Source organism: Lolium perenne, chromosome 1, assembly GCF_019359855.2.
Source record: "Lolium perenne isolate Kyuss_39 chromosome 1, Kyuss_2.0, whole genome shotgun sequence".
NCBI classification, from domain to species: domain Eukaryota; kingdom Viridiplantae; phylum Streptophyta; class Magnoliopsida; order Poales; family Poaceae; genus Lolium; species Lolium perenne.
Genome location: NC_067244.2, coordinates 54898711 through 54969316, shown reverse-complemented (window position 1 = coordinate 54969316; position 70606 = coordinate 54898711). Strand labels below are relative to the sequence as shown.

Genomic DNA, 70606 nt, shown 5'->3' with positions numbered 1-70606 from the left:
GTATTTATTTCTAGGATTTCAAAAGTTACGGTTCCGCTTGAACTGAACCATCTGGCCATGAAAAACAGTGTTTAAACTTGTATTTTGGAGTCTGTTCAAGTATCCAAAACAAAATAGCTTCCAGCTTTGCTAATGATGTTCCTGCGTTGCATCATGGCCTCACAGATATTATTTTATATGCTTCCGTAGTGTTTTCATAAAACGTAGTAATAATCAACTCGGTTGTACGGAGTACGTGCATACTGTTTGTTTTTTAGTGCTACCACTACAGTGGTCATATCCTCTGCCTCTGTCCGACTGGTTATATTGCTGTAAATGATTTTTTTGAGAGAGCTGTAAATAATTTAAGTACATTACTAACGAAATCATGTACAGATCACTAGATAATGTAAAATAGGGCACAAAAAAAGGTGCCTTGTAATTTTTACATCACCAAAAGTGTGTTTCACATTACTTCTGTTTTTCTTCTTTTATACTACCTCTGTCCATTTATAGATGTCAAAAATTTGTCTAAATTCGAATGTATCTAGACATTTTTTAGGCATAGATAAATCCAAATTTAGACGAACCACTAGACATCTATTAACGGACGGAGTACTTTTTTACATAACCAAAATCGTGCGTTAATTAGAAAGAGAGGTTGGATCGCAACGCCCGCTCGCGGACAGAGCACAACGAGCCGCCGCGTCTGGCTGATGGAGAGAGAGAGCAGCGGCATTGCGGCAAGGCAGCGGAAGGGGACGCGCGGGAAAGCAGGAATTGGTGGCCGTGGCCACCGTGCGAGCCAGGGACAGCCCCTAGCACCTCCAGCCGCGCGCGAGCTCCATCCAAGACCGCCTGTTGTGGGTATAGTTGTACCCGGCGAGCCAGGTTGGTCCAATGCCGGTGGTGAGATGTACATCTTATAAAGAAGGAATCGAATCTAGCTCGACTTGCGTTAGGAGTCGGATCCAGCAAGGTCCATAAAGAAAGCCGGATCCAGTATGACAAGTTAGGTATATACGGATCTTTAACGTGCACAATAAAGTATTCCGTAAATAGATAACTTGTATTCCGGGTAGAACTCTCTGTAGAAACTCTATATTCGTACGCCTATATAAGCGGTATTCTGGGAACCCTAGAGGCACAACCACAACTCATTGTAACAATGCGAAAGCGTTCATATAATTCTAGACAAGCAGCAGTAGGCCTGCCTCCGTGCAGCGTGTTCCGAAGCTGAGTAAATCGCGTACTCCCGTCCCGATGGCTCTCCGCTCTTTGGCCTCATCTTCTTCCCCCTTTCGTGAGGATACTTCCTCCAGGGTATTGTCGAGTAGGCAACGACAGTTGGCGCCCACCGTGGGGCCAGTGGCGTTTGGAGGCCAGAATCGGGCGGGTTCCACCTTTGAAGGCGTCAGCGACACAACCGTTGTGAGGCTCATCTTGTACGTCGGCAACTTTTCGATCGTCCCTCCGGACGAGTGTTGGATTCCAGCTAGGACAGATCCCGTCAAATTCTCGATCATCCCGTTCAGCGGGATACACATCTTCATCGGTGAAACCGTCGATTCCGGCGGAAACACACTGGTAAGTAATGCAGTTACGACAACCGCCGAGCTGGACGCAGCTGCAAAGATCCGATCTGAGCCGCTGGAGTTTCCCAAGGAAAATTCCGCCTTAGATCTGGAAATTTCAAGGCCCATCCTATCCGCCCTTAGCAGGAAACAACAGTGGAAGACCAACACATATCCACTTGGGTTTTTTAAGTGTTAGAGAAGCAGAGGTGCCACTTCGTGCACTTCCTCGCACATACGCCATGATCCGCCTCTCCCTTGGAGGGTGCCGGAGCCATGCATCTAGAGGATGTCGGAGATAACAATGGATCCGAGCAGCCAGAGGACGCCGGAGACAATGATGACTCCTTACTCGACGACCTCAACCCACTTGCAGATGATGTCTCACCTATGCCGTCGGAAGAATACGATGCATGGTGCAAACAGTTGGATGCTGAGGAAGCTGATGGTGAATCGTCTCTGCCAAAGTAGGTCTTCGCGACCTTAGTTGGCCTAGATGATGAAGACGAGGAGGAAAATTCCGACAAGACTCCGCCACAAGCAGGAATCCTGGAGCTAGAGCTTCTGGATGCTCCACCATGGGTCCGTACCCGTCGGACGGATCAGCCTCCTGGCCGGAGCCTGAACTTTCAGGAGGAAACAACAGCTGAGGCGATCATGCGGCTAGCAGGCAAAAACGGAGAAAAAGTCGTTCAAGGAGTGTACGGATCTCCAGATCCCGCTGATGATTATTGATCGGAGAGGTGTGTCGACCATGTCCACATTATTCACGAATCGTAGGGTGACACACTTAAGACTTGTCAACGTTTTAGAGTGGATACGGGATACCGAAGAAAAGTTTAGACATCATAGGGACTGTTTCGAGAATCGCCGGAATTGTTTCGGGATATCATTATAGGTAAAGGGGCTGAATTTTAATGTTTGTTAATTAAAAAATTAAAAAAATATCAAGTAAAAGAATTAAAAATGTTTTATTCATTTATGGGAGAAAACCCCTTCATTTTTTTAGTGGAGTTTTGTATCAGTTATGGGACTTTCGAATTTGTGAGTGGAGTGTCCACCCACATAATGAGGGAAGAGGTGGGGCACCCACTAGAGGCAACGCCCCCTTTCGGCACATGCCGCCCTCCTCCTTTATAAACGTGGGGGGAGCACTTCTTCTTTGCTTAGTAGCTCATTCCTTGACCCATTGGCTGGTCACTCCCCCCTCTTCCCGCTAATCCACCATGCAAGCAATGGCTTAGGCGAAGCCTTGCTGAAACTGTTTCTCCACCAACACCACCACGTCATAGTGTTGTTGAAGTGTCCTGGTGGATCCCGTTCTTCTGCCTCCCCGCTAGAACGAAGGAATGGAGGTCATCGTCAAGCCATACGTGTGACCAAGTACGGAAGCGTTGCCCCTTGTAGCGCTTGTCTTCCTCACGATCTTGAGATCGGCAAGTAGTTGACTACATGTCTACATCAATTATGAGAATCGTTCTCGTTAACTGTTTATGTCTTCAAGGGTGAGTTTATCTCAACTACGGTTTTATCCGTTACTAGCATCTCCTATATTTAATCTTGGTGTTTTTGTTGTTGCAACTATAGGATTTTTTTTTGTTATCGATGCAACAAACCCATCAGTGATATTAGAGCTTTGTCTACAGTAATACTTTGTATGACATTTTGAGTTTTGGCAGAGAGTTCACCCAGAATCGTTTAAAAGCAAATACTCCCTTCACACCGGTATCGGAGCCGCGTCTATGGTAGATGATGCTTTGTATGAAATTTTGAGTTTTGGCAGAGAGTTCAGCCAGAATCGTTTAAAAGCAAATAGCATGGTCCGGCCAAGTGTACATGAGGGCATCTCCAGCGGCGTGACGTATTTTATTGTCCGCGCGCGTCCGTTTGCGTCGCGCCACGGACGGTAAATGTCTGTTTTTGTCCGCGCGTCCGTTTGCGTCTGGGGGTGGCTCCAGCGGGGCGACACATTTTTCTTCTTCTTGTTTTTTCCCTCTTCTCCATTTAAACATTGTTCCAAATAATACATATTGAAACAAGATTTTACACAAACTAACACATAGTTTGGAACATGGTTTACACAAACTAACACATAGTTTGAACTATGGTTGACACAAATATAACATTTAAAAAAAACCAGTTGTGTTGATTTTCGTATGTTCGCTGCCAAGAAAGAACATTCAAGGGCACACCCAATCACCCAAACTGGAAAATCCAGCGGGAGGAGACGGTGCCCTTGTTGGTTCTACCGAGGAAGAACAGACAGAGACCTCCACACTGGCTTCGTCTGGCCCATAGCCAGATTCGCTGCAAAGAAAGAACACTCGAAGTTCTAACTATCGGTGTCCGAGCCGGATTCGCCGGTGTGGTAGTGCCTGCGGCATGCTGTGTTGTCGAACACTTTGACGATCATCTCGCTGTCCCCCTCGTAGAGGAAGGTGAGCTGGCAGCCGGGCTCGAGCACGAGGTCACGGGCGAACTTGTCCCACCCCGTGTGTAGGTACATCTTGCCCTGCCCGTCGAACAAGATCTCCACGGTCCAGCGGCAGAAATTGCAGCTGGCCTCCCGTAGGTGCAAATGCGCCGGCTCGACGCCATCGACGAACTCGGCGAACTTGTCCGGGAGCCGCTTGATGCCGAGTGGGTCGTCGTCGATGCGGACGAGGAGGGCGCAGGCGACGGCGAGCGTGGGGGCCGTAGCTGTCTACCACGGCGGCCCCTGCCCCGGCCACGGGGGCGCCCAGGGACGCGGCCTCGACCGCCTCGCCGGCCACCAGGACCGGCCATGGACTTCCTCGCGGGTCTGGCTGCGTCGCTGGAACACCTAGGCGGCGCCACGGTCGAGCTTTGTGGCGGCTAGGGTTTCTTTGGAGGAGTGGATGAGGAAGAAGAACGCACGCCCCCTTTATATAGGCCGGAGGCATGCGGTGGTCGCGGGATGCGTGTCGTCACCATTAACTGGTTGGCGGAGGTGGGCGGCCGCTCGGCAGCCGAGGCATCGCCAATAACGTGGCGCAGACTGTCGAAGCGACGCAGCGGCGCCAGTCGCTGGCGCGTTTGAGAAGACGCATCGACGCAGTGTCGCTGCCAGGCGGGCCTGACGAAACGTCCACCAAACGCGAGCGGACACTTTCCGCGTCCGCCGAGCGTCCGCAGAGACGCGTCCAAGGCGCATATTGAACCAGATTTGCGTCTCCGCGGATGGTTCGGTCACTTTGCGTCGCCCCGCTGGAGGTGGTGCTAGACGCATTTTGGCGGATGAAAACCCAGCTGGAGATGCCCTGAGACCATTGACTGTGCCAACAACACTACTCGACAACCACAATGGTGAAGAATGCACGTCGTACACCCTATGGCTACGAGCCCTGGCACTCCGTGACGGCACGGATGCTTTTGGGTTTTGGCCGCCCATCGCCTGAGCTCGATGGGACTACTCCATGCGCCAGTATCAGCGCTCGTGTCCTCTTCTCTCCGTCCTGCATGCAGCTATAGCTCCACCATTAATGAAGCAACTCCTACTCGCAGCTTTAGAGCATCCCCACTTGTTCGCGCTCTCCACGCCCAAATCCGACGAAATTTTTGTCCGGATTGGAGGAAGATTTGGCGTGGGGGGCAGTATATTTCCAGTCGTGTGCTCCCCAAGCGGCGTTTCTCGGGGAAAAAGAGGACGGCTCGGGGAATCCGGACGAAAGAGGAGACACGTGGGCGTGGGCGGTTGGTTTAGCTTCATCCGGAGTCCCCGAGCGCTCCCGGGGGGCCGGGGATGGCATGGGGAGTCCGGACGAAAATAGGCTCAAATCCGGATCAAAACGAGGAACCGGGGACCTGACTGGACCGTTTTTCGCCGTCCGGATGAAAAAAGTGGCCGTGGGGGCTCTGTGGGGAGACGAGGGGAGATGCTCTTAAAAGAGCACCCCTCCTCCCCATCAGACTCCCACCAACACACACACGCAACCACTGCCTCTCCGCTCGCCACTCCATTGTCCACTGCCGCCGGTGCGAAGAAGACAACTGCAAGAAGATGATGTCCAACAACGGCCACCTCCCCGCCGCCTCCTCCCAGGCCACCGCTGGCCGCCCGGGCTTGACCGACCGGTACATGCGCATGGGGTGCCCTGTCCCTGCGTCCGCGTTCCGCGGGTTCATTCCTGACCCGGAGCCTCAGGTCCGCAGCGCCACGGGCCGCCCGGACGAGGACGACTGCGACAGCGTCTTCCTGCAGCTGACCCCTGCGCAGCACCTCTACGGGAGGCGCTTCGGGTACGCCAACATCAAACCGGGTGCTGCTGCGGCCGGCATCGCGGACCAGAAGGCCTTCATCCGCTCCGCCATCCTCGCCGCGGCCCCGGAGCTGCAGTTCGAGGTCCTCGAATGCTCCCCGATGACGGCCCACGTCTGCCTGCGCTTCGGCTCGCCCGAGGAGCGGGAGGCGGCCGTCGCCAGGCAGCCCTACCCGCACGACGGCTTCTCCGTGGAGGTCGTGCGCGAGGGGGAGCAGGGGGGCGTCGTCCGGGTCAAGCTGCAGCAGCAGAAGCTCGCCCACGTCGTCTTCCTCGACTACCCGATCGAAGAGCGCACGGAGGAAGGCATCCGCGCCAACTGCAGCCGCGTCGGGCACGTGGTCGAGATCGACCCCGGCTGCTTCGCGGCGCCGGACCTGGCCCCGGTCCACCTCGTCGTTCAGCGCGAGGACCCTGAGAGCATTCCTGCTGGGCTACGCCTCAGATACTTCGATCGGTCTCGCACCGTCTATCCCGTCCAGGTCGCTCAGTGCATCATACGCATCCAGATCGTCAGGGTCTGGCAGGCCAAGGGAAGCTACACCTCTCTCTTCCAGCCCGCAGCGGCGTGAATCTTGCTGGCGAATCAATATTCTTGGTCTGGGTCGAGCGAGGTTATGCTTATGCATGGATCACTGTCCAGCTTAACTATGTTATGGCTTGTAGGCCGTAGTACTAGCCAGCTTAATTAATTAGTACTGTACTTCTTAGTAGCGCTGCTAGGTATGTTTAGTGCCAGTGTTCGTTGTGACTGATGGTGGTTACTGTATTACTTGCTGCTTAGTGTGCCTTGTTTCTGGCTTGATTTACCTTTGTAATCTTCCCTTGTGGTATGAAATGTAATATGTTATATTGGAGGTGTTGTAGAATCTCTCTGCCTGTGTATGCATCACCTGAATACGCCTGCCCGTCACAATTTTGACACAAAATACAATTTTCAGAGAAGAATGTCTGCCAACGAGACGAATGCACCACGTGATCTGATTCTTGTAGACATCCCAGACCTGCTTAAATCGTTGCAGTTCTTTCTTTTCACTGGGTTTTGCTTTGCTAGATCAATTCATTTCATAAGTTCTTCCACCTCTGCCATCCTAAGTTTGATTCAGAACTAGTCTTGTAGATTTTATAACCAGGAGAAAATCTTACACAAACGCCATCTGTCTCAACTCCACTTGGTGAGGGCCAGTTTGATTCACGGTATTCCAAAAACCCAGGAATGCAATGTCATGTCCATTCAAATCTTACATGATTTTATATGCAACAAAGTTTGTTTTATTCACAGAGAAAAAAACAAAGGATTCTTAAAATGAGGTGTACTGGATGTTAGAGAGATGCTGGGTTCTTCTCACAACTCTGACGAGGACGTGCGAGATGGATTTTTATTTTATTTTCGAAATGGTGTATATCCCCAGCCTCTGCATCAATCGATGCACACAGCTTTGTGCGAGACGGATAGATGTCTGATTCTTCGGAGAGGCACGTTCAAAGATCGTCCAAGACCGTCCTTGGTGCAATCTGGGTCGATGGTTTGGCGCAAATTGCTGAAGAATTATGTGCTGCTCGTGTAGAGGGAGGCATTCGATGTTGATGTGCAAAGATTGCGATCTACAGCAAGTGAACTCTGAACTACTACTCACTTAGTAGCTGCTGTGCGCAAAGATTGCCTAAGACCGGTCTAGTGATAAAGATGGCGCAACTGCATTTCTCGACAAAGTGGGATATACTAGTCTAAATTACGTAGTTGGCATGTTTTATTGTTGAGCAAATTAAACACAATATGAATGCCATGCTCACATACACATTGCACTCACCCATGAACGTGCCTACCCACATTCTATCACATGAGCACCCTTGAGAACAAAACTTAATTAAGTGTCGACTAGGTCGCACAGAAGCCTCGTAGTGGATGGACAAGTTTGTCTCCTTAATAAATTAGAAAATTGGAAGCACTTGTGCAAAGCCTAAGACTTAAACCTGAATGAGCAAGTTATATAAAAAAGAAAAACTCATGTTCAGTTCACCAAGCAAGGCTACATACACAACCCTGGCAGCAGTGGACCAAGCATCCCTCCTCCAGCCAGGGCGGCCTCCTATGACTGTAGCACAATGACATGCACTTCGAGCAACTCTAGCAGATCTCGAAAAACCCGTGAAAATGTAAAAATGACCGCCAATTTACGGATTTGGACCGATAATTTGCACCGGATAAAAACCGTAAAAAGGCATAACCCGGGTTTTTTTTTTGCGGGAAACCTCAAAACGGCCTCCCAACCTGCATATGCACGGTACAGGGGCTAGATTACATGTTTCCCACAAACACCCATAGCACTTGGCCAGAGGGACACTTCTGCCCCTGTCGATCTCCTCACCTACATGTCAGCCTTCCTCCCTGTGCTTCCCTTTCGCCACCATGGACTTCTCTATCCCACCCCGGACATTACCGGGATCCCGCAGCCCCAATCGGCGCCTCCCTTCGCGCTCGCATTTCCAACCGCAAGGATGGAAGTGGCGCCAGCCGCGTACACCGCCGCTGCGTAAAAACACAAGCAAAGAGGCAAGCACGTTGTCATGGGAGGAGCCTCTCCCGCAGTTGCATCATCTATGATCACTTCTGCACTAGGGTTTGGCTTTCCACCTCCGGTCTCGGCTCCCCAATGGCCAAACCCGACCCGTAAGATGCCACAGAAGACGAAGATGTCGGCGTATGTACTGTCAATTTTCCTGGGTTCAACGACAGGTTCGTCTCCTGTGCGTTTACGTGTTAATATAAGCCAAACAAACAGGCCGGGTATAATACAATGTACCTCTCCAATACACAAACGTATCGGAGACAAAGACAGAGGAAAAAAGGCATGCGGCCCTAGCCTATTACATAATCTAACACCCTCCCTTAATCTGAACCTTTCGAAAGGTTTAGATTACGTTTAAATTCATCAAGCTTCTTGACTGAAGGGCTTTTGTAAAGCCATCTGCGATCTGATCTTTACTTGAAATAAACCGAATTGCCAACTTCTGATTTGCAACTCGTTCTCTGACAAAGTGAAAATCAATCTAAATGTGCTTGGTACGAGCATGAAAAACTGGATTTGCAGATAGGCAGGTTGCACCTAGGTTGTCACACCAAATACTTGGTTTTTCCTTTAATTTAACTCCAAGTTCAGTAAGTAGAGCTTCTACCCAAATTAACTCAGCTGTAGCATTTGCTGAGGCTTTATATTCTGCCTCAGTGCTAGACCTTGAGAGTGTGGCTTGCTTCCTAGCACTCCAAGAAACCAAATTTGGTCCAACAAATATAACAAAACCACCTCTGTCATCCAGACAACCTGTCCAATCTGCATCTGTAAAAGCACTCAGAAAAGTTGATGATGACCTTTTAAAAGTAATACCAAGTTGTAAAGTATCTTGCACATATTTGAGAATACATTTTGCAGCTGTCCAGTGTTCTGTAGTTGGAGCATGTAAGAACTGACAAATTTTGTTTACTGAGAAGGCTAAATCAGGACGTGTCAATGTTAAATACTGCAGAGCTCCAACAATACTTCTGTACTGTGAACTATCTTCAGAGCCAAGAGTTGTACCATCTGTCAAAGACAACTGTTCAGATGAAGACAGAGGAGTAGGTGCAGGCTTGCAACCATGCATTCCTACTCTATCAAGCAGATTTGTAGCATACTTCTCCTGAGTGAGAAGCAAACCATTGTGTATCTTCTTTACTTCAATACCAAAAAAGTAATGTAAGTCACCCAGATCTTTTATAGCAAAGTTTGCTTTCAAGTCTTGAAGAAGAGCAGTGATGGCATTATCAGAAGAACCAGTAACTATGATATCATCAACATAAATCAGAATAAACATAGTGATACCCGACTTGTTGAGAAGAAATAATGAAGTATCAGCCTTTGATGGTTTGAATCCAAACTCACATAACTTGGAGCTAAGCCTAGATTACCAGGCTCGAGGGGCCTGTTTCAGTCCATATAGAGCTTTATCAAGCTTGCAAACATAATGTGGAGTGTGAGAGTTTTCAAAGCCAGGGGGTTGTTTCATGTAAACCTCCTCTTCCAGAACACCATGTAAAAACGCGTTCTTGACATCTAGATGCCGTAAATTCAGCCACGGGAAACAGAAAGAGACAAATCAATTCTGAGAGTAGCAATTTTAACCACAGGACTGAAGGTATCCTCATAATCAATATCATACCTTTGCTTAAAACCCTTTGCAACTAGTCGAGCCTTATATCTGTCAATAGAGCCATCTGCCTTCTTTATACGATAAACCCATTTGCAGTCAATTAAATTCTTATTTTTGCTTGAAGGAACAAGATGCCAAGTCTTGTTCTCAATGAGAGCATTGTATTCTTCCTCCATAGCTTGACGCCACTTTGAATCACTCAAGGCTTCTGTAAGATTAAGTGGTTCACCTGTAGAGGAAAGCATGCCATATCTAATTGTATCGTCAGTATATTGCTTCGGATGACGTATACCTTTCTGTAGCCGAGTGCGAACTCCAGGTGGTGATGGTGGTGGCGGAGCAATTTCAACATCAGAACTTGACGAGCCATCAGAACTTGAGGATCCACTAGCATTTACATTTTCAGATTTTTCAGAATCTGAGGTTGCAGCATTTTCGCCCTCACCAGTATTAGCCACAATGGATCCGCCACAAAGGATCCGCCAGGGTACAAGGAGCTGCTGCTCCCGCGCTGGTAGCTGTGTTCAGACGCGGCACGTGGCGGCGTGGACGTGGGCGCGGGCTCCCGACGCTGTCTGCTTTGGCCAGAGGTGGCACGTGGCGGCGTGGCATTTGGTGAAGCTAGTTGGTCCCCGCCGGGCGCGTGGTCACCACGCGTGTCTGCAGCGGGAGACGCGCTCGCGCTGCGCGTGCTCAGCGACGGGGCAGGCGATCTGGCAGGGGAATCTACCTCCGATTGCCGCGTCTCGGATCAGCATTGCCAGGGGAATGTTCTGCAGGATCCTCCTCCCGTTCAGCATTTATTTCGTCCGTTTCTGACAGAATTTCAACTTCATTTTCTGCAGCTATTTCTTCTCTGCTTTCAGTGCAGTTTTTTTCTGTAGTTTCATCTACCTGTTCCACATTAGTAGCAGAGACAATATGGTCATTGAAATTATGCACACTCTCATGAAGATTAGAGGAAGATGGTAGAAGTAGAATTTCTTTCTTAAGAAGTGCACCGACATTAGGATGAAGGGAGGCAAACGGAAAAACGTTTTCGTCGAAAACAACATCACGAGAGATGTATATCCGACCAGTAGATATGTCTAGACACTTCACACCTTTATGTAGAAGGCTGTACCCAAGAAACACACACCGTTTGGACCAAAAAGCAAGTTCTCTTTTATTGTATGGGCGGAGGTTAGGCCAACAAGCACAACCAAAAGTTTGAAGGTATCATAATTTGGTGTTACATGAAGTAAGCGTTCGGTGGGTGTTTAAAAATCAAGAACCTTGCTAGGAAGAAGGTTTATAAGAAAGGTGGCAGTGATAAAAGCTTCATCCTAGAATTTGAGAGGCATGGAGGCATTAGCAAGGAAGGCAAGACCAACTTCAACTATGTGGCGGTGTTTTCTTTCAGCTGAACCATTTTGTTGATGATCATGAGGACATGATACATGATGTGTGATGCCAACTTTTTGGTAGAAGCCATTCAACTTTTCATACTCGCCTCCCCAATCAGTTTGCATAGTAACAATTTTCCTATCAAACTTGCGTTCAACATATTTTTGTTAATTGAGAAAAGCTTGATAAACATCAGAACACTTTTTGAGCAAATATATCCAGGTGAATTTACTAAAATCATCGATAAAGCTTACATAGTATGCATGTTTTCCCACAGAGAGAGGGGCAGGACCCCACACATCAGAGAACACTTGCTTCAATGGAGCAGTAGAGACACTAGAAGATATGGGGTATGTCAACTGATGGCTCTTGGCCAACTGACAAGAGTCACAGACATATGGAGTACTCTATGGGGTGTAAGCTATTTTATTTCTTCTAAGAACTTGTTGAACCACAAACGAAGATGGATGTCCTAAACGGCGATGCCACGTGGATGATGATGGCTTTATTGAGATAAAAGCATGCTTGGCGGTCTCATGGAACATGGGCACCAAGGGATAGAGACCACCCCAGCAGGGGCCTCTAAACAGAACTCTTCGTGTTGCTTGGTCCTTAATTAAGAAGAAGAAAGGATGAAACTCAATAAAGACATGATTATCAAGTGTAAAGCGATGAACTGACAATAGACTTTTGGAAGCACTAGGTACATGGAGAATATTTTTAAGATCAAATGAACCATGAGGAGTGCGTAAAATTGAATTACCAATGTGACTAATGTTCATACCTGTTCCTTCAGCAGTGCGAACATTGTCTTGTCCATGGTACTTATTTGCTATGAGGAGTTTGTTTAGCTCGCTAGTGATGTGATCAGTTGCCCCTGTGTCAGTGTACCAGTTTGTGTCAACACCGTATGAGGCAAGATGAGCACCCTTCTCACGATCATCTTTGTTCTTCTTGTCATCTGAATAGCGCCACCAACACTTGCTAGCAGGATGGCCATGCTTGGTGCATATCTGACAGTTGGTGTCTACATAGGGAGTGGGGGTGCGGTCAAACCGGCGACCACCACCATCAAAGCCCGACGGTCACCTCCACCATCATCAGAATGACGACGATCTCCTCCACCATCATCTCGGCGCCTGTCACGATGATCATCACGGAGATCAACCTGGCGCTCATCACGTCTCCAATAGCCACAATCATCATCTCTATCACGATAGCCACCACCTCCACCACCACGGTAAGGAGCAGGATTAGGGGTGCGGCCTCGGGGAGGCGGGGTGCGACCTCGTGGGCGCTGCTGTGCTCACGGCCACGTCGAGCAAGATTTGCGGAAGAGACAAACTCTCCGTTTTCTTCAACTCCATTGCGCATGTCATAGGAACTAAGCTGCTCATAAAAATCATCAAGTGTAGTGCCAGGATTTACATTAACAGAAGTAATCAGGGCATTATATTCACTCTTATCAAGACCATGCAGCAAATAACCAAGCATCTCATCATCTTCAATTGGCTTACCAAGCGCTGACAATTCTGAGGCGAACCCTTTCATCTTGGTGTAGTATGTATCTGCTGTCATGGAGAGTTTCTTCGTGTCATTCAGTTTTTCACGGAGATGCTGAGCTTTGGTACGGGACGCTGTCTTGAACATTGCGTTGATGGCAGACCAGGCCTCAGCGGTAGAGCTCACATCAAGAAGGTGCGACAGAATATCCGGTGACAACATGTTCAGAAGAAACCGGAGCACCTGCTGATCACGAGCAAGCCACCCGACATAAGCCGGATTTTCAATCACAACTTTCTTCTTCTTAGCATCTACAACTTCAATTGTTTTGGCTGGGGATGCATCGGTACCATCAAGAAGTGCCATCACGTTTGCACCACGGAAAGCTGGGAAGACCAGAGCCTTCCATAGGAGGAAATTGCCTCGCGTGAGCTGCTGCGCAGGAGGTGCACCGAGAGCAGCTGCAAGGCTAGCGCCGGAGTTGGAGCTGGATGACGAGTTCATGACGAACTGATCTAGGGTTTGATCTGATCGGTGAAAGATTGGATGTGTGTTGGTTTGGGTTTGATCTGTGTGTTGGCTGGAGAGTTGTGGATGTTTAGGAGGTGTATCTGTGTGTTGGTTTTGGTTTGATCACGGCGCCAAAGAAGATTGGTGACGGAGTATGGGACGGCGGCGATGGCTGAGAGGTCAGCGGAGACAAAGACAGAGGAAAAAGGCATGCGGCCCTAGCCTATTACATAATCTAACATGTACCACGGCCTCATCCTCCTCCACCAACATATTTCACCCCTCTGGTGTACAAGACCCCCTCCTTGACCGGCAAGGACGTCAACGCGACGCATTTGTTTGGCGAAGTGATGAATAGTTATGAATTACCCTAACTATCTGCATGTTTCTATCAAATTAGGTGTGAATGCTTTGTTTGTTTTGTTTCCATTGTCTAGTATGAATTTTCATTCGGTTTCTACTTCGTATGTGAATATGTTGGAGGAAAAGGGGATAGACACACCTAGTGCGCCATTAGGCGCATTTGATCAAGTATATGACGCTGAAGAGGTTGAATATGTGGACGAGGCCATGCTTGATGCTTCTCAAACAAATGGAAGATAAAAAATGATCCACTAATTACATGAAAGCTGAAGACATTGCGTTCGTGAAGGCATATCACTAGATGCGGTGATCGGAAATTATCAATCTGGAAAGAAGTATTAGCATAGAACAGAGGACAAATTTCATCCACCTTGACGCCGATGTCGAAACCATGAATCCACACAATGATATCCCTTCACGGCCGGTATGATGTGATTAAACAATGTTATATCCATTAGACTGGGTGTTTGGAGCGAGTGATTGGGAATGCACTTCCTAGTATATGCACTATTATTGGTGACTTTGTGAGTTTGTTTGGTCATTTACCGTCAAGCTTTTGTGCTATTGTTCACTACAAATATGTTCACTTTTGTCTTACAATTTTGTGAATGCAAGATCTCATAGCACAAGAAATGTACAATCAAATAGGTGCATCTAAAGGTGAAAAAATGGTGCTCCAATATCGTTGGAAGTTTCTTGAACATAGTGAGAAGTGGATGCTGAGGAATGAAGAGGCTCCTCTATCAAGGAAAGGGGCAACAATTACTTTGTATGGTGAGGAGGAGGAGGAGGGGGAGGATGACGATGAACCGGCACTGCAAGGAGTAATAAAGAAGGTTAGAACTGACGGAAGCAGTAGTTGCGGAAGAAGGCCGAGCATGAAAAGTTGAGGGAGAATGCTAATGAGATGATGAACTCCAAACAAGCAATGGCGGCTCAACAGTTGCATTCCAAAAACGAGTTACCCGAAGATAAACAATGAGATACCAAGGTGGCTTCAAATTAGAGAAGAAAAGAGACGGAGATCGAGGAACTAAGAATCCTTCTTGAGGAGACCAAGATGAGGGAAGTCATCATTTGACGACGAGAACCCCGTGATGACGATGGATCCAAATGAAATGGTTGCTCTAAAGAGAGATTGGTGGGTGATTAGAAGGGAAGATGTCGTGTAAGAAAGAAATGCAGCGGCTTCCGCAAGCATTGGTGGCATCAATATTGACGGTGCTTCGGCTAGTGGTAGCGGGGTGGTGGCGACTCCTCCTATTTCACTTTATTTGAGGCATTTAATTCATACTTTTGTGCAAGTTGGATTGTAACTTCGTCTACGCCGTGCTTTTGAGCCAAATAATATTATTAATTTGAATCATTAATGTTTAGAAATTGAAAATTGCCTGATGCACTCGCCTGTTAAAGTATTGAAAATATGTTTTGCGATGTGTCATGCCTTGGATCGAGACGTACCCCCACATATACTTTGTACCTAAAACTACGTACCCAATTTGCGGTACCAAGTTTATTTTTATATCTGCTAGAATGGCTCTATGTGGATTTTCGCTTGGTCCGACCAAAATGAAAAACTCCCTCCCTACCATAAAACTTTAGATTTCCTTTAAGTTTGGATTTACCTATCTATATACTGATAGTATTAGATAGTGTCTGGATACATCAAAACTTAAACAATTTTATGGAATGTCATTAGTAGTACGGAAAGTTTGTTGAACCGCGAGGACGGTAGATGTACTCATGTACACAATTCAGAACGAGCAGCTAGAGAGGCAAGTGCCAGCGGAAAGAAAAGAACTAGGGGTACAAGTTTGACTCTATTTGTCCCGGATCTTAAATTCTAAGGAAAACTTTAAATTTTGATCTCACTTGACGTCCTACGAGCAACGACATAGTGTGAGTTATCAGAGCATCTTCAACAGCCGCGTTAAATTTTGGCGCTGTAAAAACACTTTATGGTGCGGTCTATCCATGTTTCACGTGTGAGGCAATATTCTCCTCCGACAGAAGCTCTAAATTTTAAAGTTGTAAAACTGAGTAATTGTTTCTGCGAATCGCACACCTTTTCCGGCGCTGTATATATAGTGTATCAGATAGTGCTTTTGCAGCGCGCTCTATTTTACAGCACTGGTTACAATATATTTTGATACATCTAATTGCACCTCTCACGCGCTAAATTAGTCGATTTTTTTTTTGGATACAGCGCTGGATACAGCGTTTATTGGAGATGCTATCAGATCCACTGGACTTTTCAGCGTCTAGTAAACCATTCCTCTCTTTTCTCATAAATTTCCCCAAAACCCACGGTCTCCGCGGGCCCACCCCGCATTGAAACCTCGCCCGTTTTAACCCACTCATCAATCCCAAATGGAAGTCCTCGCTCCCGTCTCCTATCGCTCGCCGTCGCCGTCGCCGTCGCCGTCTACTGGCGCGCGCGTAATTTCGCCGAACACCTCGCGCGCGCGCCGCCATGCCCGGCGCGGGGTGCCTCCCGGCGGCCGAGCTCGCCGCGCTGTCCAGGGTCTGCCGCGACGGGGCCGCGGCGGCGCGGCTCAAGACGGGGTCGCTGCTCGCCATCCTCATCGCCAGCGCCGTCGGCGTCTGCCTCCCGGTCGCGCTCACCAGGGCCTTCAAGGGCCGCGACGGCTACGCGCGGGGGCTGCTCCTCGTCAAGTGCTACGCGGCGGGGGTCATCCTCTCCACCTCCCTCGTCCACGTCCTCCCCGACGCCTACGCCGCGCTCGCCGACTGCGCCGTCGCGTCGCGCAGGCCCTGGCGGGACTTCCCCTTCGCGGGGCTCCTCTGCCTCGTCGGCGCGCTGCTCGCCCTCCTCGTCGACCTCTCCGCCTCGTCCCACCTCGAAGCCCACGGCCACGTCCCGCCGCAGGAGGAGGACCAGGACACCCCCTACGCCCCAATCCCCACCACCAAGAAGGCCCCCGTCTTCGAGCTCGCCGGCGAAATGAGCCCCAGGAAACGCGCCTTCCTCGACGACGACCACGACCACGACCCTGCACCGCGCGCCGACGGTCATACGGAAGACCGGGACGACGTGGCGCTCTTCGGGGCCAAGAAGGGCGCCCGGCTGGTCCGCAGCGATGAGCCCGCGGTGGTGGTCCCTAGTGTCGGGTGCCATGGGGGCGGGCATGAGGTGGTGGAGGTGGGGGAAGGGGAGGAGGAGGAGGCCAGGAAGAAGCAGAAGATGGTCTCCAAGGTGCTGGAGATTGGGATAGTCTTCCACTCCGTCATCATCGGGGTCACCTTGGGGATGTCGCAGGACGTCTGCGCCATCCGCCCGCTCGTCGTCGCGCTCTCCTTCCACCAGGTCTTCGAGGGGATGGGCCTCGGCGGATGCATCGCGCAGGTGAGATTCAGACAGTATTTAGTATCTCAATTTCTCTGTGCAATTGGTTGAATTGTTATTACTAGAAGAATTTTGCTCGCAATGCTAGTTTGTGGTGGTTAAATATACTCCAGTAAAACTGTGATGTACAGGGGTCAATGGAACGACATTTAGTTCCCTAATTTAGCATGAATCAGGAAGCTGGCAGCTCATGAGAATGTTTGATGTCAGTTTTGTGTTTCATATTGATTTGTTTTCTTAAAAAAATACAGTCTGATGGACCTCGCATCATACTTTATGAATAGATAAGTGACTACGTACCTTAATATCTTTTATTAAAGCAATGCTTTCCACCTAGAAAAGACAAATGATTTCTCCCCCGTATGTTGATTCAGATGTTTGATTTCTGTGTCTCCGACTCTCAGCGTAAGCATGTCATGCCATTGTTTTAGTTCAATTGAAAGTCTGGCATATACCACTTTGTCATGCGGGAAATATGTTACTAGATCACTATGGTTTGCAGTTGAATATGATTCCTCAATTTTTCATATTTTGACTTGTAGTGTGAGTTTAGTGTTGCATATTTGTAGTGGTATGAATCAGGAGATTGGCTACTTATTTGAATGTTTCATGTCAGTGTATCATTGACCTGTGGTCATACTTTATTGATTGATTATAATATGTGATACCTATGTTGCTATCTGTTACTAAACTAATGCTTTGCACTTAGAGAAGACAAGGGATTGTTCCCTCCTATCTTGATTTAGATATTTGATTTCTGTCTCACATAGTAAGCATGCCATGCCATTGTTTTAATCAGAGTTGATGACATTCACCCCCACTTGCGCAGGAATTAGTTTTCGTTGAATATGATTTGATAAACTCCTTCTATAGCACTCAATCCCCTGTGTAACTTCAGAATGGCTCTTGGTGGAAGGATCCCTGTTGTACACCAGTGCCCCTTTACATAATTACATTTGCTTTAGCAGTAAAAGCTTCGAGGCCTCAGTTTTCTGTGTCACGTAAAACAATGCGGGCTATTGTCTTTGTAGACAATCTTTTTCCATATAATTCTGTTTGTCCGCGTCCACATCCACTTTGGCACTAAATTGAGTTTGATGTGTCACACAGGAGAAGGGAAAGAAGAGTAGCACTAGCTAGGTCTTTTAAAGTTCTTTTTGGCTTGGTGGTACCTTGCTGGAGAGCAATTCCACAATGCAGTCTGACATACTAACGAAAAAGTAAAGGGGAGAGGTTTCAAATGTGCACAGATGGTAGAACAGCCAATCGATTCATAACTGAAATCGCATACTTGTCACTTTCCGGAGTAGACAAAGCAAGGGCATTATGTATCAAACATGGCCACCGCCTGCAACATCCATTTTGTACATATGTGCCAAATAGACAGAACTTTATAATGGCACTACTGAGCAGTTTCCAGTCGTATATTGTATCACTTTTTGTATATAATCATCCATACTTTACATATCAAGGCCTCCTTTAGAAGTTTTTCTCTGGAATCGTAATAGCACATAAACATCAGCTTGGGATTTTTGTGATTTTCATTGATGACTGAACATATTCTTGTCCATTTCTCACAGGCTGGTTTTGGGGTGGCAACAGTGGGTTACATGTGCTTAATGTTCTCAGTGACAACACCACTGGGAATACTTCTTGGAATGGCAGTCTTCCATATGACTGGCTATGATGATAGCAGTCCAAACGCCCTGATAATTGAAGGCCTTCTTGGTTCACTTTCTGCTGGAATCCTTGTTTACATGGCACTGGTTGATCTCATTTCTCTCGATTTCTTCCATAACAAGATGATGACATCATCTCTAAAACTGAAGAAGGCCTCTTACATTGCATTGGTGCTCGGATCTGCTTCTATGTCTATATTAGCTCTCTGGGCATAGGTCATAGTGAAATGTGTAGAGGAACCATTCTCAGATTCCAATATGGTGTATTGCAGTTCCGATGAATGCATATCTGTGGACTACTCCCTTCATGTAAATTTGAAATGACACATTATGGGGAACTTGAAATCCACAGCGTTCTGTTACTTTGCAGCCTATTTATCATACCTCTTGTGCACTATTGTGGATAACCAACACCTAAACTGATGTACCTTTCAGTCGCTGATACCAGATGCTACAACACTGAACTTTTCTTAGAGACGAAACCAGCTATGCTGCTTATATTGCCGTCAAATTTGGAGTTCATGTTCGGAAGGAATGCTCATCCTTGTACATTGAGTTAGTAAGTTCCTTGTAAAGTTACAGCTTGCAAATTGTGCTACACTTAATTAGGAATGTTCATTATCTAGTCTCTGCTCAAGAATTGCTCCATTTTCTACAGGTTGGCATTTGCCACCAGTAAGTATACCACTCATGATTGTCTATTTTTTTCTGCATTTATCTTTAAGAAAAGAATGCTTACAGTTCTCCTAGTACTACATTCTCATGATGTCATCTGCAGCCAAGGTGATACTGACCATTAATTGTGGCAGAGGTTCTGGACAAGGTGGTGGATGCTTGCTTTAGCTTGGCCGGTATGCTGCGCTTTATACTTTATCATTACAACATCCAGATTATTTCTCTGTAACTTTGTTTCATGTACGACACCCTTTGGTCTTGCAGATACTGATTTTATTCTCCCAAACCAGTCTGAATTCAGATTACCTGATAAATTATTCAAAATAGGTAAACTGTTTACAAACCTGAAATGTCATCTCCATTTGTGCTGCCTTGGAGATCCATTACCGACCCATGTTATTGGTTAAAACGTAATACAAGAACTACCAGCCCGCGATGAGAAATGGCTATTTAGGTGATTGGTGATGCGAACATGTTCGAGATTTCTTTTCATATATATCCTTATTTGATGTCCAAACTGAGTTCAGATAGATAAGAGAGAGATGATTTTCGAGGTGCACAATGCGAGTGTGCAACTGGTCGATGAAGTTAGCATTAGAGAGGTTGAGATGGGTGAGGTTGGGGGCGGGAGACATGGGACAGCGGAACTGAAGCTTAGGTCATGATCAATATTGGCAAATGGTAGCCATTTAGCCATACTAGTCGCTAGTAGCAGTTGTAGAACTGAACATAACCAATCCATGTTTAAGTTAACGCATGGATTTTCAGATATGTTTAAGTTGCATTCATATATAGAACATGTTTGCGTAGGAGCTCCTCTGGTAAGTAAGTGCAACCTCTTTATTCCACTGCTTTGTGACCTCCTGTGAGGAAAGGCAGTTTGTGTCATGATCGATAAAGCTCCATACAGATACAGGGCATGTAGGGAAATGCTAACATCAAGAGAAAAGGGACGGCACGTCCCGCAAACAGCCGGTCAGTTTAGAAAGTAGAAACTGCTCAGAAATAATATCCTAGACCCTTTGGTTGTACAGTACTTATTTTTTCAGGTAAAAAGTGGCAAATGCTAGATTTGTTGGGACTGAAGAATTGAAGAGATGTCAACGAATAATAAGATTAAAAAGGAAAAAAGAGATATTTCCAGAGGAAAAAGGGGTCTAATTATAGTCCTGGGAGCACAAGGAAACTTGCTTAATATGAACTGGTCATGTTCTACCTGATTAGGTAAATTTGCAGGATTATGAAGCACTGAAATTGAGGAAATCCTCTATAATTATTTGTCTTGGTGCTGCGCTGGTCATATCCAGCCCAACGAATTCAATTGCTCTTAACTCATTTAACATACTCCCTCCGTTCCAAAGGAAGTTGCTTAACTTTTTCTATAAATGGATGTATCTATAAGTAAAACATGTCTTTATATATCTCCGTATATAGATAAAGTTGGGCAGCTTTTTTGAGGAACGGAGGGGGTAAAAGAAATGGAAAAAATGATGGTGGCATTCTTTTTATGGTAACTTGTATTCATGACTTAGAGCACCTCTAGTCGCGTCGCCAAATGCAGTGGCTCGGCTGAATGGAGGGTGCCACACATGTTGCCGTGTTTGGGAGGACACCTCTGTGTAGCCCCCCAATCTCCTATTGAGATCAAGTAATAGCAGGGTACGTAACTATTGAGATTGTAGCACACCAAATGCCCACTCGATGTTCTTCCTGCAACTTCTTCCGACCTAAAGGCTCAGTGATTGTCTTCACAAATATTGACCATCTTGGATAGATGCTATCGACTAGGTAGTACCCTTTGGTATATTGGTGGTCAGACCTTCAACAAGTCTACCAAATATCGAAGAGCGTTATAGCATTGTTGATGTTATTGTGAGAATTCGTCATACAAAATAATTGTGCCAAATCCAGAAGTGGGAACGGTCTCAAGCAAGAGGAGAGGCGATGTGGCGGGGGAAATGGGTTGGATCTGTTAGGAATAAATTAGCGTTGTAATTAGGCTAATAAGGCAGTTAGGATTTCTATTAGGAAAACTACCTAGCAGTTAGAAATATCGCGTTGTCCAAACGCTGTCTACACCGAACAGTCGCTACACCTTTTGGAAGCGACCCAAACATTGTAACCGGCATTGTAAGCACCTGTTGGGGACCTATAAATACCCCACAGTCACAATCAATAGAATCAATCATTTGCCTTCATTCTCTGTAGTTTTCTTTACGTTATCAGCACGATTACAACGCTAATTTATCATCCGAATTTATCTATATACGGAGATATATAAACGCAGGATTAAAACAATAAGAATGGATAATGCAGCTGAATTCAGTTCACGCGCATTCAATGATTATTGTATGGCCTTAGGCATTCATTTAGAATATTCTGTACCTTATGTTCATACTCAAAATGGATTGGCTGAATCTTTAATCAAAAGAGTAAAATTAATTGCTAGACCATTGTTGCAGAATTGCAATTTACCAACCTCTTGTTGGGGACATGCGGTTTTACACGCCGCAGATCTGATACAAGTCAGACCAACTGCATATCATGAAACTTCCCCATTTCAAATAGTACGAGGCAATCAGCCAAGTATTTCCCACCTACGAAAATTCGGTTGCGCTGTATACGTACGGATATCACCACCGCAGCGTACCTCCATGGGCCCCCATAGAAAAATTGGAATCTATGTGGGATATAAATCTCCGTCAATTATAAAATATTTAGAACCCCTAACAGGGGACCTGTTTACAGCCCGGTACGCTGATTCAATTTTTGATGAGGATCATTTCCCGGCATTAGGGGGAGAAACAAACCACAAAGAATGCCAGGAAATAGATTGGAATGTAACAGGCATCCAATCCCTAGATCCACGTACTAAAGAATCTGAATCTGAAGTTCAGAGAATAATAGATTTGCAACACTTTGCAAATAACTTGCCAGACGCATTTACTGATCACAAAGGTGTCACTAAATCATATATCCCTGCAGTCAATGCACCAGAACGAGTAGAGGTACCAAATAAAACTACTCAACTCCCAATTGCAAATAAAAGGGGGAGAAATCTGGTCTCAAGGGAAAAGGCTTCTCCAAAGCCACCGCGGAAACAAAGAAAATCTATGACGGTAAATGCAAATCAACCTGAAGTTGATAGACACCAAGATGATGTTCAACATCAAGAACCTAGCATAAATGTGCACACAAATTCTATTGCTGGGACATCGAAACAACCAGACTCCGTTGTTATGGGAAATCACACGGTGCCTGAAGAAACTAATGAAATTTCCATAAACTATATCGATTCGGGAGAATCATATAATAGAAAGACTACAATTGTCGACACATATTTCTCCTCTAAAATTGCTAAAACCCTTCAACTGGATCCAGAGCCAAAATCTATGAAAGAGTGCCTGAAGCGCTCGGATTGGCCTAAATGGAAGGAGGCAATTGAGGCATAATTGCGCTCGCTTAATGAAAGAGAGGTATTCTCTAAAGTAATACCTACTCCTCAAAAGTCTTCCCTGTGGGAGCTAAATGGGTTTTCGTTCGAAAAATGAACGAAAATAATGAGGTGGTGAGATATAAAGCGAGACTAGTAGCACAAGGGTTTACGCAGAGACCCGGTATCGACTACGACGATACATATTCTCCTGTAATGAGTGGAATTACGTTTCGATACTTAATATCATTGGCAGTACAAATGAATTTATCAATGCAGTTAATGGATGTAGTGACCGCATATCTATATGGGTCACTCGATGCGGATATTTATATGAAAGTCCCTGATGGACTTAAAATCCCTAATCCAAATATAAATCGCAACATGTATTGTGTAAAATTACAAAAGTCACTCCATGGCTTAAAGCAGTCGGGTAAAATGTGGTATAACCGGCTTAGTGAGTTCCTTCTTCAGAAAGGATACTCAAATAATGATGATTGCCCATACGTTTTCATTAAGAAATCCTCAAAAGGATTTTGCATCATCTCAGTTTATGTTGATGACCTCAACATCATTGGTAACGCGGCAGATATATCTGTAGCACGCAATCATTTAATGACGGAGTTTGAGATGAAGGATTTGGGAAAAACCAAATTCTGCTTAGGTTTACAACTTGAGCATCTTCCCTCAGGAATACTCGTTTATCAGCCCGCATATATTCAGAAAGTTTTGGAAAAATTCAATATGGATAAATCATATCCATCCAAAACACCCATGGTCGTTAGATCCCTTGATATAGAAAAGGATCCTTTTAGACCTAGGGATGATAACTAAGATTATTGGGACCTGAGTTTCCATACCTTAGTGCGATTGGAGCACTAATGTACCTTGCTAATTGTACTAGGCCAGATATTGCCTTCGCAGTAAATTTATTGGCTAGACATAGTGCAGCTCCAATAAAATGCCATTGGGCTGGAGTGAAGAATATCTTCAGATATTTACAAGGTACCAAAGATCTTGGTTTATTCTATAAGAAGAATCAAGATATGACTTTGACTGGCTATACTGATGCCGGCTATCTTTCTGATCCCCATAATGCTAGATCACAAACTGGATTTGTATTTTTATACGGTGGAACTGCTATATCATGGAAGTCAACTAAACAGACTCTAGTAGCAACTTCCACTAACCACTCTGAAATAATTGCATTATATGAAGCTTCACGTGAGTGTGTATGGCTTCGCAGAGTGATTAACCATATCCAGACCTCATGCGGCATAGGTTCATTAGAATCACCAACTATTATCTATGAAGATAATGCTGCATGTATTGCTCAAATGCATATGGGATATATTAAAAGTAATATCACAAAACATATTGCTCCAAAACTGTTCTTTCCTCATGAATTACAGAAAAATGGAGAAATTAATATTTTGCAAACAAAATCTTGTGACAATCTTGCAGATTTGTTCACTAAGTCTTTACCAGCAGCTGCATTTCAAAAATGCATTCATGGCATTGGTATGGAACGACTTAGAAATTTGCAAAGTTCAGGGGGAGAAATCTCCCAGGACTAAACTTAGTATTTATCATCCGATAATAATATATTGTACTCTTTCCTTATGAGTTCTCCAACGGATTTCTCATATAGGTTTTAATGATACAATTATTATACCAACGGTATATCGGATTCCTATATTCTCCTTCTATTTTTCCACAGGATTTTTCGAGGATAAATTTGGACAAGATTGGAGATTCTCAAACTTTCAAGATTATGGACTATCAAGGTTTTCAAGCACTCAAGACGCTATGAAGAATTTCGGACATAGAAGATTTTGAAGACATCGTTTGTCCAAGGGGGAGTGTTAGGAATAAATTAGCGTTGTAATTAGGCTAATAAGGCAGTTAGGATTTCTATTAGGAAAACTACCTAGCAGTTAGAAATATCGCGTTGTCCAAACGCTGTCTACACCGAACAGTCGCTACACCTTTTGGAAGCGACCCAAACATTGTAACCGGCATTGTAAGCACCTGTTGGGGACCTATAAATACCCCACAGTCACAATCAATAGAATCAATCATTTGCCTTCATTCTCTGTAGTTTTCTTTAGGATCGCTGGCATGTGGTACCCGGATGTTGGTATCCTACGTGGCTTCGGCATTGGCTCATGTTTGGCATGCCACAGTGCGCCCTATGGGTTGATGGCAGTCTGAGGACGCTGGACACGCTATTGAGCAGTTTATGGATGTTTGGATCTTAACATTTCATCATGCATTTTGTCATAAATGCAACTCAGAATAATATGTGATTTGTTCAGGAATGATCCAGGAACACTGCATTTCTCTTTAACACGTGTTTTTCAACTTTTCATGGTAGATTGGAATGATCCAGGGACAGAAAGCCTGTTTAGGATGTGCGGCTGGACGATCTTTAGTCTAGGGATGTTTGGATCTTAACATTTCATCCGGAATTTTCTCATAAATTTTATGCAGCTGAAATAATATGTGATTTGTTCAAGAATAAACCAGGAACACTGCATTTTCTGTAACACATGTTTTTAACTTTTCATGGTAGTTTTTTTTTTACTTAAACTTATTCCTGTATGTATATCTAGTCTGGAAATTTCGGAGCCTGGATGGAATTAAGTAACCTAAACTAGAACCAAAATCATAGGAACTACACATACTTTCTTTTTACCTAAGCGAGAGAGGGTCCAGTCCAAAGTCCAAACATATATATTTACCGGCCCTGATATACATACATTGGCATTCCGGCACTGGGCAGCTCAACAGTAGCTCAATGGCTCCACGGCGGCCGCCGGAGCCGCCGCACCCAGCTCCGTCCTCACCGCCGACCTGCAGACCGGGCACGTGGAGCTGAGGCGGAGCCAGGCGTCGATGCAGCCGACGTGGAAGACGTGGCGGCACGCCGGGAGCAGCCTCCCCAGCTCGCCGTCCTCCATCTCGCCGAGGCACACCGCGCAATGCTCGTCGAAGGTGGCCTCCTTCTCCTTGGCGGACGACGACTCCCACACGAGCACCTGAAGAGCGCCCAGCTCCTTGGCGCCCAGCCCCGCCGCCTCGTCCGGAGCGCACACCGCGGCGTCGACGACGACGCTGATCGCGTGGAGCTCGTAGCCGTAGCCGTCCGGCGGCCGCTGCAGCGCCAGCGCGTGTGGGTTGGTCGTGGAGGTGGCGGCGGCACGTTGCTGGAGGAAGCAGCGGGCGTAGAGGTGGAGCGCGGCGACGAAGGCGATCGCCGCCGAGAGCGCGGTGACCGCGGCCAGGAGGACGTTGGTGTTGTAAGGAGGAGCAAACGGTGTCATGGCTGCTGCTGAATGCTGCCTGGCGCACGCTACGCAATGCGCGATAATGCCTACGTACGTACACAGTGGTGGCAGTCTAGTGTGACTGGACTATATATCCGAAGGTAGTCACAAGTTGCAAATTCGATTCTCTTCAGTATATCGATCTTTAAAGAACTCGTTGCCGCCCTTCGTTTTCGACATACCCCACATGTCACTGACGCATCAACTTGGTCGAAGCTCACCAACTTCGTCAAACGTCGCCTTTTGGTAACAAAAACTATTGGCAACTTGTGGCGACCAGCCAGGCAGGCATACGTACATCTTTCCCCTACAAGGTTCGCAGATGCCGCACGAAATCAGGGGAGATTTTGGCACACTGTGGAGCACCGCGCCATGGCGAACCGAGTTTCTGGAGCAAGAAACTGAAACTTCTCTGTGTCCTCACATGGGATATGGGAACAGCACAGCAGGACAAGACGGTTCGAGGCTTGGCTTGGTAGGTCTCGTGGCTCCAGAGTCCAACTTATGAGCAGTGAGGTGGTGATGGTACATTTCTTCAATGACATCAGCCACAGGGAAATAAAGGAGGACAAGGAATAAATACTTGGACTTGTTACTTCCAGCTGCAGGATGAACCTGCATTCCTTACTTATTAACAACAGTATATTTAAAATGTGCCTCGATTCATTGAACCTGTGACAAATATTTAGGGCCGGCGGGAGTGGTATATATATATATTCTTTTTTACAGTATACTCATACTACTAGCAGTATATGTTTTTTTACAATGACCAGTAGGTATTTTTGGTCGAATATTTTACACCGGAGGGGTTAGTTTTACACCATCCGGAGAAGGATGAGAAGTTGGTAACTATACTGAGTTAACCGTATCATATATGTACTGTTGTATCTTCAACAGAGAATATGAAACTTGTTGTTCTGCCGAGACAAGCTGCATCTCAATTTCTCAATCCATGAGCTTGTACCTCTTCTCCTCGACGCCGGTGACGCCCATTTGTATCTCGATTATGGTATGGAGTGGCATCTAGATTACATTACAAAGGGATTGATTTGGTTCAGCAATGTTTCTGCGAGTTTTCAATACAGCACTGAGCAACGACAAAAGATAAAAATGTCCCATGTTACCTCCATGTCTGGAACTTCCCTCAATGGCCTGTCGGCAAAATACGAGTACAGCGCTCGCAGGACGGCCTATAAATAGGGTAAGCAATTCAAGATCAGTGTTTCTACGCAAGACTTGTTTCATCAACTATAGCAATTTACCTGGTGGGATATAACAACCACTGGTGCTCGCTGGCGCTCAAGCTCGATGATGACAGGTTCCAACCTGAGGATAGTTTAATAGCTCGGCACATGAGTTATGGTGGAGCCGTGAAGATAATAGCAGAATATGTTTTTTTTTTCATAGTTTTCTGTTTTCATATTCTAGTAATAGTAAAACAGCATTTCTGAACAATGCAGTGAGATTTTTTAACCTCTGAATCACATCAAGGTAAGATTCCCCACGGGGGTAGCGATATCTCAGCTTGTCCTTCTTGCGTGACCTGGTTGCAAGTTGCACAGTACATGACAAAACACCACAACGGTGTGTTCAGATGTAAATATATAATAATTATGAAAAGGTTAATCTAATGCTTTGTTGAAGAAATTATGCAATGTGCAGCTATATATTGTCAGCTCAGTTTTGCAACTCACACATGTCAAAATGTCTGACGAAACTTCTAGTTTTTAGCATGCTATGATTAATATGAAAATTAAGATAGCTTTGCAGCATGATACTTAACAAAATAGCACGGCATTGTATATAAATCCAATAAGATATTACGGAACAATTGTTGTGAAAATAAGAGAGGACTACATACTCATATTCCTCAGGCATAATTTTCTTTATCTCTTCATATGTCATCCCATCACACACACCAGAATTGATCTCATCAAGAGCACGCCATTGTATCTGCCAACAAGGGCCAACGTTCATCAGGATACATACTTGTAGATAGCAAGACGTTTGTAAAACAAATCATAAACATTCAAGGAAGTACCTTTGGAAATCCAACAATTGGAGTTGCTGTCAAAATTGTTCTCTGTAGAGTGCTGGTCCAAATCTAAACAGCATAAAACACAAACACAAATGAAAGCAAGAGGCTCTGTTAGCTCACTTCATAGGATCGAAAACATTGTCTCTTTTAAGTAAATACTGACAACAATGTTGCTCCTGTAAGTGTAACTCAATTTAATGGAATTACTTACAGTTGCAGTTTTCTCAGACTTTAGGCGCTTCTCAATAAAGTTGGCTAGTTTCTTAGCATAAAGCTCTCCGTCTTCACTGCAAAATTATTAGCCACATTGAAGTGGAGTTTGGTAAGTGAATACGTAGGCTAATTCCCAGAAGATAAATGATTCTGAGTGATACTTTCTTGACAAGTAAAATAATTAAAATTTCCATATATATTACTCGCTCCCTTACTTGATATAAGCCATATAGTTTTTGCACGGAAATTAATGCATGGTCTAGGACTGTTAACTTTTGTTGGTTTTGGACGTAGTAGCCCCAGGAGAACGATGTGAAACTAGTGGAAAAATAGGAAAGTCAGGATTCTCTCTCCCTCCCAATCAGATATCTTCCTCTAGTATGGCAACAAATTCCACAAATATCTCTCTCATTGAATCTATGTGAGAGAAAGAAAAAGGACTCCCAAACTAGAGGAAAAATAGGAAAGTCAGGCTGCACGTTAAAATGATGCCTAATCGTGAGCGCTACCGCTACATGAGAGAGAAAGAAAAAGGATTCCCAATTGAATGGTACATACAGCCTACATGGGGCAAAACAATCGCCTAATTTCCAGGGGTTGCATGCAGGTCATTTAAATAGAAAGAAGGATTGCATGCGGGGAGTTGCTACTCCTCAATTTTATGAATTGCATGCGTGACTCGGAGAGGGCTTAATTTGCCTACAGTCCTAATATGCTCTATATTTTGGAAATTTTCTCAAGAAATTATATGGCTTATATAAAGGAACAGAGGGAGTACCGTTTGCCTGTTACTTACATAACTCAACATGGTAACTTAAGTATATAAAAGTATCATCTGAAAGTATCATATTGAAGTTCATAGAAGCAAACCTCAGGACCGTGTCACCACCAACTCTTCCTCTAACATTATGCAAACTCTCACCATGCCTGGTAAGCAAAATAGGCCGAGGCGCAAGATGAGAGTTCACCTGTAGTCGCATTGAGAAAAGACATGTCACCAATTAAAATTCACAAATAATAATGCTCTGGTGTGAACCCAATTTATTGTGAAACACTCCAAATAAATTTGTGGCAACGGCATAGTATGCGCATTCCAATATTAGGCTGATATTATGATTTCTCCGGAAACTGCAACCATATACTGTATCAAATTTATAGTGTAAGCAACTAAGCATTGAAGTACATACCAAGAAAAAGACAATACGACCAGGGAGATAGCCACTGATATTGTTCACCTGGAACAAGGTGACAAAAAGTTAAGAAATTCAAAGAAGTACTAAACAAATCTGGCATGATGAGTTTCAAACGCTAGAAGCCCACAAGAACATAATTCAACGAAAATTCTCGGTTTGGTGTAATGAATGAACCCTAGTACAGTTTGAGATATAACAGGTCAGAACCTATCTTGTGTGCCTTGTAAATATAAGACTTAGTAACCGAATACCCCTTTTACAAGGAAGTTTGGCGAACGAGGGTGCCGCCCAAGATCCGAGTTTTCCTGTGGCAAGTTCATGTGGGCAGGGGTGCAGGAACTTCTCCCATGTAACTGGAATCCAACAGGGGTCGGTGAGTTCATTGCGATAGTCCAAGGTCTCTCCGGACCTTTACGTAGGCTAGCTTGGTTCGCCTTCGCAGCTCTAGGCTGGACGCTTTGGAACACACGCAACAAGCTAGCTATCGAAGGGAAGGTGATCGGACATCCAGCTGACGTTCTCTTCACCATGTCTACTCACATGCAGAGCTGGAGGGTTCTGGTAAGACATCGGGACAGGGACCTCTTGGACGAGGCGCTGGGCGAGCTTAGGCGGCTCTACGCGAGGATGAGTACGGAGGGCTCTTGACTACTGCTATCATGTCGTCTTTATTTTCTTGTTGTGGGCTGCCTATGAGGCACTTGTATGAGACCTTAATCTAGAGTGTGGGTGTGTTGGTGATCTCGAACTGTCATTGTATCGCTACTATGTTGCCGCTATGGCTTTATCTATAAAGCCGGGCCAATGGCCTTATGTTTAAAAACAGGACAGCAGGATAACCAGGAAAATAATGTTTGTTACCTGTAACTGACCACCCTCCCCTTTTACCATATCAATCATTTTGATATAAGAACCTTCCTCCACTGGCTCGTAGACCTGCAATATGAATCCTACTTGATTCAACATTATATAGTTTACAGAGCTCAAAATTTTCATTTCGCATGAAACACTACACCAGAATATAACTTGTTTAGCATTGAGAGTTTGAGACCTTCTCATAGTTTGTCAGGCGCTCAAGGAAATCCTGCAATCCAGCTTCATAGTCTGGCCTACAAAATTGCATGGGAATAAGTTCACGGATATTATCTTTCTAGCGAGGGAAAATTGAGGGGTTGTCGGTTCCTAACTGATCAGCATAGTCAGGACTTTGCTGAATTTTCAGGCGAACGTTCCTTTCGATTATGTTCCTGTCGTTACATATTGTCTCCAGAAATATTATCTGTAGAGAATGAATTCAGTTAGCAAGCAGTACGTAATACAAATGTATCAAACGCACAAAAGGACAATTAAACTAACCCACAAACTGTCAATAGTATGACAGTATTTTTGTGGAAGTGTGACTTACCTTACAGTTCCCTTCAGCCATCTTCATTAGCATATACCTCCTTTTGCTTGTGCTGTTCGTTGCATCAAATATACCAACCTAAAAAAAAATGGAACTGGTCAGAAGGAATATTACATTGTTAGCAGGCTATGTAACATAACATCAGCTTACCTGACCACCTCCATGCATCCAGTCTATCATGTCTTCCATTGCTAAAGCAGCCACCTGGAAACATGTTGGACAGAATAAAAAAATGGATAAATTTGTTTGAATCACAGCTATCACTTTAATGTTAATATTCGTCTCATGGGGCTGGTTGTGAGGCAATCATCTTAAAAACGTTGAACGACATATATTGTGAACATGAAGAATCTATACAATTTAGAGTGTACTTAGCAACAAACTGTAGAACAAAGCATGCTAACCTCATTACGTGCCTCAATCCCTTCTTGGTTATCAGGACGGAAAAAGTCTGCAGACTGAACCAATGAAACTACAGAATTGTTAGGTGAAGGAATATGGTTTTGCTGACATTTGCTAAAGAAACTACATTGCAAAAATCCAGATATACAAGATATCATGTGAATAAGCAGTATTATGATAAGAATCAGGGCCAACCATGTCATGGGTACAGTAACAGTGCAGATAGAAGTATGGAGAAAAAAAAGAGTCTATGAATTGACTTGCTCAACCAATGAGCATACATATTCAGTAAGCAGCTAGTTGGTGAGATTCAACGTTTACTGCGAAAATTGGTGGATGACCTCTACCCCTACATATACAGAACTGTTTGGAATGGTGCATATAGTGAATGGTTCAAGTCATTTCCTATAAAGAATTGGTGGATGCCCTCTACCCCTACAGATAAAGCACCTCAAGTCATTTCCTTTATATGGCTTGCCTAGCATGTAGTGAATGGTGCATATATTAACATTCTTCTTTGGAAATATATAAAAGAAATTACACACCGTAGGGGCTTCCCCTACGATCATGAGCTTTAAAAAAAGGTAAAAAATGAGTAAGAGTAACCCAAGCATAAGATGGCAGTGATAACTATTACTGATATTAAAAGTCATTTCCTTTATATGGCTCGCCAAGCATGTCGTGAATGATGAATAACCCAAGCATAAGATAGCCGTGATAACGATTACTGATATTAATACAATAGTGATGCATAAAAGCAAATATAGATATAGAGTAACTTGAAAATAAAATATCGTGCAATGTTAAAAAAAAGGCTTATACTTCAACAAAAACATGTGAAGCGAATTGTAGCAAATGACAGTTCTTAGTACCTGATTTGCTCCATGCTTCAGACGGCGGTACTACACATCAAGTTTCAACCAACAGAGTTCAGTTCATTTTCCAGTAATCCAAGAATATGTACTGTTTGTGCAAGATAATACCCTCTCACCTTTCCAACGTTGAAGTGTTTTGTTTCATGACCTAGCCAACGAAGGTACCTAGTAAGCTTAACTGCAGTGAAGGTTTTACCACGAGCTGGTAGGCCAACCTAATTATGAGTAGACATTTTCAGATGGATAATTGACCTTTCAGAAGAAGCAATGACCAACAATATATGAATATGCTCAAGCACAAACAGTAATGAATCTTAATAAAAGATATCCTAATGGCTGGTTATTCCTCTCCCTGCTTACACTATGAACATTAAAGTGCATATGCATTGTGCTACTAGGTACTATACTACTATGTAACAACAATGAAAATAAAATATTTTTTCATGGTATACGGTGATCATAAACTCATACTATCACATTAGCTTTCAATATTCATATAAGAGATGAAAAACAATTAACAGCTGTAACAGAAGTATATTATTTTACCAAAACAATAGCCAGTTTCCTGTCCTCCTTTGATCCATGCAACCTATCAGCTACAGCTGCAGCTGCAACAGCTCCGGCTGCTTCTGGCATGGCCTTCAAATAAGTCAACAATAAGAAAGAATCAGGTAATCTGTTGGAATATTTATTTAACAACATCAAAGAATAATGAATAAATGGGTTATTCTAGTTTATACTAGCTTACAGACACCTGTTCCACAATTTCAACCAAGTCTCTAGAAGTTTATAATTGTTCATTCAGGCACTTAATACACCATGTAGTCAGTGTATAGGATCAACCCGTACACAACTTATTCCTAATTATTTCAGTTTTCTTTTGTTACCTCCTACTCTAGTTGAGGATACGGACAATACTGACCTTTGTTGATCCAAAATTAAGGCCAGATGCCAGGGAACATGCACTAAACGATTTGCCAAGCTTAGGAGAGACAACACCCCTGTCAACATAAAGTCCCTTTTGCCTGTCCTGATTTTGCAATGGTATTAAGGTACCAACTGATTTTGACTCTACCATTCCAGAAACTTGTAACTTCTTAGAAGAATCTGCTACTGGGGCCTCAGTATCCTACAAAAGGACCAAAATAATGTGGCATGGCTCTTTTAGAACACTAACTTTGGTTTGCAGAAATACATGAATCATATACTTGATTGTGTATAACTCTGCAATACGATATTATGAAACAAAAACACTTGCACTTCAAAAGAAAGTAATGGATATCAAGTAGATGTAACTTAACAAAAATCATGATTCATTATATAAAATGATAAAAAAAAACTAAACCATACTAGTTCATTATTGGTTGGAGGATCAATTCAGGGAACATTAAGTTCATTATAGAAGTGAGAAAAATGGATATGGAGCAGTTATATATCAACCAGAAACTGATGCATCAGACCCTGGTCAGACCCTTTTCTTTAAGTACAACACAATTAAATAATTATACGGAATAGTACAACCAACATTTTAGCATACCAATTTTTCTAGATTACATCTTACTTTATTGTGGTCACTATGATCTTGAAAATCTGCAGAAGCACTTGGACTCTGAATACCATCGCTAAGAGGTATATCATTTGTCCATATGCTGGGTTGAGTTAAGGATGCTGGGGTTGCAGCAAGGTTTGCTGCATATTCAGTTGGTGGCGCAGTTGGTGTTGGAACAACATAATGTTCTAAGTCAAGCTCCAGACTAGAACCAGATCCATCCTGCAGGCACGACAGAAAAAAAGGTGACCACAAGACCAACTAGCTGCTATTAGCATTGAAAATCATGCAAGTATTAAATTAACTGGTAAAATAAGAGGAAATGTTAATAACATATTATTTTTTTAGTGTGCAGATTATCTTAAGCAAATGGCAATTACAATTATAAGATAGCACAAAGAAGGCTATCAAAAGGCAAGAAAATGCGAAAAAACAGCTCTCATGTGATCGTTTGGACTGTTAATATGTTATGGACATATCACATTCCGGATTTCAGAAAATTGCATGGCTAAGATTGAACTTTCAATGAAGGAAGTCAAAACCATTCATGTCATCATCATTTTTTGTGTACTTGTTGACTTCATATAAACTTTGGATACCAAATGAACCAGTGATTCGAGCAGAAGGGTTAATGAAATGCAAGCATAACACAGAAGCATAAGAGCATGGCAAAACTCAAAGCCAGGTACTCATTTTCACTACACTTCTCACCTCGGTCGCATGAGCGGGTGCTTCATTTATACTGACGTCAGGGATTCCCCGGACCATGGAAGGCTGGAAGTTCTCCTTGTACACCCTCCAGCTCGCGGCGAGATCAAGCGGAGACACGATGTCGGCCTTGTTGAACACCCTGAACTCATGCGGCTCGTCGTCTCCATTAATCCTGAAGTTTGCAAGCCTCACGTCACCCTCGAGCATGCCACCCGTGAGAAGCCGTGTGGGCCCTTCCTCGATGATGCACGGGGTCGCCGCATCCTTGGGCTTGAGCAGGAATTTGAAGTCGAGTGTTTCTGCAGCAAATTGCACGGGTCGTGATCATCAGGAACAATCAGGTTCAGCAATTTGCACCAGAGTTCGCAGAAGTTGAACTGAACACTTGCTTTTAACTGGGGCAATTGACTATTCTACCAAACAAACTCCTGAAGGTTTTTGGTTAAATTGCTGCAGCTGGGAGGTCAGTACAGCTTCCCCAAGTTTTAATCCATCAGACGAGATCACCAAACCCATTCCGTTACTAAATAAACAGTACTGAAAAGTATAGAAAGGGCAGGCAGGTAGGTAGCGTGCATACCATGGTCTGGCGGCACGACGAAGCTGAGCTCCCACATGGACGCCAGCTCCCTCTCCATCGGGAGCTGCAAAAACCGAAACCAAATCCTCGATCACAATGTAAACCAAATTAAACCGGCAAGCGTGGGAGCAGGAGCAGCAGCCAGTGGCGGGTCCGTACGGCGTGTGCGGGGTCCCATGAGCCGATGATGGGCTCGGAGCCGTAGACGTGCGGCACGAGGTCGCCGATGATCCGCGCCTTCTCCATCTTGAGCGAGACGTAGAGCTGCGCGCCGCCGTGCCACGACCCCGTGACCGCGCCGCCGGCGCTGCCCTCGTCCCCGTCCACTCCGCCGTCGCCGGGGAGCGCGGCCCCGCCGGCGCCCCCGACGCCGTCCATGCCCTTGGACCCCGACGTGCCCATGGCTGCGGAGTGTGAGGTGAGAGTGGAGCGTGTGACGGTGGTGTGGTGGTTTATCTCTCAATTAGGGATTCGGGAGGGAGAGCGATTGGAGTGGTGGTGGTGGCGCGGGCGCGGACTCCGAGGCCTCGGACGGAGCTCGCAGGATAGAATGTGGGGCCCACCTGGCAGCGGCGGCCGCCCCTTTCCTGTGGACGTGGCGGCGCGGCGGCGGCGCGGCCGCTCGCCGTCGAGTCGACGGAAGGAACACGGAGAGGAAATTATAATCACGAAAACATAAATCTAAATTCGACCAGGATATCGCGACTCCAATTCTCCTTTTTCCTGAATTATTAAGAACTTTGTAACATGCCAAACGCAGCTTGCTTCAATGAGCAACTTTGAGTGTCTACTGAATAATATACTCTCCCTCATGTCTAAACTACCAAATATGTTTGATCAATGAAGTAAAAATTCAAATATCAATATTAGTTAGTAGTCAAAGATAGAGGGGAAAAAAGAGGAAGTCGTGTTTTGGCTCATAGGAGCATATACTCCCTTTATTTTGAAACACAACTTGAACACATTTAAAATGTTAAAAAAACTGAAAAAAAATTAGATGTACATCTTCATGTGCTATGAGCCAAAAAAAAAAGTCGTTTCATGTGTCGTGTGTCGTGTGTAAAAAGACAAAATCGATGCTAAAAATAAGGCTTTTCACAAAATAAATTTTCTTTTTTCTACATAGACCACAAAAATATCGGTTTCTCGCGAAACTTGACGATCACACATATATTATGGAAATGTACATGTAGAATTTTGTAACCAAATTTTTCGGCACTTCGAAATATTTTTTCTTGGTAGAGGGAGCATATGCACCTAGGAACTGAATTGCATTAACCATTTGATCTCTATAAGTTTACCTTATCTAAGGAGTTTACTTTTAGCAAACAAGAATGCTTAGTTTCATTTCATTTCATTTGGCCATTACAACTTTTGAGGACAATTGTGAGTACCGGCGTGGTTTGATATTCTCTATTGCCTATCAACATCATAGAAATCTAGAATCCATAGTATAAGTGGCACAAAGATTGTGACCCTTCTCGTAGTACCCCAATTCATTTTGCCTTTTCCTATTACAATTTGAGCTGTGTTACGGTGATTGGGCGGTACTACGGAGTACTACCCAGTACTACCGCCAGAATTTATTCTAGCCGTCCGGTCTAATCATTTAATTTTGTATTTTAATTTAACATTCTAAGGGTATTGTGGTAACTTCGCATGGCAACCGCCCCACATCGCACGACCACACAACTCCATCTGCAATTCCCCCGATCCTCTCTGCTCCTCTGCCTCCTGGGCGAATCCCTGCCGCCGCCAATCACTGCGGCCGCGGAGCCCGTGTAGCCGAACCCCTGCCGCGGAGCACCTGCAGCCGAACACCTTCCGCTGCCGCAACCGTTCCGCGGAGCCGCTGCCGCAACCGTTCTGCGGAGCCCCTGTAGCGACGGCGCCCACGGCCGGACCAGTTTCCCTGCCGTCGCCGAACACCTTCCGCTGCGGCACTCCTGCAGCGCCGGCGCCCATCACCGGATATCTCTGTCGCGCGGGTGGACTGGCCTGCGACGGAGGCGGATTCGTAGGCCTCGTGGACGCACACTTCGGCTGGTGAAACCCCGCGCCGGCGTCGCCCCTGCACCCACCGCCACCTCCCCGCCGGTGTTCTCCACCTGACAGTGAAGAGCACCTCAATCACATCTAAGGTACACAATCCACCCATATCTGCTCGGTTCTTGAGTAACAGTAAGCCCAATTGTTTTACAGTTGAAAAGTGTTTGGTATGTACTGTACTGAGTGCCTCCTTTCTCCTCTGCGTGGAATAGCCTAGTTTCGAAAATGATTATATCCCTGCAAGTTTCGAAAATGATTATTGCCTCTTGCTAAGCAATGACAAACAGGCAATATCATAATACAAACAACACCGAGAACCAAATAATAGGTTGAGAAAAGGCTACTTTCAGAGATATGAACCTCTTGGTAAGCAACGAAAAATGCAGCAGAGCTCTTATATATTATATTGTGAGAGAATGAATAATTCATAGAGGGCATCAGAGTCTTTCTGCATATCTGAATCTAGTTCAGTTTTGTGGTTGATAATAAATTTCCAAAAGATCCTTTATCCAATTAGACATAACAGGAATTAAATAGACCACCAGAAACTCATCAAACAATCACTGAACAAATGGCCCTTTCATCCATCCAAGTTGCATTTTCTAAGATTCAGTTCTTCTAATCATGGAAGCAACCGATATGGAACATATATTTTTCAAGACAACTTGGGTCATCTACAGATGTTACATTAAAAACAATACAGACTCCCTTGTCACTTGCATGAACCACCAAGGAACTATGGAAACTCATTGTGGAAAGCCCAACTATCATGATTTTTTTGTTGAATGTAGAGAGCACACAGGAATATGATCTGAACAAATGAGATGGGCAGATCAAAATTTGTCCATCGGCTTGAGTTTTACACCAACCTTCCATCCGTTACTTCAAGAACTATACTGGTTAGTCCGACACAACTGTCTTTTCAATTCAGCAAAATCTTCCATGTTTGCACAATACAACTAACATACCGGTTTCTGCTCTACAGAAGAAGGCCTACAAAGCTAGAATGGCAAAGCTTGACAAAGACAATGCTGCAGATGATGACATCCAGGTAATCAGCAATCCAAATGATGCCAGCAAAAAGGAAGAAAGCCCTCCAAATGATGCCAGCATAAAGGAAATCAGCCCTCCAAGACCAATTGGCAGTCAAAAGCGGAAACGCGGGCGTCCAAGGAAGATTGAAACTCTTAAACCTACTAATCCTGTAAAGGATCAATATAAATTAACCACAGATGCTGTCACTGGGCTTGTGGAGGGAAGAGCACGCAGGAAATCAAATCCTGGGCCCCAACAGGTGAGCCCATACAAGGAACTATGAAACTCACAGGGAGTGGCTGTCAAGGGTAGTTTCAGATGAGCTGCTCTTATAGCATGTGACAATTTAGACACAGTCATGTTCTTCAATCTATGCCTATACTTAAGTTCTGCCATTTTGTCATATTGCAGGTAAACTTTGTAATTTTAAGTTCGAACCGATCTGGAGAGTTGTTACATTTTAATGTAAGCCATTTGTTTGGCTTGACTATTCTACATGACTACTCAATGCTGCAGTGTTGTTGGTGTGTTATTCAAAATTATCCTCGAATCTCGAGTTAAGCGGAACTTGCCTTAGTCTCCTTCTGTTCTCCCTTGTCATCAACCATTACGAGCTTTGGTGAAGACCCATAAGCATATCGCAATGAGCAATATACAAGTACAGTGCTATATTGTATGTTTACTGCTCAACTGCTCATTATCAGCCTTAAAACCATCGTTTAACATCCTAAAGAACAAGTTCTATAATCTTGTGGAATGTCAAAAATTAAAGATAAACATATGCCATGCATGTCCAATAAATCAATAGATACCATGATACACTTAGCCTAATTATTTACTGCTAAAACTTATTCTTAAAGTAGTCGATGGCAATCAGGTAGTAGGATCAATTCGTGCTTAACCAACACTTCACAGTGGTTCTATTCTTAAAGCAAATGGCATTCACAGTAGTAGTGAATGTCAGCAAATGAGTTTGAAACTATAGGCTCTATAATTCTAGATACAGGAGGATAAATCAACGAACACTAGCTTCATCCAGGACGTTGATCCATTAGCCAAGCAACCATTCTTACTGCACATGGCCATCGGTACATTTGCAAGAGACGGAACCCAAAAAAAAGTGCTGCACTGGACCGGACGCACCTGATTATCATGTTCAACGCCTCCAGTACCTCCGACGCATCAAGCCGGCATCACGCGGCATCCCGGCCACCTGCAGCTTCGACACCGCCGGGTCCACCTCCTCGGCCCCCGGCGCCGCACCGGGACGCCGTCAGAGAGGCGCTCTGCCTCCGACATGTAGTGCCGACGTCTAGTCGTCCGGCGGCCGGAATGTGGCATTTCGTCATGTTCAACACCACCAATGCCCCATGTGGCATTTCGTCAAACAGCTTCCACGCAACGTTGGAGAGGTCCACCGTCGTGTAAATGCCCATCAGCAAGCTCGCGGTCTACTCGTCCCACCACCCCTGGGCAGCCGTGCCGGGGACGCCGTCTCGGAGGCGGTCTAGTCGTGCGGCGGGACTGCCCACCCGCAGCTCATACGCCGCGCTCGGCAGCTACAGCCAGCACCACCTCCTCTGCCTCATCCCAGTGGTCCAACGGGGGTGAACTGGAGGTTGTTGGAGAGCTCCTGTCTCGCGGACGGTGAGGTGTGAGTGGTGTACGTCGTCCTGGGCGACGAATCCCGTACGGCGGCGCGGCCACCGGCCAGGGTGATGCTGCAGGAGATAGGGGATGGAGGTGGTGAGCGAGCGTGGATGGGTGAGCCGGCGGGGACGGGGTGGCGGTGGGAATGGAGAACAGGGGCGGCGGCCGCCTCTGTGGCTGAGAACAGGGCGGCGACGGGGGATGGGACAGGGGTGGCCTCCGTGGCCCAGAGAGATGAGGGATGCCATCTAAACGCGAAATGACATAACTACCCTTCTGTTAAATTAAAATAAATGAATAATTCCAGTACTTTTCAGTACTTTCCAGTACTTATTTTCCAGTGCTTCCCTGTGCTACTATTTTATCCACCGTCAAATTAAACAGATTGAAGGGCTCCTAAATTCCCCAACCATAGTAAAAGTTGTATTACAATTTTCTACGACGGGTTTGGGTTTTGGGCTACGGATTGGTATTCTCCATTGCCCGTCGATGTCATTGAAAAACTTGAATCCAAAATACAAGAGGATCGAGAAGAAATACATGCCGATCGATTTTAACATGCCAACTATAAAAATAAATCATATAGGGATGCACACGACCCACTAACTTTGTATAATCTCCTTGTTCACTCGGGTTCATCTTTAGGATAGAAATGTTGCACGTGGGCAACATCGCCAATAATGGATTTTTTAGGCACGATCTAGGAGTTGATGGATGCACATGGAGGTGGAGCAGGGGACCTACACGTGGGAGTAAAGCAGGAGGAGGGAGTTGCGTAGAGTTGGCGGAGCAGTAGTGGTGGAATGCGAGGGAGGGAGAAGGTGGCGGAACGAGTGTGGTAAGATAGAGAACGTGAAGTTTGGATAAACATGGAGGACCTTTTCGCAAAAGAACCTTCACGTCGGTTAAGTGGAGCCAGTCGGTTAAGTGGAGCCAGAGGGAGTATATGAAAGTATGGTGTGTAGCTAGAAAACGACACCTTCTCGGCCGTACGGCGAGCTATTTTCTGGACAACGTTTGTATAAACACCGACGGAGAAGGATGAACTAGAAAGTGGATATTGCGTGGCAAGTTGAAATCTTAAGATAAATTTATAGCATGTGACACATAGTAAATGGATCTATAGGACCATATTATAGTTTTTTGTGTGAATGCAAAATATTATCATCAATATGAAATAGTAATACAAATTAATAAGAGGGAGTATAATACACTCATATTTGGAGCCACCAATCACAACTGAATTTCATGTGTAAATTGAAGCGTTGAAGCAAATCGTAATTTTATTGTCGGCGTGGGCTGACTTGTTTACGGCTGGTTGGGTTGGGCCGTCCGGGAATTCCCAACCGATTTTTCGCAGCTCAGGCGACCCCCACGCCGCCGTTTTTCCCGTCGGCAGCCGCTACACGGCGGCGACTCCAACCCGTTCCCCGCCGCCGGCCGCCACCCTTCCTAGCTCCATCTGACGCGCTATCCCCAAATCCAAATCCCTCCTCCGTCGACCTCAAAGAAACAAACCCCTCCTCCTTCATGGACCACGCCGGCGACGAGGAGGCCGCCCCCAACTCGAAGCGGGCGAAGCTCGCCGTGACCGGCAGCGAGGACCACCTGAGCGCGTTGCCCGACGACGTCCTTATCCACATCCTTCTCAAGCTCCGCGACACGGCCTTCGCTGCTCGGACCAGCATCCTCTCTCGCCGCTGGCGCCGCGTGTGGACCCTCCTCCCGGAGATCCACTTCTCGGACGCCACGGACCCTCGCCGCATACGCCCCGCCCTCGCCGCCAACGAGGCGCCGGCCATCCTCCACCTAGCCGCCGTCGCCCAGGACGCCTCGCCCTATTCCGTGGCGGCCTGGCTCCAAACCGTGGCGCCCCGCCTCTCCGGGGATCTGATCTTTCGCAACATCATACATAGCAGTAGCACGTCTGAAGAAAGAGGCGGCTTCGAGCTCCCATGCTTCCACAACGCCACCTCCATCAGGCTCAGCCTAGGGTTTCTTGGCCTCACCATGCCGGCTTCTGGCGTTTTCGCTCACCTCATCGATCTCTGCCTGGATCACGTCTGGATATACAGCCCAGATCGACTCGCCGACGTTATTTCTTCGCGGCGGTGCCCAGCGCTGCAGAGACTGGCCATCCGTGATGCCAGATGCATGGGCAACGTCGCCATCCACTCGGGGTCCCTCCGGCAGATGGAGCTGAGGAATCTGAAAGGCTTCAACAGATTGACCATCCACTCAGAGTCTCTGCTCAAAATGGAGCTGAGTGATCTGCGTAACCATCAGCTGCTAACTGTCACAGCGCCATCGCTTGAAGAGCTAACTTTGAGCTCCTGCATTCTCGGCGGTCACGGTATGAGTCTGCTGGTCTCAAGCATCTCAGCTCCTCAGCTATTGGTGCTCAAGTGGAAGAAGAATACTTGGCATCCAAAATATGTCGAACTTGGTGAGATGACGCATCTCCATTGCCTGGACATCGATGTTTTTCTTCAATACGGAACGGATGACTTTATGGATGACACCGATTTCCTGATGGATGATGACATCGGTTTCCTGATGGATGACGTTATTATGTACAATACCGACACCCTGATGCTGTTGCAGCGCTTCAAGGTCATACACAAGCTAAACCTCAGAGTGGACTATCTGCCGGTGAGTTATTCCTTCCTCATGTGGTACCTATTCCATCATTGCAACATGCTAGCAAGTCAATACTCGGTCGATGACAAGGCTAACAGAGTAACAGAGAAACTTAGAGTTCAAGTGGAATCTGTTTTGGATATATATAGCCATGCAAATTCTCACCCATTTAAACATGGCTGAGTTGTCTTCAATTTGTGAATAGCGTTTTCTACATTTAGGTAAAACTATAACATAATTGACATAACCGGGACCTGTTTTGCATGTGCTCGCTTACTAGTAGTTGCTCAAGGAGACATGAACCCTGAGGAGCTGCAATAAATCAAACAACCATGATCAATTTTGACAAGCTTTATTTATCACTATCAAACTAATTTGTTAGCTTATAATAGCAACCATGTTTGTGTGCTAATCATTTTGAAAATTAGATGTTTGTGTCCTTCTGCAACTGTTTTATGTGATTCTTTTTCTGTCTCTTATGAACGTACAGTGCATGCGTGTCAATGAATACTTGATGGAGGACATAACAAGGCTCCCTGACATTACATTCTTGTCCATTGTTATAACGGCACACGCACATTCCTTTGGAGCCTGCTTGTTCCATGTCCTCAGGATGTGTACTGGTGTAAGAAAACTGGCGCTTGATACTCCTGGCCACTTTGACGTAAGCATATCCTTCAACTTCTTTACCTCTAATTTTTAAATTGTTAGTCTGTTACTTGAGTGATGCCACCTAGAAGCGTTATGCATTTGCATTTCTTGGCACAGCTAGGCATGCTATGCTAGCTGCCGACTCCAGGTTCTGCTCTTTAAGTTTATCTATTGTAATATATGGCTTATGTATCTCTCATTTACAACACTCTGCTCTTCAAGTTTGACAAAGTGGCAATACTACTTGAGTTGGTGGTATCATTTTTTCAAAGAATTTTATTATTGCTGGAAATTTCAAGCACTTTGTGGGAACTTGAGAATGTTTTGATTTGTTTGCTTAATCTTGATAACATGATTAGAGTCAGCTTCTAAGAAAAATCTTTACTAAGCTTATGCCATGCAGTTTGTGAAGATTCCATCAAAAAAGAAGCCCTGGAACATATTTTAAACAAATGGGTCATCTTATATCTGTAGCATGATACCTCAGTCCTCGTGTAACTTTATAGTAATATCTTCTAATTTGCACAGCACAATCACAGTTTGTGCAATACATAAACATATTTCCATTTGTTATTTTCTCGACTTCTGGACGGCAAATTTTATGTCATTAAACCATATCAGTTAATCTTACTAGGTTGATATCCCCTGTTTCAGGAAGCCTGCCCATCAGATTGCCCTTGTGGTCAGCCACCAAACTGGAAATCTGAGGAGCTCATGCTGGATTGCCTCCAAGAAGCAGAAATCAGTAACCTGAGAGGAACTGAACATGAACTTGCTTTCATGGAGCGGTTGTTCAGCTGGGCAACGGTGCTAAAGCAGATGACAGTAACTTTCGACGAGTCAATCACTGAAAGCAGGGACATTAAGGAGTTCTGCCAGAAGTTACTGAGCTTCTCCCCGCCAGAGGTATGTATGGGATTCTTCGTGTACCGCCATTCCGAGAAGATTTTGTATGTTCCAGTAGACTAGGACTCTGACACTGGTAGCTCATATTCTTTTGGGAGCAAGGTTCAACTGTTCCTGTTCCTGTTTGTTGAGTAATTGACATGTCAGGTCTGAAAGTAAAACTAATTCTCATGTCCTGTATTGTCCATCTTCGTTTCTAGAATAACGGTAACATGTACTGCGATCAGTTCCTGATGTTAGCAGCTCTACCTCTCATCCAAACGAACACTGTGATCTCTAGGGGAATCACAATTTGCCACATGCCATTGAAATATCCTTCCACATTTATACATGGAATGAATGCCGTTTGGAGGGTGACATGGACTTGTGTTTCTATTTATTTTTCTGGGTGCATTGTATTCTCTTATGCAACTTTGTTTCCGAACTAAGATACATGCGTTGCATTGCATGTATGTTGCAACAATACCTGCCAGCAGCTTGATGAAATGCCTCAACTATGAATCGGTAGTGTTGCACGGCTAGGTAGATCCCATAAGTATGCCATAGATTGGAGCATCTTCCTGTAGCCAAGGACATGTTTAAAAGGTATATACATGATAGTGGGAAAATAAATTAAACATATTGCAGCTATATCTATTTCCTTCTTATTTTCCTCATCTTTGGCCTGACTTCCTCCCCAATCTTCACAACAACAAAGAAGATCAGCCTGTATATCACCATCATCCCAAAGAGTATAAGAATGTCCACCCATTTGGAGTACCCCATCTCGACCTCCAGCTTCTCCTGCAGCACCTGAATGCCACTAATGGTCGTGTTGGCCTGAACCAGCTGGTCGCTCGGGAAGGTCAGCCCCATGAACTCATTCTTGTACAACCCCTGCACCGCGTACTTGTGGAAGGAGATGTAGTAGAAAGGGTACTTCCACACCGGCTTAGGGAGCTCATGGGGGAGGCGAAAGAAGCCGCCATTGAGCATCAACACTCCTTGCACCCCAGCCCCAACGATGATGCCCATCAGGAAGTCTGGAACGAGGGCGGCGATGATCATCATGATGCTCTCGACTAGCAACGTGCACATGCATAGGGTAATGACGAAGTAGGCGAAGTGGTCGGTCCCTTTGGTGAGCCCCGTCAGGTAGTACAGCATTGCACCGGGGATCACGGCGATGAGGGCCAGGTATGGAGTGGCTGACAACGTATTTGAGATCACGAACTCTGCTACTCCATAGTGGCCACTCATCCTCTCCCTTTTGAATACCTGAGTTGTAAAGTAAAGAAGTGCAACAACATAGTGAGTTAATTTCGGATTAAATTCCATATGTCACTGAAAACTTTGTAAAATGTCCGTCTACATCTCAAAATTTTCCCAGATTCCAAATAGACTACCGGGTGCAAACTTAGTTAGCTAATCAAGAAGGGTACATAGTTCACTTATACATGCTGAAACCAGACATATTAACCACTAGGGGTGAAAAGTGACAGTGGATAATCCGAATTATCGTTGCTCATATTAAAGAAACAAAAAATAGTTATGGAAATATCCACATCTGACCAAAAATGAAATTGACGTGGAAAATATCCAGATTTATATTACATATAGAAGTACAAATGTGATATTGGTTACTGAAGAAAATATGGATGTGAAAGTGGATCTATCCATATCTGAATATAATTACGTTAGCGGATTAATTAGTGCTATTGCAATTCTACTTTGATTGAAATGAAATAACCTTTATATCCTCTACGAAAGAGGGGAATCCTCCGATTGCCATGAAAGTTAGAAGTGCCGTCGTATACATTATTATTGAACATCTTGTCTGAAAAATATGAAAATGATCAGGTCTATTAATATGTATAAAACCTTTCGCATCATCAATAAATCATATTATTTACCTGGATAGAACTGTAACTGTTCCCAACTTGGTAGAAGATAGTGCCAAGACAAAGGCCAATGCCGACATAAACACCCAAACGCATCCAGTAGTATCCTATGTCCCTGTGCATATTCATGAATGACCTACGAGTAAGCACAAGGAGCTTCGTAGAGAAGCTAGCTTGTTCCCTCCTTCTGAAGGAAGCTCCTCCCTACAATATAACACGCATTAGAATAACAACAATGTTAGAGAATCACGTTGATGAATATGCTAGTGCGAGTCTGCATAAATGGCACATCGATACTCGCTGACGAGATTCCATGTTGCCGGCAACATTCCTCAGGCATCGGTTGCAGAGTTAGGATTTTTCACATATATGTGTGATGCTAATTTCTTTCCATCATCATAATATAAAATTTTAATTTACTAAGTACAGTACATAAAAAGAAAACTAAAGCTGATGCTTGAAACCCCAGGTCCAAATATAAAATAATTAATTACCTGAGAATCATTAGAAACTAGAAAGAATTTTGACATATTGTTACAATAATTATTGTCAATTGTCATAGTTTGCACAAACGTGCAACACACTAACACTGACAGAACCAATCTACCGGGGTGCCACAGTGGAGCACAGCCAGAATCAAACACCACCTAACCCTAGCCTCTAACCCAAATCTTACTGTATCTTCTATGTAGAAATATTTGAAAAAAATAAAATACTAAATATATGTTTACACAATTTGACGTAGATTCACCAAAATGGAAAGTCTCACATAATTTCTAGATTGGACTTTGCAAAGATAATACTGTATGTTCTTTCAAAGTTACAATTGTCCTATATTTTGTAATGACAACAAATACAAGTTGTCCAAACTTGTGTTTTTACACACACATTTTAAGAAGAAATTAATCAAACCTCTATTCTCCATGCAAAGGTATACAAAAAAAACTTTTCTGTAGATAACATAATAAGCAACTTACATTAATCTGCTTCATCTCAGCTATCTTGCTCACTGTTTTTTCCAAATAAGCGGGAGACTGGTATGCCTGTGTTAGAATATCAATTGCTTCGGCGGCAGTCTTTCTGGTAGCTTTTGAACTTTTCACAATTTTCTACATATCAGATCATATTAACTAAGTTACAATTTTTTTATTCACAACATGATACAAAAAGTGATAAAAAGAGGTACCTCATCAAAATCTTTGTTGATTGTCCTTAGGAAGTGGTCCGATGGGTTCCTCAAGTTCGGACAAGGGAAGCCGGTTTGAGTAAAGAACTACAATCAAAAGATACGGCAACGACACATATGTTCAATATTTGTAAGATCTCTTTGTAAACAAAATGTAGGTTGTAGTCCTCTTCTTATTCGCAAAAAATTTCGAGCTATATCTCAACTAGCTATGCTTTAAAAAAAATCTAGTTATTAAGGCACTTGTAAGTAATGCAATAGTTACCAACATATAGGTTACCACAATACAAAGATGACCAAACAATTTTAAGAACAACCGGATGTGGCTTAGTTTTGAAGATCCAACAGTCACAAAATTGAGAGTAAAGGCAGATCATAAATTAGCTTCAAGATTTGATATATAATCATTTTAAAATAAAAAAGTACTCCCTCCCGTCCCATAACGTGTTATATTATGAGACGGGGGGAGTAGTATATAAGGCTCTCATTTCATCACCGGTGTTACCTATGAATCATGTATTGTTTGGGTCGTTGTATTTTCCCAAATGCACACACGTTTGCCATCTATTTTGGTGCAGTTTTTTACATTATTAAATCCAAATGGCGTGGTATATTTGTTGGGTTGTTTGTGCCCAATTTTTTTATATGAACTAGTGAATAATGAATGTCCTACCAAGTTATATTTCATGGTTTCCATTTGCTTCATTACTTGTTGTGCCATACACTTGTTGTTGCCGGCTTCGTATGTTGCACCAAGTTAATTTTCGTTGTTTCCATTTGCCTTTTGGACATGTGGCACCAAGTTACATTATGAAACAAATGCAGAAAATCTATATGCATTATAGATTGAAACGGAGGGAGTATTATGTCTAAGCCTACGCATCCTCTTACTTGGTAGGCCCAATTTTATTAGGATTGTATGAATGTAGTTTTGTTTGAGAGGCACAAGAGGAATGGAAGCTGCACCAGCCTAGAGCCAACACGTTAATTGTGTATGTTATGTCCAACCATTCTTGCCGAGAAAACACCTGTAGTTGAGCTGAGTAGTGGCCCATGCCCCAGAAGGTGAGCTTGTTTCGCTCAACGGCGCAACATGGATGGTTACAAGGGCGAGGCACATGCATTGCACGAAGCCAAGGAACATCTCGTGCTCGTTGCATGCGGAACCAGTGTCCGATGAGAGGGGGAGACCATAAAAATGTCGTAGTGTTGAACATTTGGTTTTCGTATACCCAATTGTGTGTATAATTGGACGTATGAGGCCTAGATAGGTTGGTCCACTAGTTTGTTTGTGCAGACGGTTTTCTTTACCCGATATTATAGATGGCCCTTTTTGTTAGCTTTTGTGGCACTCTCTTGTCACAGAGTACGCCAGAAGCTTGGCGCCACTTCATCCAACCAGCCTTGATTCGGTGGCCCATCGATATCGCCATCCTCTGCAACATGGATCCCAAATATCGAGAAGTGTCTCTCTCCGGTACCACCTGCCCATCAAGGCTAACCTCTCCCTCCTCGTGCCTAGTAGAACTGAAACTGCACCTCATGTATTCAGTTTTAGTTCTACTAAGCCTAAAACCTTTCGATTCTAGAGTTCGCCTCCACAACTCTAACTTTCTATTAACCCCCGTTCGGCTATCATAGACTAGCACCACATCATCCCGCAAAGAGCATACACCATGGGATATCTCCTTGTATGTCCCTTGTGACCTCATCCATCACCAAATCAAAAAGATAAGGGCTCAAAGTTGACCCTTGGTGTAGCCCTATTCTAATTGGAAAGTCATCAGTGTCACCATCACTTGTTCGAACACTTGTCACAAAGTTATCATACATATCCTTGATGAGGGTAATGTACTTTGTTGGTACTTTGTGTTTATCCAAGGCCCACCACATGACATTCCGAGGTATCTTATCATAGGCCTTCTCCAAATCAATGAACACCATATGAAGGTCCTTCTTTTGCTCCTTGTATCTCTCCATCAGCTGTCGTACCAAGAAGATGGCTTCCATGGTAGACCTCCCAGGCATGAAACCAAATTGGTTTTTGGACACACTTGTCAACCTTCTTAAGCGGTGCTCAATGACTCTCTCACATAGCTTCATAGTATGGCTCATCAGCTTGATTCCACGGTAATTAGTACAACTTTGAACATCCCCCTTGTTCTTGAAGATTGGTACTAAAATACCCCACCTCCATTCTTCGGGCGTCTTGTTTGAAGGCGTATGTTTTATAGGACAACTATCCGACCTGCGATGTTGTATGGCGCAGAGTGTTGGCCAACGAAGAGACGACATATCCAACAGTTAAGTGTACCAGAGATGCGAATGTTGAGATGGATATGTGGCCACACAAGAAAGGATCGGGTACGGAATGACGATATACGGGAGAGAGTTGGGGTAGCACCGATTGAAGAGAAGCTGGTCCAACATCATCTCAGATGGTTTGGACATATTCAATGGAGGCTCCCGGAAGCGCCAGTGCATAGCGGAAGGATAAAGCGTGCTGGGAATGTTAAGAGGGGTCGTGGTAGACCAAACTTGACATGGGAGGAGTCTGTAAAGAGAGATCTGAAGGTTTGGAATATCGACAAAGATTTAGCCATGGACAGGGGTGCGTGGAAGTTAGCCATCCACGTTCCGGAACCATGATTTGGCTTCGAGATCTTATGGGTTTCAACTCTAGCCTACCCCAACTTGTTTGGGACTGAAAGGCTTGGTGGTGGTGGTGGTGGTGGTTGTTCTAGTTTTGTCTTAAGTCAAGCTAATTTAAGTTTGACCAAATTTGTACAGAAATATATCAACATCTACATCCCTAACTTAGTTTCATTAGATTAATCAATACACTATATGTTCATATAAGTCTCTTATTAACACATTTATCTATAAGTTTTTGGTCAAACTTGGACAAAATTTGACTTAGAAAAACCTAAATTTTTAATTAATTTGGAATGGAAGGAGTGCATTGTATAAGAAAAACTCTATATAGCAGATTCCGTAAAACACCCCATCTTCTAATTTGTTTTGGCCTAAAGGATGAGGTGAAATATCCCAATAATAGATCATCTATCTCATCTTCTATCACTGAACATTTTAGAGAATCCTTAGAACACGTACAATTCAAGGTGCTTACAGAGGAGCTTACAAGGATTTTGTTTAAGCACTAGTAGTGCTTATTTATACAGGAAAGATTCTTAACTAGGAACCTCTTCTATATGAAAAATCGCTAGTGCTTAAGGGAAAGTTCTATTTTGTCTCTATAAGCTAGCATCCACTAAGCATCTTGTATTGTACATGACGTAAAGATATCCCTCTAGAGAGGTGTAAGTTTTAGGCCCCCTTTGGAACGCAAGAATTTAAAACACATGAATAGGAAAAAGTGCAGGAATTGAGTTACCATGTATCCTGAACTTTTACATGAACCATAACCTTAAGAAAACTATAAAAATGTTAGTTTGACATCACACAGGAAAAACACACGAATCTTAGACATAAGGAAATGAAAACATGAGCTGAGACCTCATGTTAGTTTGCCTGTAAATTCTTATGGAATATCCTATTTCATAGGAGTTTCAAAGATCTCTTTGAAACTCCTATGAAACAACATCACATGATTTTTTCATATAGGATTATTCTATCCTCCAAAATTTCTATGTTTTTCCTTTGTTACAAACATGACCTTTAGGGGATCTTGTATGTATGGGAGTGCCCCATATATAGACTCAAAAAATACTTTTAAGGGTCCTCTGAAATAATTATAGGGGGTTAATTCGAAAATGAGAAGAAGAGAACAAATGGAGAAGAGATGCTCACCTCGGTGGCATGAGCTGCTTCTCCAAAGAAGACGGTCCTGCCGTAGGCAAGCAGGCAGAGGCTGTGGAAGAGCTCGAAGACGTCGCCGCTGGGCTGGTGCACAGCGGCGACGACGGTCATGCCCTCCCTGGCGGCGATCCTGGCGATGTGGCTCATGACGTGGTAGGAGGCGGCGCTGTCGAGCCCGCTGGTGGGCTCGTCCAGGAACAGCAGCCGGGGGCGTGTGAGCATCTCGATGCAGATGGTGAGCCGCTTCCGCTGCCCACCGCTTATGCCCTTGGTAATCCGCCCTCCGATGCGCGTGTCCATGGCGTCGCTGAGGCCCATCTCGCGGATCACGCGCTCCGCGTGCGCGCACTTCTTCGCTGCGGGGACTGTCTCCGGCAGCTGCAGCTGCGCCGAGTAGTAGACGGCTTCCCGTACCGAGAGCGTAGACATCAGCATGATTTCTTGGGTCACATAAGCCTGATGAAGTTCAAGTGTAAGTTTGGGCATCGATCTTTTTAGAACAATGCAGGAAAAATGCATGTATATTAAGAAATAAAAAGGGGCAAAAATGGCCAAAGTACAGTTAATAACAAATTAAGATTACAACCTAGAGAACCACAAAACAATCCAGACTAGCAAAACTAGCAAGGTACCCTCCACAACCGAAACCATAACACTCAAGAAATAGCAGAGAAAAGATTTCGTATAAGGGATCTGTTCGTCTTACCGAGGTTCCAAAGGCAAGTTTCTCCCGGCGTCCATTGATTAGAATCTCCCCAGCTTCATTAATCCCGGGACCTAATCTTCCTGTGATCCGAGAAATTTTCGACTGTTAAAACCAGGAAATGAGGTAAACTATTCTGGTAGTATCTCCAGTACTTATATTAGATTGTTGATGTTTTGTCCTGTCAGGTTGTTTTCTCAGTAACATGTCATAGGTGAAGACTGAAGAGCAACAGCTGGCTGCATGTCCTAACTTCTAAGTGAAGACTGAAGAGCAACAGCCGGCGAGGTCGAACCTGCGAGCGCGTCAAGAAGTGTGGTCTTGCCGCAGCCCGATGGGCCCATGATGGCGAGCACCTCCCCCGGCGCCGCGTGCCCGCTGATCCCGCTGAGGATGCTCACCGGCTCTCGCCCGTAGGAGCCGGCTACCGTGACGCAGACGTCCTCCCACGTCAGGAACACGCCGGGATCGTCTTCCATGGCCGCCCTTACCGCTGGCGACGGCGCCTCTACGAGTACGCCATCAAACCCGGCCGGCGCCGGTGACGGGCTTGGCGTAGGCGCCCACCGCGGCAGCGTCGACGGCGGGATCACCATGACAGATGGGTCGCTCGCTCGCTCAGTTTGCTTGCTTGGTTTTGTGGCGCGATGCTGGTACTGTTGACATGGGATTTGGCTTGGCGCGATTGGGTTTAAATAGGTAGGCCTCAGCTCGACCGGGAACTCCAAGCGTGACAGGGATGCAGGGTACCATATGGAAAGCTGTTGCTTCAGGTCTCCCATCTAGTATACCATCGCCTCGTTTTCATAGTCAAGATTTAACTTGTCACGTCATCCGTGACTTCCTTTGCCGTTAACGGCTAGCTCGTCACCTGTGAAGCGAAGAAGAAAACAAAGCATATGTGTCTACTTAAAAAATGGAGGTGACTACATACCTGACGGTCCGTAGATAGCACAAACCAGTGGGCTTGTTGACAGGAATTCTCTTCCACAACCCTCTGCCATCCACGCCCCAAAAAAATTAAATACATAATGCACAAAGAGAAGGAAACTCAAAACGGAGGGTGAGCTACATTAAAATTTTATTTTCAAAAATTCAAAATTATGTTACGAAGTTTCAAAATATCTGAAACAAAATTTTAGGGGTAACCAATGGTGTGTACTACATACATGCAAAATCTCAATACAAACCACTTTGTACTCTAAGCTACACAAAATAACAAAATATGAAACTTTTTATAGTGAATAGTGCACATTTTAACACAACAGAATTTGTCAGATTTTATATCAGATATTGCACATTTTAACACAATATTCAAACATAATAGTGCACATATCCAATGTTCCCAGGTGTAGGAACTATAGGAACTAGGAGGTACACAATTACAATATCGATAATGCAACTTGGAAACTAATTCCACTCGTGACAAATTCATGTGGTTGTAAAATTTGTGGAGATTTTTTACAAACCACGTTTCTAATTTTTCGACAAAGAGAATATATTAATATCGTGAAGATGTAGCAAAAAAAAAATTACAGAAGAAATAAAGTCCCGCTACAGCGAACAGTTCCTTGTAGCAATGACCAAACACCACCAAAGACAACATCAGAAATTTATCTTCTTCAAAAGCGATACCTTCAAAAATGGAACAGTGCACATGCGCTATGATTATCCTGATCATAGATCATAAAGGATCATAGATCATATGTTTTCACCCACGAGAAAATTCACACTCACAAAAAAATACCTTCAATAAAATCATTGCTAGACACAACCAATTAAGATCATACCTTGAGTTTTCACCTTGTAAGTTTAGATTCTAAATTTCTCCTATGCTGTCACCCCCACTTGTTAATGCCGCTACACCAAGTTACAAATCACCAAGCCAAATCTCATCACCACTAGGACTCGAACCACCATTACCAATCTTCATATCTTGGCATCCATACAATTCTCCCCGACTGACTTCACTATGGAACTTGTTAGATGTATATATTTGTATTGTAGTTTCCCCATATGTTAGGGGGCTTCCTGTATATTTGCACATGTACATGTACTATATATTGTGGCCTTTGCCCCCTGGTAATACAACAAGCATATTTCCTAACATGGTATCAGAGCGAAATTGATCCGTGCTTGCTCCCCGGTCGAAGTTTCCGTTCCCGGCCGTCGTTTTCCGGCCGGCCGCCGCTCCTGTGGCGCCGTTCTGCCTGTACCAGGCCACCCCGTCCTCCCGGCCGCCGTGCTCCACGCAGGCCCGTCTCCCTGCCGCGCCGTCTCCCCGCTTCCGCCCGTGGCTCGCCGCCGGCCACCCACTCCGCCGCCGGCCGCCTGCTCCGCCGCGGTCCGCCCCGCCACCGGTTTCCTTCTTCCCCGGCTGGGCTGCTCCTGCCGCCTCCTACCCGCTTCGGTTTCCCGTCGCGACGGGTTGACTTCAGTTTCCCGTCGATCTGATTTGATCTGATCTACACAAAAAAGAGCTATGTCTTCCTCATCGGGCTATGTTGCGATTTATCGCTGCCCGATGATTTTCGATGGCGCGAATTATTCTGATTTCGATGCCTTCATGCGCGTTCACATGCGCGGTCTTCGTCTTTGGGGTGTGCTTTCTGGCGAGGTCTCCTATCCGCCGCGCCCCGTTGCTCCTACGGTGCCCGTTGCACCGCCGCCTCTTGCCCTTGCCCCTGATGCTACTCAGGCGGATAAGGATGCAACCAAGAGTGCCGATGACACTGCTCTGACTGATTATGACCGAAAGGTCCAGGACCACTCTACTGCCGTTGCTAAATGGGCCGGCCCATTTACACTCAGTGGATCGATGAGGATGCTCGTGCTGCTGCTGTTCTCACCTCCAGTGTTCTGCCTCAGTATGCTGCTGAGTTTATGGGGCTTCCCACCGCTGCTGCTCAGTGGGCTTTTCTTCGTCAGCGCTATCAGCCGTCTGGGGATGCTCTTTACCTGTCTGTGGTCCGCCAGGAGCATGCTCTTCAGCAGGGTGATTCTACTATTGATGAGTTCTACACTCAGAGTGCTGCTATTTGGCGTCAGTTTGATTCTCTTCGTACAGCTGTGTGTACCACCTGTCCCTGCTGTCTGACTGTGCGCGCGGATCTGGAGTTTCAGCGCGTTTTGAGTTCTTGTCGCGGCTCCGTAAGGAGTTTGAGCCGCGCCGTGCACAGCTGCTTGCCCGTGGACGTGTTCCGCTCTCTGAGGTACTTGTTGAGCTTCGTGCTGAGGAGACTCTTCTTCGTCGTGCTGGTCCTCTTGAGGTTCCCTCTGTTCTTGCTTCTCGTGGACATCCTACGCCGCCGGCTTCGTTGCAGTCTCCAGCACCGCCGATACTCTCTACTCCTCCAGTCCAGGGCCAGAGTCAGCTCCAGCAGCCTCGTGGTACGACAACACTTCCCTGCACCTACTGTGGCAGGACTGGCCACACTGTCTCTACTTGCTGGCAGAGGGATCACAGCTTACGTCTGCGGCACTATACTCGTCGTCAGGTTGGTTCTTCAGGATCTACTGCTGTTGCGCTATCTGATTAGGACATTACCCGTGGTCTTCGTGGTCTGCTCGCTGCTACATGCTCTTCCTCAACGGGTACTGCTGATTATGTGCCTAGCTCTTCCGGCACCACGCGACCATTACCTTCTACACAGTCAGGTATGTCATCCCCGTGGTATCTGGATTCTGGAGCTTCTTTTCATATGACTTCTGCGTCTTCTATTCTTTCTGCTCTTCGTTCTCTTGTTTCTCCTGTCCGTGTTATCACACCCGATGGTACCTCTCTTCCCGTTTCCAGTCGAGGCACCCTTTAAACTTCTTCTTTCTCTTTTCCTGATGTTTCTCATGTTCCTAGTCTTAAGATGAACCTGTTTTATGCTAGTCAGCTTACTGATTCTGGTTGTCGCGTCATTCTTGACGCTGATTCTTGTGTTGTTCAGGACCGCCGTACACGGGCCCTGGTTGGAGCTGGCCCTCGCAGCTTTGAGTCCCCGGGGCTCTGGGATTTAGACTGGCTTCGCGTTCCTTCTGCTGACATTTCATCTGCCAGTTCTCCTGCGGTTGCTGCTTCTATCACTAGATCTTTTCAGCAGTGGCATCATCGGCTGGGTCACTTCTGTGGCTCCCGTTTATCGTCATTAGTTCGTAGTGGTGTTCTAGGGTCTATCTCAGGAGACGTGTGTTTGCATTCATGTCAGGGTTGTAGGTTAGGTAAACAGATTCAGCTTCCCTATCCTACTAGTACGTCTGTATCTCAGCGACCTTTTGATTTAGTTCATTCAGATGTTTGGGGTCCTGCTCCCTTTCCTTCGAAAGGGGGTCATCGATACTATCTTTTGTTTATTGATGATTTTTCGCGTTACACCTGGTTGTTTCTTATGCACTCTCGCAGTGAGGTGCTCTCTATTTATCAGCGTTTTGCAGCCATGGTTCGTACTCAGTATTCCACGCCTATTCGTGTGTTTCGTGCTGATTCTGCATGAGAGTATATCTCCCAGCACCTGCGTGGTTTTCTTGCTGAGCAGGGCACCCTTGCTCAGTTCTCGTGTCCCGGCACCCATGCTTAAAATGGTGTCGCCGAGCGTAAGCATCGTCATATTCTTGAGACTACCCGTGCTATGATGATTGCCTCCTCTCTTTCGCTGCATTTCTGGGCTAAGGCTGTCGCTACGTCGACTTACCTCATTAACATTCAGCCTTCTGCTGCCCTTCAAGGTGGCATTCCTCTCGAGCGTCTTTCTGGTCGTTCTCCCGATTACTCGACTCTTCGTTTATTTGGTTGTGTTTGCTATGTCCTTCTCCCTCCTCGCGAACGCACCAAGCTGTCTGCTCAGTCTATTGAGTGTGTTTTTCTCGGATACAATGATGAGCATAAGGGCTATCGCTGTTGGGACCCTATTGGTCGTCGGATGCGCATCTCTCGTGACGTCACGTTTGATGAGACGCGTCCCTTCTATCCTCGCCCCACCTCGGGTACTTACCCGGTGGATGATATCTCTTTTCTTCTTTTTCCGGATGCACCCCCTGCTGTCCCTTCTCCTCCTCCTCCTAGTTCTGATGGGCCTCCTTCGGTGCCATCCTCTCCTCCGTCTAGTCCCCCTAGTACTCCCCGTTTTCCGGCTTCGGATCCTTCCGATGCTGTCCCTTCTTCCTCTTCTTCTGATGAGTTGTCTTCTGCCGACGAGCTCCCTCCTTCACGGCATGTTCGTCAGCGTCGTGCTCCAGCCCGTTACTCTCCTAGTCAGTATGGTCTCTCTGTCGTCTCCGAGCCGACTTCTTATCGGGATGCCGAGCGTCATCCTGAATGGCAGCTTGCCATGGCTGAGGAGTGTAGGGATTCGTAGCATAGAAAACAAAAAATTTCCTACCGCGAGAACACAATCCAAACCAAGATGCAATCTAGAAGATGGGAGCAACGAGGGGATGAACGAGACTAACCCTTGAAGATTTCCAAAGCCTACAAGAGGAGGCTCTTGTTGCTGCGGTAGATGATCACTTGCCGCTTTCAAAAGCGCGTAGAAGATCTTGACGGTGCCACAATCGGGCAGCACCTCCGTACTCGGTCACACGTTCGGTGTTGATGACGACGTCCTTCTCCCCGTTCCAGCGGGCAGCGGAAGTAGTAGATCCTCCTCGGAATCCCGGCAGCACGACGGCGTGGTGACGGTGGTGGTGGAGATCTCCGACAGGGCTTCGCCTATGCGCTGCGGGAGAGATATGTGGAGGAGGGACACTAGGGTTTGGGGAGAGGGGGCTTGGGCGCCGGCCCTCAAAGGGGTGCGGCCAAGGTGGTGGCAAGGGTGGCCGGCCAGGCCCTCCCCTCCTCTCTTTATATAGGTGGAAGCCCCAAGGATTAGGTCAAAAGTCTCCGAATAAGACCCCAACATAAACCTTCCATATGACCAAACCTAGGGGGAGCGGGACTCCCCCCTTTCCTTTGGTGGGGTGGCCGGCCACCATGGGGAGGAGTCCACTTGGGACTCCTCCTCCCTTAGGCTGGCCGGCCAAGGTGGGTGGAGTCCCTCATTCCATGCCGATTTCTTCCGGACTCTTCTAGAACCTTCTAGAACCTTCCAGGAAAAATACCGGATCATTTTCAAACCTAGAAAATGACTTCCTATATATGAATCTTATTCTCCGGACCATTCCGGACCTCCTCGTGATGTCCTGGATCCCATCCGAGACTCCGAACAAAACTTCGAACTCCATTCCATATTTCCATATCTACTTAAACGACATCAAACCTTAAGTGTGTCACCCTACGGTTCGCGAACTATGTAGACATGGTTGAGACTTCTCTCCGACCAATAACCAATAGCGGGATCTGGAGATCCATATTGGCTCCCACATATTCAACGATGATTTTAGTGATCGACTGAACCATTCACATACGATACCGATTCCCTTTGTCACGCGATATTTTACTTGTCCGAGGTTTGATCATCGGTATCTCTATACCTCGTTCAACCTCATCTCCTGACAAGTAATATTTACTCGTACCGTGGTATGTAGTCTCTTATGATCCATTCATATGCTTGCAAGCTAATTAGACGACATTCCACCGAGAGGGCCCAGAGTATATCTATCCGTCATCGGGATGGACAAATCCCACTGTTGATCCATATGCCTCAACTCATACTTTCCGGATACTTAATCCCACCTTTATAACCACCCATTTACGCAGTGGCGTTTGATGTAATCAAAGTACCCTTCCGGCATAAGTGATTTACATGATCTCATGGTTGAAAGGACTAGGTAACTATGTATCGAAAGCTTATAGCAAATAGAACTTAATGACGTGATCATATGCTACGCTTAATTGGGTGTGTCCATTACATCATTCATATAATGACATAACCTTGTTATTAATAACATCAAATGTTCATGATCATGAAACTATGATCATCTATTAATCAACAAGCTAGTTATACAAGAGGCTTACTAGGGACTCCTTGTTGTTTACATAACACACATGTATCAATGTTTCGGTTAATACAATTATAGCATGGTATGCAAACATTATCATAAACACCAAGATATATTATAATAACCATTTTATTATTGTCTCTTGGGCATATCTCCAACAGTCTCCCACTTGCACTAGAGTCAATAATCTAGTTTACATTTGTAAAGATATAACACCTTGGCCTTCCGGTGCTTTATCATGTTTTGCTCACGGGAGAGGTTTTAGTCAACGGACCTGACATGTTCAGAACCGTATGTATTTTGTAATTCATTTGCGTCTTCACACATCACTCATTTTCCAAATGAGTCGGCATTTAAATATGTTTGGTCTTCTGGTGGAACCTTAATTCCGCGGTCTGAAATAAGTCACTAATATTGTCACACACAATATAGCTTCAAAGTTCTGACACTATCAGAACTACACCAAGTTCTCAAAGAACTTCTTGACTTAACATCCTCAGTCATTGTCAAAACAATGACATAATCTGCCTTCGTTTGTAGAATCCATCACAACATTTAGAACTCATCTAAATCTAGCATAGACAACTTCTATCTCATTGTGCTACCTTTTAAACAACACTTAGCCTACTTTGAGATTGAAATTTATTTTTATATGTGATCAAACTAATATCGGTGCAACACTTTACAACAATTTATTTGTCATTACCCCATACAAAAACATATATATATATATATATATATATATATATATATATATCCTTAGTTCTTCTAAAGTATTCAAGGATATTCTTACTATCTGTCCAATGATCATCACATGAATCATTCTGGTATATGCTCATAACACTTTAGAGCACAGGTCATCTGATTTTGTACATATTATTTGTGATCTATAATCACTCATGTGTTTTTACTCATTGAGTGTCAAATACACTCAAGTCTTGTTAAACCTTCACATGACAAGAACATCTTCTTAGTATTTCTATATTGAACTACTTCAATATCTATTCTATGTACTTTGACTTAAACTTATTATGTGTTTCAATCTATCTTCATAGATATTGACACTAAATTTGTTTTAGTCCATATCCTTTCAATGAAGTTGATTTCCCAATGAAACCTTTTTAATCAAGTATATAATTACATCATTTATAACCAACTATATGTCATATACATAAGTATTATAAATATGTCTCAGCGCTCCCACTTAATTTCTTGCAAATGCAAGCATCTTCATCGTTTCTGATGAAATCAAAAACTCTTTGACTATTTCATCTGGTGAAGATTCCAACTCCGCGATACTCACTTCATCCAATTGAAGTTTGTATCCCTATCTAGTATTCCATGGACCAGCAAAACTCTTGGTTGTATCTTGTATACACCTTTAATACACACTTCTGATAAGTAATGTATTTTGCCATCCTACTAACATATCTCATAAAAGAAATATGTAGTGATTACTAGAATAATCCACATAGACTATAAGCATTGCTATGGAAGATCTAATCTTATCGTAGTCAACTCTTTGAACTTTGTCGTAAACAACTTTTCGACAAGTCAAGCTTCATCAATTTTATAGATCCATTTACTTTCAAAAAGTATTCATCTATCATGGATTTCATGGCGCATGGCCATTTTAATGGAGTCAGGGCCCATCATAACTTCTTTGTTTGTAGTTGGTTTATCATTGTTCAAAATCAATCCTTTGTCCACAAATCATTTATTTGATTACAAAGTAAACCATACCTACAAGGTTCAATATATACTTTGATCTCCATGGCTAAAACACTTTGTAGTCATGGGAGCCATGATCGTCGTGGCCGCTTCCGGAACCAATTTCCGATGCTACGCTACTCTGATCATTATGCTCAGGTTCATAAACCTTATCAAGTTCTATTGTCCTCCCACTCAAATACTTCGCTAGAAAACAATTTCTTGGAAATAAGCAAGTATCATTAACAAACAATTTTGTCTTTTACTTCATAGTGGAAAGAATTCCCTATCAATTCTTTGGGATAACCAACAAAGATAATCATCCGATTTTGGTTGTAAACTCTTAGACCAAAATTTAAAGAAAGGACTATTAGGGTTTATACCCATGCCATAACTTGTATGGTGTCATTTCAACGGATCATGATGATGCTCTATTTAGTGTAAAAGCGGTAGTCTCTAAAGCATAATCCACAAAAATATAATGGCATCAATATTTTATCTCATCATTGACCCAACAAGGTTTGGATACATCTCTCGGATACTTAATCATCACTATGATACTCCAAGAAATGTGAGTTGTAAAACAATTTTATAACTCTCTTAGATGTTCGCTAAAACTCGTAATTCAAATATTTCTACCATGATCAAATCATAGATATTTGACTTTTCTATTACGATGATTTCCACTTCATGCTGAAATTTATTTGAATCCATTCAAATGTTTCAAACTTCTTCCTTATCGAATATATCCACATATATATACTCAGTTCATTGTTTGAAGTTTTCATGAAGTAGAAGAATCTCCCGCACACAACTATGCTTAGTGAACCACATATATCATTATGTATGTTTTCACTAAGTTAGTTGCCCGTTCAACTCTTGGCCTATGAACGGTATTTTAGTCATTCTCTTTAGAAAAGATTTGCAAGCGCCAAACGATTCAAAAAATCAAATGACTCCAAAAATCCATTTACATGGAGTTCCTTCATTCGTTCCTTTCTAACATGACCTAAATGGCGGTTCCACAAATAAGTGGAATTCAAATCATTTACCCTATGGCATTTTAGCGTCAGTATTATGTGTGTGTGTTTCACCATTAAGATTTATAATAACTTATCCATCGTACATGGAGTAATGTCATAATTTGAACAACTCATTGTTTCATTTGACCAGAGCAAAATAACAATTATTAAGTTCTTTATTATAAATTCTAAGGGCTAGGTAGAATGCCAACGACAAACATGATAACACTTTATTATGTTCCAGACGTGCATTATTACCATATTCCTTATCAGTCACTTAGGCCATCGTATTCTTGTATTGCGTTGTACTGTATGACATCTCATACCAACCAATATGGTACAAATACCCAAGAATTTTATTATGTGACCAAACAAGGAATACATTCATAACATGTATATCATTCATATACACCTTAAATAGACTTTCTAGTATTTTCTTTCTTTCTGCCAAAATATCTTTTGTAGTTTCTCTTTTAGCTTTCCTCATTCTCAGAAAACACTTCACCTTCAATAACTTCTAGGTCCATTAGTCAAATACCAATAACCATGAGGTTCTTACTTTGAAGTTGATCATCATATGACAAGTGTTCCAGATTTCACTTTAAGTAACTTTGTAATATGATGAACAGTTTTACTCATAATTTTATCCATCATTTCATGACGACTTTCAGAGACCATGTCTGTACATGCTAGGCTCGTAAAGTTTAACCTTAGTATTCGCATGTGCAAATCTGGCTTGCACCCGTTGTATGCACAAGTAGAATCTATAACACCCGATCATCACGTGATGCTTCGAAACGACGAGTCTTAGCAACGGTGCATACTAAGGACGATCACTTCATGGATATACGAATATCGTTAGTGCCCCAATAGTTGGAGGATTGGGACGCCTTGCGTCTTCAACCTTCATACATTCCCATAAAACTTATGAGTTTATGTAGTCTCACTAAATTATATTCTATCATCTTGCAATAAGGTCTTAGATATCACATATATCTCATACCTTAATTATTTCTGAAAACTAAATTTTCAGCTCCTTACTTTTCAAACAGATTTGAACTTCAAGTTTCACGGAGACAAGATAACTTTAGGTACTAATTGAAACCATAGTTCTTTGAATCAACAATGTGAGGTTTACTAAAAGTTTGCAATAGGACTTAATCATTTCTTGATTCATTAACAATACGGTACCAGTCCATAAAGTTTATTGTCAGATTTTAACAGTATTTTTTATCTCAATAACAAGACTAGCGCTTGGTAGAAAACGGATGCCAATACTACAAATTAATCCAGTCCGTAAAGTTTATTGTCAGATTTTAACAGTATTTTTATCTCAATAACAAGACTAGCGCTTGGTAGAAAACGGATGCTCATACTACAAATTAATTCAAAATACTACTCAGACTATGTTTATAATAATTAGTTCATGTTTTAATCTAATTACTAATGAACTCCCACTTAATACAACATCCCTCATAGTTGTTAAGTGGTACACGATCCAAATCCACTACACCAAAACCGATCATCACGTGAGATGATGTAGCTTCAATGGTGAACATCAACATGTTGATCATATCATCCATATGACTCGTGTTCAACCTTTCAGTTTCCGTTGTCCCGAGGCCATGTCTGTACATGCTAGGCTCGTCAAGCAAACCCAAGTATTCCGCATGTGCAACATGGCTTACACCTGTTGTATGTGAACGTTGAGTCTATCACATCCGATCATCACGAGATGCTTTGAAACGACGAACTACATCAACGGTGCATATGACGGGAGAACACTTTATTATCTTGATATTAATGTGAGGGATCATCTTATAATGCTACCGTCGCATTCTAAGCAAAATAAGATGCATAAAGGATTAACATCACATGCAATTCATATGTGATATGATATGGCCCTTTAGTCTTTGCGCCTTCGATCTTCATCTCCAAAGCACGGATAGGATCTCCATCATCAACGGGCATGATCTCCATCATCGTCGGCTTAGCGTCAAGGTCCATGGCGCCGTCTTCATGGTTGTTCACCTCATGTAGCAACTATTACAACTACTTTGAAATACTACTCAACATGAAATTTAAAGACAACCATAAGGCTCCTGCCGGTTGCCACAATACAATAATGATCATATCATACATATTCATCATCACATCATGGCCATATCACATCACCAAACCCTGCAAAAACAAGTTAGACGTCTCTAATTTGGTTTGCATATTTTACGTGGTTTAGGGTTTTTGAGTAAGATCTAATCTATCTACGAACATGAACCACAACGGTGATACTAGTGTTGTCAATAGAAAGAGTAAATTGGATCTTCACTATGGTGGGAGAGACAGACACCCGCAAAGCCAGTTATGCAATACAAGTTGCATGTCGAACGTGGAGCAAGTCTCATGAACACGGTCATGTAAAGTTAGCCCGAGCCGCTTCATCCCACCATGCCACAAAGATGCAAAGTACTCGAACTAAAGACAACAAAGCATCAACGCCCACAAAATAATTGTGTTCTACTCGTGCAACCATCTATGCATAGACATGGCTCTGATACCACTGTAGGGATTCGTAGCATAGAAAACAAAAAATTTCCTACCGCGAGAACAAAATCCAAGACAAGATGCAATCTAGAAGATGGGAGCAACGAGGGGATGAACGAGACTAACCCTTGAAGATTTCCAAAGCCTACAAGAGGAGGCTCTTGTTGCTGCGGTAGACGATCACTTGCCGCTTTCAAAAGCGCGTAGAAGATCTTGACGGTGCCACAATCGGGCAGCACCTCCGTACTCGGTCACACGTTCGGTGTTGATGACGACGTCCTTCTCCCCGTTCCAGCGGGCAGCGGAAGTAGTAGATCCTCCTCGGAATCCCGGCAGCATGACGGCGTGGTGACGGTGGTGGTGGAGATCTCCGGCAGGGCTTCGCCTATGCGCTGCGGGAGAGATATGTGGAGGAGGGACACTAGGGTTTGGGTAGAGGGGGCTTGGGCGCCGGCTCTCAAAGGGGTGCGGCCAAGGTGGTGGCAAGAGTGGGCGGCCAGCCCCTCCCCTCCTCTCTTTATATAGGTGGAAGCCCCAAGGATTAGGTCAAAAGTCTCCGAATAAGACACCAACATAAACCTTCCATATGACCAAACCTAGGGGGAGTGGGACTCCCCCCTTTCCTTTGGTGGGGTGGCCGGCCACCATGGGGAGGAGTCCACTTGGGACTCCTCCTCCCTTAGGCTGTCCAGCCAAGGTGGGTGGAGTCCCACCTTCCATGCTGATTTCTTTCGGACTCTTCTAGAACCTTCTAGAACCTTCCAAGAAAAATACCGGATCATTTTCAAACCTAGAAAATGACTTCCTATATATGAATCTTATTCTCCGGAACATTCCGGACCTCCTCGTGATGTCCTGGATCCCATCCAAAACTCCGAACAAAACTTCAAACTCCATTCCATATTTCCATATCTACTTAAACGACATCAAACCTTAAGTGTGTCACCCTACGGTTCGCGAACTATGTAGACATGGTTGAGACTTCTCTCCGACCAATAACCAATAGCGGGATCTGGAGATCCATATTGGCTCCCACATATTCAACGATGACTTTAGTGATCGACTAAACCATTCACATACGATACCGATTCCCTTTGTCACGCGATATTTTACTTGTCCGAGGTTTGATCATCGGTATCTCTATACCTCGTTCAACCTCATCTCCTGACAAGTACTCTTTACTCGTACCGTGGTATGTAGTCTCTTATGAACCATTCATATGCTTGCAAGCTAATTAGACGACATTCCACCGAGAGGGCCTAGAGTATATCTATAAGTCATCGGGATGGACAAATCCCACTGTTGATCCATATGCCTCAACTCATACTTTCTGGATACTTAATCCCACCTTTATAACCACCCATTTACGCAGTGGCGTTTGATGTAATCAAAGTACCCTTCCGGCATAAGTGATTTACATGATCTCATGGTTGAAAGGACTAGGTAACTATGTATCGAAAGCTTATAGCAAATAGAACTTAATGACGTGATCATATGGTACGCTTAATTGGGTGTGTCCATTACATTACATCATTCATATAATGACATAACCTTGTTATTAATAATATCCAATGTTCATGATCATGAAACTATGATCATCTATTAATCAACAAGCTAGTTATACAAGAGGCTTACTAGGGACTCCTTGTTGTTTACATAACACACATGTATCAATGTTTCGGTTAATACAATTATAGCATGGTATGCAAACATTATCATAAAACACCAAGATATATTATAATAACCATTTTATTATTGCCTCTTGGGCATATCTCCAACAAGGAGATCGTTGCGCTTGAGCGCACTGGCACCTGAGATCTTGTTTCTCCCCCTTGGTGTTCGCCTTATCACGTATAAGTGGGTCTATAAAATTAAGACCCGCTCTGATGGATCTCTTGAGCGCTATAAAGCACGTCTAGTGGCTCGGGGCTTTCAGCAGGAGCACAGTCATGACTATTATGAGAATTTTGCCCCTGTGGCTCATATGACCATTGTGCGTACTCTTCTTGTTGTTGCTTCTGTTCGACGCTGGTCTATGTTCCAGCTCGATGTTCAGAACGCTTTTCTTAATGGTGAGTTGAGTGAGGAGGTTTACATGCAGCCTCCTCCTGGGTATTCTGTTCCCGATGGGATGGTTTGTCATCTTCGACATTCTCTCTATGGTATCAAACAGGCCCCTCGTGCCTGGTTTGAGCGTTTCGCCTCTGTGGTGACTGCTGCTGGTTTCTCTCCTAGTTTTCATGATCCAGCACTTTTCGTTCACACTTCTTCTTGTGGACGCACTCTTCTTCTTCTTCTTCTCTATGTTGATGATATGATCATTACTGGTGATGATCCTGACTATATTGCCTTTGTCAAGGCTCTTCTTCGAGATCAGTTTCTTATGACTGATCTTGGTCCTCTTCGCTATTTTCTTGGCATTGAGGTTTCTTCCACTTCTGATGGCTTTTCTATCTCTCAGGAAAAGTATATTCAGGATCTTCTTGCCCGTGCTGCTCTTGGGGATGAGCGCACGGTTGATACTCCTATGGAGCTTAATGTTAAGTTTCGTCCTACTGATGGTGATCCTCTTCCTGATCCCACTCGTTATCGCCATCATGTTGGGAGTCTTGTTTATCTTGCTGTCACTCGTCCTGATATTTCCTATCATGTTCATATTCTGAGTCAGTTTGTCTCAGCTCCTACCACTGTTCATTACAGTCATCTCCTCCGTGTTCTTTGTTATATTCATGGCACGATCACTCGTCGCCTTTTCTTTCCCTGTTCCAACTCTCTCCAGCTCCAGTGCTACTCAGATGCTACGTGGGCGAGTGATCCTACGGAACGTCGTTTACTTTCTGCTTACTGTGTGTTTCTTGGTGGTTCGCTTGTTGCTTGGAAGACGAAGAAACAGGTAGCAGTTTCCCATTCGAGTGTTGAGGCTGAGTTGCGGGTTATGGCTTTGTTGATTGCTGAGGTGACTTGGTTACGATGGTTGCTTGCAGATTTTGGGGTCTCTGTTACGACACCCACTCCACTTTTGTTTGACACTACAGGTGCTATCAGTATTGCACGTGATCCGGTCAAGCATGAGCTGACCAATCATATTGGTGTTGATGCTTTTTATACACGTGCTCAGGTGCAGGACGAGGTTGTTGCGGTTCATTATGTGCCTTCAGATTTGCAGTTGGCGGATTTCTTTACGAAGCCACAGACTCGAGCGCAGCATGACTTCTTACTCTCCAAACTCAGTGTTGTGGATCCACCATGAGTTTGAGGGGGGGTGTTAGATGTATATATCTGTATTGTAGTTTCCCCATATATTAGGGGGCTTCCTGCATATTTGCACCTGTACATGTACTATATATTGTGGCCTTTGGCCCCCTGGTAATACAATAGACATATTCCCTAATAGAACTAAGGACATGTTCCACGATGGTAACAAACTGCAGAGCTTCACATCGCTCCCTCTGAAAACTAGCGGTCGGAAAAAACATGGTTGCGTGCGACCAAGTACCATCCGATCCACCAATCTCCGGCATGTCGTCCACTGGATTTCGCAGGCGGAGCCTTCCGAAAACTTGACCCTCTCGTCAGATCGATGAAGACATACAATAAACAGTTCTTCATCATCGTGATAGAGATCCTAGGACCGCCGTCTTTATTCAGGAGAACCAGTGGCCCACACGTCGCCGCTCGCCAGCTGACCCCTGCGGCAGAAGAGGAGGCAAGCCAATGCATGAACCGCGCGCTCGCACTAACCTGCTGGTCTCAACCTCGAGCAAGATGCCCAACATGATATTGCAGCGAGATTGACAACATGTACCGCGCCGCCTCCCACGCATCTCCGGACGACCGATGGGCACACCGAAGATGGATCAAGGTGGAAGCCTAGACCCACAGCCACGGCATCAACCCATGTCTAGACGTCCAAGGGGAGCCCCAGCCGCCATTTCTTTTACTTGTAAGGATGTTCTTGTAAGAGTTGGTTTCGGATAATACATTGTGTCTTTTAGCAAAAATAAATAAATGGAACTACTGTAACTAACTACAGCTAGTGTTAGTACCATTTGCGGTGCCCGAGTCTCGTGCGATCGGCTTGTAAGAAACAATTCACCCGAGAAAACACGAAATTTTGCCAAAAGAGACCACCTCCCCAAAAAATTGACAAAAAGGACCACCTCTGAGCAAAATTGGCAAAAAGGACCACCTGCTGGGTGGCGGCAGGGCCCCCAGCCGACACGTGGCGCTTGCCGCCAGGGGCTGTGGCGGCAGGGCCCCGCCGCCAGTGGATGTGGCGGCACGTTAGCCGGCCCTGCTTGCGGTCAGACCGCCGTTTGCCTGGTGGGCCATGCCGCCCCACGGTGCGGCGGCAGGTCGACGTGGAGGCTGCCTCCAACACCGGTGGCGGCAGGCCCCGCCATGCACATGGCCGACGACCGCGCGGAATCTTGCATTGTGGGACAAACTTTGGCCAGTTGCAGCAGCATCGCTCCGGTGGAGGCAAGCTCCCGACAAAGCATCTTCCCAGCAGCAGCATCGCTCTGATTTCCGTGACACTGATTTCCGAGATTGACGGCGCTGATTCCGAGGCTGCTTTCCCGCTCGAATATTTCTGTGCATGCGGTGACTTTTAGCTGATTGATTCGATTTCGAGGCTGAGTGACAAGGGATTAACTTGTCAATGCCTACGGGTTGTAGACTAGGGTTTAGTTGGAAGTAGAGGGCAAGTAGATCTCAAAGGTTTCAGCCGAAAAGTACTCGACGATTGTGAAAACTAGGGTTTGAGAGACAATGATTCGATGCTTTCTTTATCCCTCGACTCCCCCTTATATAGGAGGTGGAGCCGAGGGATTCGTATTGTACAAGTTACAGAGTCCGGGAGGGTTTCCAACTCATCCCGCAAGATTACAAATATTATCTCCTAATACAACTCTAGCTTTCCTTAATAACAACTTGGGCTTCCGATTCTTCTTATTCTTTGAGTCGTGGGCCTTCAGTAAACCCCGGGTACTATCTTCGGTAGGCCCATTGGGGGTGCCTATGTCAGTAGCCCCCGAGATTTTGCTAAAATCGTAGAGTCAGGGAAAATCTCCACTGTTTATATTTACTCGACAACTTTAAACTTCTCTATATTTCTTCATATGAATTTCTATATTGTACAGGGATAATGGTAGTTTGGGGCTAGTTCATCTGACGGATCAGGTACTATTAACTGCTCTAGTGGCAATCCGCAAAAACCTACTTCAAGATCACGTCCCTGGACATGATCTCGGGATACTGGTGTAAACTTCGACAGGTGCCGCTTAAGGTCTTACCATTCTGTCGAGTCCCAGTCATATTTATCGGGTACCTAACGCGTCCGTTAGGATTTTTCTTCGTATCTGTTGATACGGATACAAGTAGCAAACCGACGTCAGAGACGGCGCCACGCCACACAGAACGGATCTGGGGTCTTACCTTCGCAAAGTTTTGCGGCATTCAGAAATTGTTCGCAACTTTGGCGTTCTGAGAATATATTGTCGAGTGCTTATTCGGCTGTTGGAATGGCACATTTTATTGAGTCAACGGATGACTTATATTGACCTCCCGATGGGAGTATATGTAGAGTTACTTATAATCGAAATATACTCTCTTGTTCTTCTACCTTTTTTTTTCTCTTTCTTCTTCTTTTTTTTTTTTATAATTTCATCGGGCACGCGAACAGCGTTCCCGATGGGAGTAGCCTCCGAGGCTATAGCCAAGGACTTGTGCTTGGGTGTAGGCTCCACGCCTTATGCCGCTATATTTTCTTTTCTCTCCCGATATTTTCAAATCTCTCGGGTGCGCGAACAGCGCTCCCGATGGGAGTAGCCCCCGAGGCTATGAGCAAATATTTGTATTTGATCATAGGCTCACACCATTTCTATTTTGTCTTTCTCGAACTTTTCATTTTTTCCAAAGTAGCCCCCGAGCATTTGATCAAAAACTTGTATTTGATCAAAGGCTCTCCAATATCTTTTGCTGTCGCCTTTTTATGAAATTGTTAAGTCGAAATTTTCTCTTGCTGAAGTGACATCATTGCTGATGATAGCCACGACTGATGTTCCTGGAAATCGCGAGATGTTCTCTCTCGCTGCCTTGCGGGCCCAAGTTACGCATCATATTGACACGTCGTGCAAGTGGGGGACACACGTCCTCCGCTTTTCCTGGCGCACGCACTGTAACTCCTCCAGGGTGAAATTACTTTTCTACCCCTGTTCCACGTGTACATCATCTGCCGCACACTTTTTCCATCCAACGGTACGCCGCTTCGCCGCACCTCTATTTAAGGTCCCCTTCTTCTTCCTCCAGCACTTTCGCTCGCGCCGCTCCTCTGCTCTCCTCTGCAAAAAATCTCCTCTTGCGCCCCACAGTTCCCTGAGCTCAACTTCTCTCGAGCTGCACTCCTGCGCCATTGTTGATGCCACCGCGCAGACTGACCAGGCACAGCACGCCGGAATCAACGATGGCTTCCGCAGATCTGGGGAGCGCTGAGTGGGAGAGATCCAAAATCACTGCCCAAGACATCAACCTCCTGAAGAAACTAGGGATCAGCAAGAAGCCCAAGGCGCTGTGCTTTCCCAGCGAAGAGAGCTACCCAACCCCTCCAATGGAGTATCGGGTTAGTTTCGTCGATCATCTCATCCGCGGCCTTTCT

The 70606-nt window shown here is 44.7% G+C and overlaps 6 protein-coding genes and 1 long non-coding RNA gene across 7 annotated transcripts; 3 read left to right on the top strand and 4 right to left on the bottom strand.

The window, feature by feature from the left end:
- The first annotated feature begins 16142 nt into the window (after positions 1-16142).
- On the top strand, positions 16143-19191 carry LOC127292811 (zinc transporter 6). Its single transcript, XM_051322290.2, has 2 exons — positions 16143-17150; positions 18731-19191. Exons 1-2 carry the CDS (start codon positions 16257-16259, stop codon positions 19043-19045), a joined length of 1209 nt encoding a protein of 402 aa, XP_051178250.1. The 5' UTR covers positions 16143-16256; the 3' UTR covers positions 19046-19191.
- Positions 19192-25489: 6298 nt separating this feature from the next.
- On the bottom strand, positions 25490-26492 carry LOC127339121 (E3 ubiquitin-protein ligase ATL41-like). Its single transcript, XM_051365029.2, has one exon. It carries the CDS (start codon positions 26261-26263, stop codon positions 25724-25726), a length of 540 nt encoding a protein of 179 aa, XP_051220989.1. The 5' UTR covers positions 26264-26492; the 3' UTR covers positions 25490-25723.
- A 458-nt stretch (positions 26493-26950) lies between these two features.
- LOC127292788 (6-phosphofructo-2-kinase/fructose-2,6-bisphosphatase) lies at positions 26951-35778 on the bottom strand. The gene is made up of 23 exons (XM_051322243.2): positions 35392-35778; positions 35233-35296; positions 34653-34951; positions 33954-34163; positions 33315-33521; positions 32939-33031; positions 32509-32607; positions 32390-32419; positions 31520-31573; positions 31266-31319; positions 31116-31193; positions 30898-30989; positions 30762-30819; positions 30572-30646; positions 29705-29752; positions 29388-29485; positions 28516-28591; positions 28308-28370; positions 28128-28219; positions 27741-27809; positions 27529-27592; positions 27391-27456; positions 26951-27289 (listed from the first exon to the last, which is right to left on the bottom strand). The coding sequence occupies exons 1-23, from the start codon at positions 35632-35634 to the stop codon at positions 27212-27214; spliced, it is 2310 nt and encodes a 769-aa protein (XP_051178203.1). The 5' UTR covers positions 35635-35778; the 3' UTR covers positions 26951-27211.
- Positions 35779-35930: 152 nt separating this feature from the next.
- Positions 35931-40193, bottom strand: LOC127292795 (uncharacterized). The gene is made up of 3 exons (XM_051322254.2): positions 39460-40193; positions 37433-37518; positions 35931-37340 (listed from the first exon to the last, which is right to left on the bottom strand). The coding sequence occupies exons 1-3, from the start codon at positions 39468-39470 to the stop codon at positions 36868-36870; spliced, it is 570 nt and encodes a 189-aa protein (XP_051178214.1). The 5' UTR covers positions 39471-40193; the 3' UTR covers positions 35931-36867.
- On the top strand, positions 37236-38875 carry LOC127292810 (uncharacterized). The gene is made up of 3 exons (XR_011754438.1): positions 37236-37373; positions 38073-38180; positions 38267-38875. It is a non-coding gene; the product is annotated as an uncharacterized lncRNA (long non-coding RNA).
- A 1082-nt stretch (positions 40194-41275) lies between the features above and the next one.
- Positions 41276-44474, top strand: LOC127292776 (uncharacterized). Its single transcript, XM_051322235.2, has 3 exons — positions 41276-42618; positions 43097-43270; positions 43912-44474. Exons 1-3 carry the CDS (start codon positions 41497-41499, stop codon positions 44224-44226), a joined length of 1611 nt encoding a protein of 536 aa, XP_051178195.1. The 5' UTR covers positions 41276-41496; the 3' UTR covers positions 44227-44474.
- Positions 44475-44535: 61 nt separating this feature from the next.
- On the bottom strand, positions 44536-52230 carry LOC127331251 (ABC transporter G family member 1). Its single transcript, XM_051357333.1, has 8 exons — positions 52047-52230; positions 51755-51834; positions 51040-51504; positions 47230-47316; positions 47017-47152; positions 46056-46240; positions 45893-45979; positions 44536-45420 (listed from the first exon to the last, which is right to left on the bottom strand). The coding sequence occupies exons 1-8, from the start codon at positions 52228-52230 to the stop codon at positions 44797-44799; spliced, it is 1848 nt and encodes a 615-aa protein (XP_051213293.1). The 3' UTR covers positions 44536-44796.
- Between the last annotated feature and the right edge of the window lie 18376 nt (positions 52231-70606).

Coding starts and splice junctions, on each gene's coding strand:
- LOC127292795 (XM_051322254.2), bottom strand. Junction 37,341..37,432: donor ATACCAAACACTTTTCAACT/GTAAAACAATTG, acceptor CTTCACTGTCAG/GTGGAGAACACCGGCGGGGA.
- LOC127292788 (XM_051322243.2), bottom strand. CDS start 35,634: ATGGGCACGTCGGGGTCCAAGGGCATGGACGGCGTCGGGGGCGCCGGC. Junction 27,810..28,127: donor ATTATGCCTGAGGAATATGA/GTATGTAGTCCT, acceptor ACTTGCAACCAG/GTCACGCAAGAAGGACAAGC. Junction 27,593..27,740: donor TACCTTGATGTGATTCAGAG/GTTAAAAAATCT, acceptor AACTATCCTCAG/GTTGGAACCTGTCATCATCG.
- LOC127292776 (XM_051322235.2), top strand. CDS start 41,497: ATGGACCACGCCGGCGACGAGGAGGCCGCCCCCAACTCGAAGCGGGCG. Junction 42,619..43,096: donor TCAGAGTGGACTATCTGCCG/GTGAGTTATTCC, acceptor ATGAACGTACAG/TGCATGCGTGTCAATGAATA. Junction 43,271..43,911: donor ATACTCCTGGCCACTTTGAC/GTAAGCATATCC, acceptor CCCCTGTTTCAG/GAAGCCTGCCCATCAGATTG.
- LOC127331251 (XM_051357333.1), bottom strand. CDS start 52,230: ATGGAAGACGATCCCGGCGTGTTCCTGACGTGGGAGGACGTCTGCGTC. Junction 51,505..51,754: donor AACTTGCCTTTGGAACCTCG/GTAAGACGAACA, acceptor GAACTTCATCAG/GCTTATGTGACCCAAGAAAT. Junction 46,241..47,016: donor GATGAAGCAGATTAATGTAA/GTTGCTTATTAT, acceptor TGTAGGGAGGAG/CTTCCTTCAGAAGGAGGGAA.
- LOC127292811 (XM_051322290.2), top strand. CDS start 16,257: ATGCCCGGCGCGGGGTGCCTCCCGGCGGCCGAGCTCGCCGCGCTGTCC. Junction 17,151..18,730: donor TCGGCGGATGCATCGCGCAG/GTGAGATTCAGA, acceptor CATTTCTCACAG/GCTGGTTTTGGGGTGGCAAC.
- LOC127339121 (XM_051365029.2), bottom strand. CDS start 26,263: ATGACACCGTTTGCTCCTCCTTACAACACCAACGTCCTCCTGGCCGCG.